Raw genomic sequence first — 72,089 nt, 5'->3', positions numbered from 1 at the left:
GTGTGTTCACCAGCGTTTGTGCCCCGAGGTGATACTGGGATGTTGCTAGCCCCAGTAAGGCCTAAGCCCCTGAGTACTGGGCCTTCTCTTGATCTACACAGGATTCTCTGCTCCAAAGCCCACTGTCTTTCCATTAGACAAAGACTAGGGCTAGATTCCATATTTAAATACTAAATTGATGCCTGCCTTGGAGTTTGTTCAGGCTCAGGGTGGGATCCTCCTGGAGGATCTTGTGGAAATATTGACCATTCAGGGTGGTTTCTTCTACCTCAGTAGCACCCAAGCCTTCGAGAAGCAGTAAGAAGTGACACATAACTCCACTGCCAGTCTTGTCACTCCCTAGGAAACTGTCCCTTCAACCTCTGCTCACCAAATGCATCCAGGATGTGTTCCCTCATGGTCCATCAAGATCTTCCAGTATAATCTAGAATGTTAGGTCTCTCAGCTACCTTCCATGTTACTCTCCCTACTCACTCTGTCTCTGGGGTTGGCCATCATTTCTAGGTAGTCTAAGAGTGGCCAGATGTGTTGCCATCTTACCCACCTCCTTTGAGCTCCAGGGACCGACCTGACCACTAACCACATCTATGCTGAAGTCTTTTCTCTTCTTCCCACAATGGCTGGGGGGATACCTGTTCTTCTACATTAGAACTCAGAAAGAATTCTCCCTTGGGTGCTTCTGTGTGCTCCAGGTGTGAGAATATGAGGGTAAATGCGCAGTGTCTCTCTCTTCACAGAGGAGCCAGGAGCAGTGGCCAACAGAACTGGGAAGTCAGCTGTTTGTAACAGACACTCCAGCTGGGGGACCAAGGCGCGAGAGAACGCAGACACACATCTGAACTGAATTTCAACAAGATCCTGTCTCCAGACTCATCTATGTCGAAAGTCGCTGGATCGACCACAAAATGGAATGTGTGTCCTTGGCAGACCTAAAGACGTCCAGAAGAGAAGTGATGGCTAGCTTGTGAGCTGTCTTGATAGTGGTAGCAATGCTCTGGGCTGAAAACCGCGGGTGGCTCTCAGGTAGGCAAGATGAATGGAGGAAGAGGATGGTGTCTGGAGGGCTCACACAGCCAAGTCTCTATGAAATTCCAAGTTAGGTGGAGTGACGATCCACCATGGGTGATTCTTAACCTCCTAGTTGGGCAAATGGACCATACATAGCAAGCTGTTTCCAGGCCAATACATTGTATCATTTATCCTAATTGACTCTTGCTCTGCAGGGGGCTGGAGATAGGCTACGATGCCTCGTGAGAACTTTGGAAAGCCAAGAAACTTGTAGTCACTCTGTCGGCCCAGAGAAAATAAACATTCATCAACATCTTGGCCCGGAATGAAAACCTAAACTTTTAGGGAAGTTATTTTCTGAAGTTAGATCATTATTGTATATGCTTTACTTTTTTTTTTTTTTTCCATTTTATACACATTGCTATTTCTGGCATCCAGCCAGGTCTGCTCTGCCAAGAGTTAAAACATGATGATAATTTTTATTTTTTTAACATTTCTAAACTAACTAGAAGCAGAAGGTACATGGGATACAGGCAGAGGGAAAGATAAAGGGAGACGCGTATTTGGGGGGGCCCAAGTAGAGACATTTCAGAAGCAGAAAATCTAGCATTCAAACATGAGTCATGATGGTATGGGAGTGAGGAAAGTAGAAGTAACTCCTGTCTCCAAGCTGAAGCATGGAGGAATGCTGGAGCTCCAGCACAGGTGTGGCGGAATATCTTTCAGGTTGCTGCTTTTGACAACTTCCTCAGGACTCATGTTCATGTGCAAAGGAGCACCACAGAAAGGGTTTGTAGCTCACATTTGCCGTCTCTCCTTCTCCAGTCCTGCTTTCCTTCTTTTTTTTTTTTTTCAGTCTTCTCCAATCTTATTGAATGCCATATTTTTCTTTTTCTACCCAGGATCACACTCCTGTATCACTTCTGTGAACTGCTGACACTAGACAGCCTGGCTGTTTATTAATTTTCTGTCACCCCCAAACCCATTTTATATGATCTATTCTTCACCATCACCCCAAACACACCACCAGCCCACGATCACAGGTAAAGTCCACCCTTTCATCTGGCACAAGACTAGAACAGGCTATATATCTGGTTGACTCCAGGTGTCAGTTACCTAGGCCACGAGGAGACAGACAGAAGATAAGCAGGAGACGTTAGGGAAGAATACATATTTGTTTTGTACATTAATTAGTGCAAAATAATGGTGTATGTAAGTCCACAAAACTAGGGCACACACAGACTTTCAGTTCAGAGCTCAAGAGTCTTATGATGAAGGCTACATTTTGAGTTATTTTATCAGCATGAAAGTAAATACGAAGCCATGGTGGTACTTTGTGAAAACAATTTTCAATCACACCTACAACTGATTCCAGCTACGTTTTCATTCATCAAATCCCTCACTTCTGTCACAACTCCATTCCTCCTCATCTCCTGAGGGACTTTGTTCCAACTTTCCCTGCATTCTCGTCTTTTGCTACCAACTCTTAACCTTCATTCTACAAACATGCGTCAATCTCTCTTATCTTTGAAATAGTAATAAATTAATAAGTAAGCAAGTAAGAGAGAGAGAGAAATCCCCTCCTCTGATCTTGGTTCTTCTCCACAGCCACTGTCTTGTTTTCATGTTCTTGGCTTCCGCAAGAAGGAAGAAATTTGCCTGGAAGGGGAATAAATACTGATTTTACTTCCTCATCTCCCATCCAGCCACTCTCTCGTCAAGGTCACATGGTAATCTCCATGTCCCCAAACCCAAAGGATTTGTTTGGATCTTGATCATTAGCCACTTCCATATCTTGGAATTCTCTGTTTCCCTGGCCTCTGGTGACTCTGCTTTCCTTGTTCTCTTTACTCTTCTTTGACCTTTATTTATTGACCTTCTCCCAAGAATCTTCTGCTACCACCAGACTGGTACTTCCACCTGAATCCTACCACCTCCCCCTTGTTGATCTCTTCATGGATTTCTAATTTAATCCCATTATCACTCAAGAACACCTTCTACAAGATTTCATTGCTTTTACAGGATAGAGACTTGCTTTATGCATATTACTGTAGTGAACGTTCCATATGTAAAATAAAAAGAATGACTACAGTGTTGTCATGGGAAACTGTCTATGATTATCAATTATATCACAATGTTGATGTATTACGCAAGTCCTCTAGGTGCTTACTGATTCTCTTCTATTAATTACAGAGAAAGGAGTGTTGATACCCTCAACTATAATTGTGGATTTGTTCATTGCTACTTAAAGTTGTTAGCTTTTGCGCCATAGTTTTTAGAGTTCTATTATTAGTGAATATATATTTAGAATTGTTTGTTCTTTTTTTTCTTAACTTTTTCTCTTTATTCTTGTCAGCATTCCTTATTCAAAAGCCTAGTCTATCTGATGCTAATACAGCAAAAGCAGCTTTCTTCGGATTAGTACCAGCAGAGTATATATTTTCCATTCTTTTACTTGTAGCCTACTTAAGGATTTATATATAAAGGGGATTTTTTGTAGAAAACTTGCACCCCATGTGGTCCAATGATTTCTGCCTTTTAATTGGCAGGATTTCAGTTTTTCATCTTCCTGTTTGTTTTCTATTTGTCTTTTCTATTCTTTTTTCCCTTCACCCTGCTATTACCCATAGCTTTGTGCTAATTGCAATTTTTATGATTTGTTTTCTCTCTATTACTAGTTAGAAATTAAAGATGCAGAACTAACACCTGTGAGGGTGGTTTCACAGAACTCAACCTAAGAGTAAAAGTTATCAAACATGCTGAATGCTTCTGAGAATTTAAATACATATTGGCACAAAAAGGATTTGGCAATATGGAGATCAATCTTGCAATCTTGGCAGGACCAGCCTTGGTGAAGTGTGTGGTAGGGTTATACACGTGATCTAAATAGAAAAGGAGAGAGACTAAAAGACGAGGAATTAGAGACAGGTACCATGAACAACTTAAGAAATGTTGCTGTAAACAGGAAAAAAAGAATGTGATGGTTGATTCAGGGAGGATCATGGCATCAACAAAAGGAGAAAAATTGATGGTTAAGAATATGCATTTGATGGGGCTGGGAAGGTGGCTCAGTGGTAGAGCGCTTGCTTTACATGCATGAGGCCCTGGGTTCAATGCCTCAGCACCACATAAGCAAAAAGAAAAAAGCCAGAAGTGGCGCTGTCGCTCAAGTGGTAGAGCACTAGCCTTGAGCTGAAGAGCTGAGGGATAGAGCCCAGGCCCAGAGTTCAAGCCCCACGACCGGACCCCAAGAAAAAAAAAAAAAAGAATATGCATTTGAGCACCTGACTGGCCTTTGAATCTTGCTTTTGCCACATCATTATTGTCAGAACATAGCCAAATAAATTTCTTAGCTTCTCTCAAACTCAATTTCTTCTTGGTAAAATAGAATGTGTAGGACTATAGTACAGATTAAAGAAAACAATCGACGAGGCACTTACAATAGTTTCAGGCATATAGTAAACAATAAATGTTAATAATCTACTTGCGTTGATCCCTATTGGAAATAAAGGCAGAAAAATCTAACCTAAACTCACAAAATTTCTTAACCTGCTGATTTCCTTTTTGTGTAATCTATTCTCAACAGCAAAGTACCATATGCTGAGAAAAAAGGAAAATGTATCCTGAAAAAAAAAAAAATAGGCTGGGGCAGATCATTCATGCAAACTTCCCTTCCAGTTGTCATGGACTTCTAAATATGGTGTTCAAGTATTCAAGAAGACAAAGATTTTTCTTTTTTCCAAAGAAGGCCAAATCCCATCCACCACATGTTAATGCTTAGCCATCAGGAGCTACCGCAGTGACCAGGACCACAATAGGTTGCTTTGTGGGTCTCTACTAATCTGCAAAACAGAGATGCAGCCTGGACATCCCCATTCCAAGCCATCCGCAGGAGGCAGGAAGTCCCTCTGCTCTGGCACACGGTCCTCCGTTCCCAGTGGATGGGTCCCCCATAAATCAGGCAACTGACTCCAACCCCCAAACTGCAGCAGAGCGGCTCTTGGCAGAGAGCTTTTATTTTGTTAACTCAGGACTTTGTCTCTAATCATTTAGGCTTGCAAAACCCACCTGGTGTAAGGTATAACGGATGATGACGAAATGAACGATGTTGCTGGTTTTTTTCCAGTGGGACAATCATCATCATACTGAGCCTACCTCTCCAGCCTGTATCCCGCGGGAGACAGATTATGAGAGTTTCCTCCAGGCAGATAGACACCAGTCCTAGAATAAAAGCCAAGCCAAGTAGAATGTCTAAAGCTGCAAGGAGGAGCTGAGGACTCCGTCTCCACTGGAGACTCTAAGATCTTAGGAGCCAGCCTCTCCTGGGTGTCAGGTGTGACACCTAGCTCCTGTCTGTGTTGTAGAGCAGCAGGCTCCACAGCCCTGGGACCTCCTCGCCTCCTTTGTCTTCATTTGCAGGAGCTGTCATCCTTCTCACTCCCCCAGGGACCTCTCTCTGTCTCTGAGTTCCCTGCTCCCCAGACTTGGGCATCTGTAAAACAGGTGGACAGCTGTAGCTAAGCGGACGCAGCAGCCACACCTCCTCCCCGAGTTCATTTGATGCTCAGTGGATGAAGAAGATGGAGCAGCCGGCAATCTTAGCCATCTCTTTTAGTTCTGTGTTTCTCACTTCAGTATGTGAATGGTGGTCAGTTCTAATTGAAAGCTCTGTGCAGAAACACGATGCCAGACCTCAGCTCCTTACAGAATTCATCCTCCCCTCCCTACCCTATTCTGGTTTACAAGTGTAGATCAAGAGTTCCCCCTCCCCCCCCCCTACCGCCCCCACTAGGCACTTATAAGATCCAAGCCTGTAGAGTGGCTAGCCCCAGAACCCAGGGGGGAGTGGGAAAAGCAGCTTTTTACAAAACGGAGTAGATAACCTGAAATATTCTTTCAGAATGTGGTATACACACACAGTGAAGTATTATTCAACCATAGGGAAGAGTGAAATCGTGTCATTTGCAAGCAACTAAATAGAACTAGAAATAATCATGGTAAGTGAAATAAGCCAAACTGAGACAAACAAATACGAGAGGTTCTCTCTCACATATGCAGAATCTAGTCCTTACATGTGAATGACAGAAGCATAAAAGGGGTTCTGTTTAGGGCTGGGCCCCAGCAGGAAGGGGAGAGCCCATGGGATGGGAAGAGAGGGACAAAGAATGCAGCTGAAGAATTCTATTCACATCTCTATGATGATAGAACAACAAAATGTTGAAATTGTGTCAAGAAAAAGGGCAGTAATAGAGGGGGTGAATTTTACTGGGGTATCCATTAGAGTGTATTTATGTACATTTATGTAAGTATCACAATGAAGCCCTTTTGTACAACTATCAGATTCTAATGAAGGATGGAAAAATCCTGAGCATGCTCAGCAATGAAGTTAAATCTATTGTAGGTATATGTATACACGTGTGTGTGTGTGTGTGTGTGTGTGTGTGTGTGTGTGTGTCCAGATCCATCTTTCTAACAATTGTTGACATGATGAATAAAAGGTTTGTACTTGGAATCAAAAAAGAAAATTAGTATAAAGACTTTGGGGGAACATTGGTAAAATTTGAATATAGACTCTATATTGCATGTTAGTAAAATATTTGATTGTGATGATGAAAATCAGTGCTATAATTCTTAATATTTAGAACATTAAGGATCATGGTGTCTGCAACTTATTCTCAAGCAATTCTGGAAACAACAGCCATGAATGTCCAAATAGAGAGCTGAAACACTTGTGACAATATCAACCATTAATAAAGATATGGAAGGGGCAGGGAGGGGTCTGTTGTAGTATTGTCACAATTCTTCAGAATTAATCAATTTTCAATCACGAAGTTAAAAACAAAATGAAATCAGGCACCAAGGGTTCATACCCGTAATCCTAGCTACTCAGGAAGATGGCATCTGAGGATCACGGTTCAAAGCCAGCCAGGGCAAGAAAGTCTGGCAGATCCTTATCTCTGATTAGCCACCAAAAAGCTGGAAGTGAACCTGTGGTTCACATGTGAGAACATTAGCCTTGTGGGAAAAAGCTCAAGGACAGCATCCAGGTTCTGAGTTAAAGTTCCAGGACAGAGCGCACACACACACACACACACACACACACACACCACACACACACACACACACACACACACACACACACACACACACACCCCAGAAAATGAAATCTGATATTTGAAAAAAAAAATCTTATGTTTGAAAAAATAAATGGTCTAGGGAATTTGAAACATCTTAGTGAAAGGCAGGGAATGTAAGCAAAGGTAAGACCCTCTGGTACTAATCAACTTTGTTGACCTTCTTGGGTTTAGACATGTCACACACAGTGAGAGCCAAATGCTTAGTCAGCTGTGCTGAGCTAGAAAGAGGCCAGTGCAGGAGACCTGGTCTCTCTTCCACTGTCAGGAAGAAAGGCAGGCCGTAACAATTGCCCTGCATCAATGAAAGACCACCCAAATACAGCAAGTACCTAATAGAGGGGGTGGATTTTATTTTATGTAAATTTTATATAATTATCACAATGAAGCCCCTGTGTACAACTAATAGGTGCTAATGAGGGATGGAAAAGTCCTGAGCATGCTCAGCATCTCAAGTGGTACAGTACATATCCAGCAATTGCAAGGCCCAGAGTTCATTCTTCAGTAATGGAAGGGAAAAAAAAGGTTGTTTAAAGTCATTAGCTAGGAGTGAATTAAACCTGAGCACTGGAGGCTGAGCGACATCTAGTCTGAGTCTTTCTCATTGGAGACAGGATTGCTTCTACTTCGATCCCTCCTTCCTCTCTCCCAATTAGGCAGCAGAAGCTTCCTTCCTTCCTTAGCCTCTAGAGTTGGTCATTGGTAGGAATTGAGGTCAGCCAGGAAAAGGGCTCTTCCAGCAGGTAGGAATGCTGTGTCCTGCCACCTGGGCCACACGACTCCCCAAGTCCAACTGCTGACCAGTGCTGACTGGGTAGATTTCAACATTCTGCCACAGAGTGATGAACCTATAATAATACATGGTCATCACCCAACACCCATTGTACATATTGGGACTCGTTATGGTGTTGCCTAGATCGTGTGTTTGAGTGAATGCGCAATTGCATGCACCCATCGTTATGGTACTGTCCAAAACAGTATCATTACCCTAACAATCCTCTGTGCTCCATCTTTTTGTCTGTCCCTCATCCATCCAACCCCTTCATACAATTTACAGTTTGCCCTTTCTGGAATGAAACATAGTTGTACACTTATAGTACAACATTTTCAGACTGATTCCCTTCTGTTAATAATATTCATTAAGATACTTCATGTCTCTTTATGATTTCATAGCTCATCTATTTCTAACTGAATAGTATTTCATTATCTGGATATACCAGTCTTCCCATTCACCACAGAAAGACATCTTGGTTACTTCTAATTTTTGACAACTCTATGATGATGAGTCTCCTATAATATTCAGCTACAGCTTTATGTCTGGGCATGTTTTTGACTTGTTTGGGCCAATCTAAGAAGTATAAATATAAACAGGATTTTATGGTAAGAGTGAATGCTATCACTCTTGGGATATAAGATATTGATGGTGGGGGGAGGCTATGCATGTGTCATAGCCTGCTTTGAGCTATTACAACTAGAGCTGCTAAGAATGTTTCTATAGGGGTGGGTGAGTAGGTGGATGCGCATGCGCACATGCGTGCACATGCGCGCATGCGCACACAGGTTTTCCCTTCTCAGTGATGAAGACTATCACTGCTGGTCATATGGCAAGCACATGCTTCATTTTGCTACACTGTTCTAGAGCAGCTGCGCCACCTTCCATTCTCTCCCCAATGTGTGAGCAATGGAATGTCTCCACCACTGACTACACTGGCACTGCCCCTAGTTTTTATTTTAGCCAGTCCAACAAGTACCCAGTGAGATCTCATTAGGGTTTAATTCACTCCTAGCTAATGACTTTAAACAACTTTTTTCTTCCATTACTGAGGAATGAACTATGGGCTTTGTAATTGCTAGGTAAGTACTCTACCACTTGAGATGCTTTTAGTTTGTTTTTCAGATAAGATTTCAGGCTTTAGCTCAGCCACCCTCGTTCTTTCTACATTGAGAAGTTGGACTTACAGGTGGGTCCCACCATGTCTAGTCTTTGAACACCTGTTCCCGTCTTTATTTGCCTCTCTTATGCTGTCTTCTGAGAAATGTCTATTCACATCTTGGCCCAGTTTTCTGACTGAATTGTTTGTGAATGTTTTATGATTGCATTTTGGGAATTTTTACTTATTAAGAATTTGGTCAAATACAATTTTTCTACAATCTATAGCTTATTTTTCCATTCCCTTTGAAAGCTCTTTCTTAAACATTTTAGTTTAAGGAGGTAAGATTTATTAATAGTTTTTCCCTTTTATTTTGAATCACACTTCTGTTGTCAATCTAAGAATTTATTATTAAGGCCTGGTTCTCTAACAGTTTATCCTGTTGTTTCTAAAAGTTTCAAATTTTACTTTATACATTACAGATTTAAGTCTATGATCCAGTTGGAGTGAATTTTTGCACACATGTGACATTTGGGCCAATGATCATTTTTGCAAGAAGGTAGCCAATTACTCTCACTTTTAAGAGGACTTATTCCTTCTTCCTTTGCATTATTTCTGCAACTTTGTAAAAAGAAATGTATTTACTTCATTAAAAGCTAAAGATGGAAGGATCATAATTTAAGGCTAGCCTAGGCATTTTTTTTAAGTTAGTAAGACTGGGCACTAGGCTCACACTTGTAATCCTAGCTACTCAGGAAGCTGAGATCTGAGGATCACTGTTCAAAGCCAGCCTGAGCAGGAATGTCTATAAGGCTCTCACCTCAAATAAATCACAGAAAAGCTAGAAGAGGCACTGTGGCTCAAGTGGTAGAGTGTTAGCTTTGAGCTAAAAGGAGCTAGTGGGTAGTGCCCACACCTAGAATTCAAGCCCCAGGATCAGCCAAAAAAAATGTTAGCAAGATCATGTCAGGTATGGTGAGGCATGCCTATAATTCCAACTATGTGGGAGATAGAGGTAAAAGAATCCATGTTCCAGGCAAAAGTAGATTTTATCTGAAAAGTAGCTAAAGCAAAAAAAAAAAAAAAAAAGGCAAAAAAAATGTGGCTCTAGTTGGGGAGCTCCTGACTGCAGCTTTTACCTCCTTCTCACCAAGCCCACCCTTCACAAGCAATGTTACCCCAAAGCTTCACTGGCTAGGGAACATGGGAAAGGGCGAGGGGTTAGCCAGAAGCCTTGGAAGGTGGCTTTGTTTTCCCACTAGGCCTGTGATAGAACTGGCCCCTGAGAACAGAGAATTCCCTTTGTACTTCAGCCACAGGGCTAAGAAGCCCTTTGCTGGATGTCAGAATGTCAAAAAAAATTGGAATGAATTTTTCCCAAAGAAGAATATTGGCTCTTCACAGTTCCTGACTTGGGCCAGCTCTCCAAACCACCTTAAATAATTCCAGCGCTTGCATCTGCTGCGCTTCAGTTCTCCTAGAAACAAAGGCTATTCAAGACTGTGCGCTTGGCCAAACGGAGATCCTCTTGCCCTTCCTGGACCCAGAGCAGCAGAAATGCCCAGCAACCAGTGAGCATAGAGCAAGAGCCTCAAGGACACACAGAGCAAAACGAACAAAGACATCAGCTCCCTCACCCATACCCCCTCCATAGTGTTCTCCAGAACATCCAAGGGCCAGCTCACTTGTCACAGAGCAATCTCTGCTCGCTGTTCCCAGGACAAGCCAGGAGGGCAGTCATAATTAGATTGCCACAAACACACCACGGTTAATAAGTGCCATAAATAACCATATAAATGTCAAGCCGTGAATGTGAAACTTGACAGGACCTTGCAAATCCAACAGAGTCTGGCACTGAACAGCATTCTCTGAATTTGCACATAATCTGCTTTTTGCAGCTCTTTTGAGAAGGAGCTATTTACCCAGTAAGCGTATTATTCTCCACTGAAGATTACAGTCATTCCAGGTCAATTAACTTCATTCCAGAGAAAAACAGGAGGGATTTAAAATACAAGATGGAAAGGTTTGGGAATGAGACAGAAAAGATACGAATGGGGCATCTTGTATATTGTAGCTACGGATACGCTGGCATTGCCTGTGAGCCGAAAAGTCAATACCCAGCTATGGGATTAAGAAATCAATCCATGCTGTTCTGGGTTTATACAGGCTGACTGCAGAGCCTTTGTGACACTGGAGACCACCAGCATCAAGCCAATCCTAACACAGCACAGCAGGTGCTGTAGGGAGGTATCCATGATTATAGAGTCCTCTCTGCCCCTGACCCTGGTGAATGCCCCTTCATGCTCTATTTTTTAATTTTATTCAGTGTCCATCTTGAGTCTTAGACTCAGAGCCTGGACACTGTCTCTAAGCTTTTTTGCTCAAGGCTGGCACTTGATTACTTGAGCCACACCTCTACTTCCAGCTTTTTGGTGGTTAACTGGAGTTAAGAATCTCATGGGCTTTCCTGCCTGGGCTGGCTTCAAATTGCCATGCTTAGATCTCAGGCTCCTCAGTAGCTAGGATTACCAGCATGATCCACTGGCACCCAGCTCTTAATTTTTTTTTATGTTAGGTAAAATTCATGTAACATAAACTTGGCATTAAAATTATTTACAATTCAATGGCATCTCATACCCTCACTGTGCTATACAACCACCATCATTATCAAGTTCAAAACATCATTATTCCCAAAAGAAAGCCCTACCCCATTAAGAAGCCATTCCCCATTTCCCTATCTTACTATGTCCTGACAACTATCATCAGCTGTCTGTCTCTGAACTGATTTATTCAGGATATTTCGTGTCATTAGATCATACAATATGTGGCTTTTTATGTCTGGCTTCTTTCACTGGGCATGATGTTTAAAGGTTCCTCTGTCGTCCCTCTTTGTTGTAACTGAATATCATTCTACTGTGCAGATGGGCCACATTCTGTTTCTCCACCCATTTATGGACATTTAGATTGCTTTACCCCTTGTTATTGTGAGCAGTGTTCTTCAGGATATTCCTATGTAAGTTTTTGTTTGAATACATTTTCAGTTCTTTTGGGCAGGTACTCAGGAGTAAACTAGCTGGGTCGTAAATTAATTTTTCCATTACGCTTTTCAGAGTCATTTAACGGTTTCCTCCTTCTGAGAGGCGCCTTCGGAGTCTCTGAGGAGCCCAGCCTTGCACCTTCACAGCAAGACCTGGACGAGACCACTTGCAACAAGACCATGTACTTGAATTCTTAGCCAGGCTCTGAGCTGTTTGGGTGGATTTGGAAAGAAATATTTGTTCTAGAGGGACTTAGTGGAAGGACGATTTCGTCACCTCTTATCTCTCATAGTTTAGAAAACCAAGCAGCATTTCATGGACAAGTGACCCTGTGCAGCCTGTGTTTGTGGCTCATTTCTCTAGAGACCCTCCTTTGTCCAGAGCCCTGTCTGAGTTTATTTTGCTCTGCTCGTTTCCTCTTGGGAGGGGGAGATTCTCATGGATATACCGTGTCCTGGTATGTTTCTCCAAGCATTCCAAGTGCTCCAAACTCGAGGTTGGCACTGCCGTGTGTTCTGTTTTATGTGATGTTGGCCCACACAACAACTTCCACCTCCAAGGATGCCCCATGAGGAGAAGTCTGCCCAGCACAAGAGACCAAGAGGTCCACTTTCAGTCATATTTGAAAGGATGGCATGTTGGCTAATGTTCCCTCTTCCCCCTCATCCCTTCCATGGAGAAAGGTTCTCTGACAACTAGACAGGAAGACCTTTGAGAAAGGCCAGAACGTGTCCCCACCCTTACTGACTGCATCAACCAATAGAGAGGACTCTGTTGTATGCATGTTTCTGGTTCCTTTGAGATGAGTCCCTAACTCCCCTTCATTCCTCCGTTTGTCAGAAGCCGATTCCACCTCAACTCATACCTGTCTGTATCTCTAGGAAACACAGGGATCTCCTGCCTCAGCCCAGAGACCCCAGGTAGTTGTGCAAAATAGGCCAGGGATCAGAAGTGAAGCTGAAGGGCGAGGGCTCCCCCCACACCACCTCAGGGCAGTGGAGAAGAGCCTTCTGTCCCTGCTTTCTCGCTTCCAATCGCAGGATATTCTCCATAGGCTCCCTGCATGTTCTCAGCCACGTGCCTAGAAAGGCAACCCTGAGTGAGCTAATGTTCTGACTTCCTCTTCCTATGTTCTGCCCCAAAGCTATGCACATATGACCAGATAAGATGATGTTAAGCAAAATGAACCCCAAGACAGGGACACAAGTGAAAATGAAATACTTGGTTCATACAAAGATTATTCACAGTCTACTCCTAAATCCTGAAATCATCTTTTTTTTTCAAGAATCCTCCTCATTTTCTCTTTTCACTTAGCAATTGCTGCATTCAAACCCTAGAACTGGACTGCAATAAACACTTGGAGATGATAAAATCAAAATGAAGAAGCATGATGAATATGGCTGGGAAAACTGTGGCCCAGAAAAGGTCAAGTTGCTCTCCAAAGTCACACAGTAGCCAACCCTGAGGTCTAGGTCATATAGCTCAGCATACTCAGCCAGGTACTCTGGGGGGCTGGGCCTGAGAAACAGGATCCTAGCCTTGAAGGAGGAGTTACCTGATGCTGACTTGCTTCAGGATGTGTTCCCCTTTGCCCCAGCGCTGCTCAGTTTACCCTCCACGAAAATGAGAGTTAATAAAGAGGGAGGGATTGCACAGGAAATTCTCATGGGAGGATTCTTCAAGATCCGTTAAGAAAATGTTCCCTTGTTTACAGCAGAGTACATCCTAGATGTGATGCCAATAGTGCTTGGTCTGTGCTGTTTATCTTAACCAAGAAGAAAAATTAGTGGCAAAAGAATATTTTGATAATGAATAGAAGGCAAGTCATGACATTTTTGAGGGGGAAAAATATAAATAAACTGTTTTTTAAAAATGAGAGCTGTCTCAAAGGATGATGGAGGATATTCAGGAGTCTCAGCTAGTTGGAAAAGATTTTTGGGGTGCTTAGAGGGTCTGCTATGGGTTCCTGTTTCTTCTATGCTCATACATAGTGCGTGTGTGTGTGTGTGTATGTGTGTGTGTGAGCGCACGAGCGTGTGTATGCATGCATGCTCCCAAAGCAATCCTAGTAAATGGGAAGATTTTTTAAATATTTGGAAACACATCTCAGAACTTTACAGAACATGCTGGTATCTATTTCAAAACAACCTGGGAGTATTTGGTGTCTACTTTGGCCTGGTAAATTTCCATTGTGGGCAATGATATACAACTTTTTCATTCCAACCCAACACACTTCAAGTGGCATGATTTCATTAAGCATTTCTTCACTCCTAAATGAATGCCAAAACTGTGGGGTATCATTTGTTGGGTGGCCCCAAGTGGACTGGGGTGGGGACAGGAAGACCTGTATGTCTATAAGAGTTTGTGCCTGACTTGTCCTGTAGGGTAATTCTGCCTAGTGGCTGTGAACAGGCCGGGCTTTGCCAGCAGTGACTTTTTCTTTTCCCCTTATCATCCAAGGCAAGGAGAACCCAGGGGACAGACTGTGTCTACAGAGCTTTTGGCTTCTGTGAAAGAAGGGAGCTGTGTATCACGTGAACTCCACCCACTGCCTGGGAAATTACCTCCTGAGCTGCCCACTTGCAAAGTCTAACACCACCGTATTGTAGAAAGAGATTCAGCATTAAGGAATCTTGACCTCTGAAGTCTGTTCCTCTGTAAGTCAAGGTAACAAACAATACGGCCTCATTGAGTCGAGAAGGGAGCTAGAAATATGGATCAGCGCCTGCCAAGGGGTCTAAGTCTATAAATGGCAGTTCAGGTGTCAGCTCACTGCTTTGCTTAAAAGGATGCGTTTTGATTAGGCATCTGTCACACTCCTGTGCAGTTGAGTGCCCGGGGCAAGACCCTGAGGAGGTATCTGAGAGGACTCATGTGTTCTTCATTCCTAGGATGAGCCTGAGGCCCAGGATAGTCAACTAGAACAGATCAAAGAAAGGCACTGGTGGCTCACACCTGTAATCCTAGCCTACTGAGGAGGTGGAGATCTGAGGACTGCTGTTTCAAGCCAATTGGGGCAGAAAAATCCATGACTCTTATCTCCAATAAACTACTCAAAAAAAAAAAAAAGATGGAAATGGTGCTGTGGCTCAAGTGCTAGAGCACTAGCCTTGAGCAAAAAGAAGCTTAGGGACACCAACTTGGCATTGAGGTCAAGCCCCAGGACACACACACACACACACACACACACACACACACACACACACACACACACACACACACGATACATCAGACTTGACTGTGGGGGTCCAATGAGCAACAGGAATATTCTCCTAAGAGAATGCTGCAGGATGACACTTGCTTACACTTCAGTGCATTATTTCTCAAGTTGATGCATACATCAATCAAAGGACAAGACCAATACAAGGTTGACAGAGCAGAGAGAAGGATTAGGACAACACTGTTTAACCACCCCAACATCTAGTACCTCCAAGCCTCTCAGAATCCCCTCCGACCACTATCCTAGGCTGCGTCAAGCTCCCAGTGAGGGAGAAGTTGTAAACTGAACACTCAGCACAATTAGTTATCTTTGCCTGGTCTTCACTGAGCTCTCCCTCACTAGTGAGCCAGCCCCTCTACTGGGGAGCCAGCCCTCTACCAGGAGCTGCCCACCCTTCCTTCATCCTCCCTAGTGCCTCCTCCCCAGGACTAGTTGCTCCCCCAACCAGAGAGCCTTCCCTGGGTCCCTTGGCACAGTACTGAGTCATCTTTCCCCAAAGCAGGAGGCTAAAGGGACCCAGGTGCCGGCTAGGAACCTTTTCTGATCTTATTCAGAAAAGTGGGAGGGGAGCCAGAGTGAAGAATGAGAAGGAGAGCAAAAGGAGAACTTGCTCAGAAGAGGAAATAAAAAAGAAATTTCAACTCAGGATTAAGAATCGAGAAACAGCAGTGCTGCCGCACTGGTCTAGGGTGGGAGTGGTGGCTTATGCATATAATCCCAGCTATGTGAGTGATAGCGATAGAAGATCATTTTTTTATTGTAAAAATACTGTACAGAGGGGTTACAGTTACATGAGCAAAGTAATGAGTACATTTCCTATTGAGCATTGTTGTCTCCTTTGCTTTTCCCCTACCATCCCTTCCCTCCCACCTCCACAACTACACTCCTCCCCCCGCCTCCCCCCCCCCCGCCCCTATTGCCGAAGCTGTGAAATTCGTTTTCAACATAGTTCTTGTACATCTCATTGCTACAATGGGTCAGCCTGTATCCTTATTTAAGCATTTTGTTTATTTCCCTTCCCCTCCCTAAATTAGAGAAGTGTATATACAAGATGCAGGGCACCTGCATCAAATACAGTGAAAATAGGGGTTATACCGTGGGGGAGGAACATACAAAGAAACAAAAAAATCACATGGTACATTATAAGGCCAGCCTAGACCAAAAAAAAAAGTCAGGCACAGTGGTAAATGCATATAATCCCAGCTACAAGGCAAGGGGAGGTAGGAGGATGGTGGTCTAAAATAAAAAGATGGGGCAAGAAACAGGGGATCCTACTTGGAAAACTAAAGCAAAACAAAGGACTAGGGGTGTGGCTCAAGTGGTGTGCCTGGCAAGCAGGAGACTAAACTTCAGTACTGCAAAGAAACTATCTGATCATTGACTTTAGGTAATAGGGAGCTGTTGAGCTTGGAACACGGGGCAGTTTGGTAAAACCGTGCTTGGGGCAGCATAAATCCCAGCTTGCCCTGGGATGATGGAGAAGAGAATATATTCTCTTAGATGTCACCATCTCCTTGGAACAGAACTTTGGGGAGAGTTGAATAAACTACTCAAAAATGTCCACACGAACACAGTTCTGGTCCAGTTTTGGTGTGGGCTGCATTTTCTGTCTGGTATCAAGCCTGCTGCTGGAGGAATGCTAAGCATTTTGATGCAGAGTCCCAAGAAAACAAGCTGGCCTTGCATTCTGGGTCAGTCGAGTTCTGCTGACTGAAAGTGAATGGACTCTGGAGAAGAACAAAATTCAAGGTCCCCGTACTCAACATGATGGTTACATCTAGAGAGAGATTTTGTAGACTGAAAGACAGCTTTCTCTGAAGCTACTGACAGTGAAGTATGAGGCTCAACTGGTCAGTGGCCTTCTTGGAAACAGGATATGATATTTAAGGGTATCTTGTCACAAGAAGTCTAAGATGCCATCCATCTGGGAAGCAGTAAAGCAAGCCTTGGCCAGGGTTCTGCATCTATGAGTCTATGACGTGGGCTGCTGCTAACTCGCACCCTGGCACCATTCTGAGACTCACAAGTATGTCTCAGCCTCTCCATTAGGCCTGAAGGACATCCTCCATCAGGAAAGGTCAACCCGGCCCACAGGGGGGTGTCGAAGACAGACATATCGATGTGTCGGATCTCTGTCTCAACAATTACCGAGAAATCCCCAGAAATTTTGAGAAAAAAAACTGCAACATGTATGACGAAGAGTTGCTACCCTAGTTTTATCATACACTCTCACAGATCAATTTTAAAGAGATAAACAGACATGCTAGGAAGGTGGTAAGAACCTGTAATCCCAGCACTTCGAGGGCTGCAGTAGAAGGATTCTGAAGTTCAAGGCCTACCAGGATGACATATTGAGTCTCTCTGTCTGTCTGTCTTTTTCACACACACACACACACACACACACAGCTTATATAAAACTTACATAAACTGATGACAATGAAAAACACTACTTTCTCACAAATAACAACAAAAAAAGTAAAGTTGAAAAACAAGTTGTGGCCAGGCGCCAGTGATCTTAGCAATCTTAAACAATACTCACGGGGCTGAGATCTGATACTCACAGTTAGAAGCTCACCTGAGTAGGAACACTTGTGACACACATCTCCAATTAAGCACAGAGCCAAGAGTGATGCTGTGGCTTAAATGGTAGAAAGCTAACTAGTCTTGAGCAAAAAAGCTCAGGGACAGTATCCAGGCCCTGAGTTCAAGCCCCAGGACCGGCATATGATCATATAAAGCAATACTTTACAAAATGAACTTCATAAATGGAACCAAGGAATTTTGTTGTTATTGCTGTTTTTGTTGTCTTTTCCTTTTGTCTTGTTAATTTATTTGTCTTCGGGAGGATAATGGGGGGGCACAGAAAAGGTGTGACAAAGGGTGAACAAATACAGCAGTGTTACCCACTAAATACTATGTGGAAAACTGTGTGTGTGGATGGGAGGGAAAAACTGGGAGAGAGTGAGGGAAGGGGGTACATAGTTCAAAAAGAAATGTACTGGGGCTGGGAAGGTGGTTCAGTGGTAGAGTGCTTGCCTTCCATGCATGAGGCCGTGGGTTCGATTCCTCAGCACCACAATAAGCAGAAAAAGCTGGAAGTGGTGCTGTGGCTCAAGTGGTAGAGTGCTAGCCTTGAGCTGAAGAGCTGAGGGACAGCGCCCAGGCCCAGAGTTCAGGCCCCATAACCAGGAAAAAAAAAAGAAAAGAAAGAAATGTACTCATTACCTGACTTATATAACTGTGACTCCTCTATATATCAATTTTATAATAACAATAAAAAATTTAAGAAATTATTTTTTTAAAAACATAGAAATCAGCAGGACATATACAGAACAGAGTCATCCCTCAGTAGTCACAGGAATTGGTTTCAGGAGACCCAGCAAAGTCCAAAATATATAGAAGCTCAGATCCCTGATAGAATAGGGTATAATATTTGCATATAACCTCTACACAGCCTTCTGTTTAAACCCTCTCTGCAAAATTTAGAATACTTAATATAAAGTATATGTGTTATGCAAATACTTATTATACTGCATATGTTTAGAGAAAAAGTCTGGGTATGTATAATATAGACACAATTATATACATATGTATACTATACAATTATTCACAATATATTTACTACATAATTATATACAATTACGTACACACAGTGTATATGTATATGTATATATACATATCGGTGTGTGTATATATACACACACATATATATATATATACACATACACACATATATACACATATAATCCATAGTTATAGTTGGTTGAATCTGATGATAGACGTTGTATGAGGCTGTGAAGGATCAACTGTATTATGATCTTATGATCGTAATATAATTGATTTGTTTTTTAAATTCAAATTCTGATCCACCTATTTCTGGAAGGTCCATGAGATGCTGTTAACAGCACGGATTTTTCCTTTTTTTAGGGGGGGGGGGATCCGGTCGTGGGGCCTGAACTCTGGGCCTGGGTGCTGTCCCTCAGCTTTTCAGCTCAAGGCTAGCACTCTACCACTTGAACCACAGCACCACTTCCAGCTTTCTTCTTTTTGCTTATGTGGTGCTAAGGAATTGAACCCAGGGCCTCATGCATGCAAGGCAAGCGCTCTACCACTGAGCCACCTTCTCAGCCCAAGGATTTTTTCTTTTATGTTTTGATCAACAACATGATTTAAAGGCCTAGTTTCTGACATCTTGGCCAGAAAACAGGCAAAATGATTATTAGCTCTGGCCCCCTGAACCAGGCAAGTGCTAGAGCTTCTGGAGGGTAATTTACATATCAGGGCGCTTTCCCACTGGTGATTTCCATCTTAGCAACAAGATCACCTCAAGGTAGTGTCTCTCAATTTTCCCACAGAAGAACCTCAGTAACAAAATAGAACACACAGAAGTGGTGCTGTGGCTCAAGTGGTAGAGCGCTTGCCTTAAGCTGAAGAGCGCAGGGACAGCACCCAAGCCCACAGTTCAAAGCCCCACAACCGACCAAAAAAAAAAAACCACACATGTAACTTCAAGCAATGAAGGAATTCAACCCAAATTTCTACCTTGAACAAAATTTCTTTAATGTCTAGACTACCTAAAAACAAATAGAAATTCTTAAATTAATAGGGTTATATGTGATTGATTGCCCAAGCCCCAGTGCCAACATAAAGAAGAAGAAAAGGAAGAGAAGGATCAGGAGAAGGAGAAGGAGGAAGAAGAAGAGGAAGAAGAATATAAAGATATTTAGCATGGAAGAAATTGTAACAGGAGTACTGTCAAAGGACCAAGTGGACATTTTTAAAAAGGAACATAAAGGGGCTGGGAAGGTGGCTCAGTGGTAGAGCGCTTGCCTTGCATGCCAGAGGCCCTGGGTTCGATTCCTCAGCACCACATAAACAAAAAGAAAAAAGCCGGAAGTGGCGCTGTGGCTCAAGTGGTAGAGTGCTAGCCTTGAGCTGAAGAGCTGAGGGACAGTGCCCAGGCCCAGAGTTCAGGCCCCACGACCGGACCCAAAAAAAAAAAAAAAAAAGGAACATAAAATATTTCCCTAGGAAAATGCAGCTGATACAGAGATGGTCTGCTTTCTACAGACAGTTCACAGTGTTAGTGAACTGAGATAATTACCCAACATGCCACAAATAAATAATAAAGACACGGAAAATATGAGGGAAAAAATTAAGAGATGTGAACATTTGAAAAGCAAGAAAAAACACATCTAAAAGGAGTTCTGATACACAATGTCTGAAAAAAAAATAAGCAGGACAACATTCAAAGACATAATTGCAAGAACTCTTCTATACTGAAATAGGATATTAACCTTCTACTGGAAGTTGAAAGACCTAAGAATGATAAGTAAATAAATATCTAGATACATCACAATGAAACTTACAGCACTGGAGAAAAATAAAGCAAGGTTTTATAAAGTAAATAGTGAAAAAAATTAACAAACCCAATGAACTGAATTACAAAATAAAGAGGGAAAACAGAACCTATCTGAAAATTTCCAAAACAGAACACGTTTTAATGGCAATGTAGAAAACAATAAAAAAATCAGAAAGAAAGAAAAAACAAATCTACTATCCAAGAGATATAAGCAACTTCCATGTAGAATATCAGACAGTGCTAAAGACAGAGCAAGGATAGTATAGCTATAGGAAGAGTTGGTGAAAATACACAGCCTGGTGGTAGACTCTGTTTCATCACAAAAAATAAAGATAAATGAAGCATCATAAGAAAGAAGCTATAAAAAGTAATCACATTCACTAAAAGGAATGAATTAATTATGATATATTTAGAATGCAATGATTATATAATAGAAGACTATAGAACCAGGTAATACATTTCAAAACTTTCTTTGTAAAGCAATAACAAGATACATAAACTTCTAGCTAATAAAATCAAGAAGAAAGGAAATGAGAAGAGGCATAAAATTAGATCAAATAAATTCTAATAACTAAAACAGCAGAAAATCAAACAAATCATACAGAAGTACTTTATTCAACGTTTAAAATTTAAACTTCTCCAATATGCAGATGTAAAAGACAATGCTGAGCTGGAGATGGTGAAGTAAGGAGATCAGGTTTGGCTGGCGCCATATTGGCCACATGGTAGATTGTAGGGTCTGGCATCCTATCTTCATGCTGGGGGAAGAAAACCCCCTGCTTATCACTCCCAGGTAATGGGTGTGTCCTGAACCCTGGAGGCAGGGACAGGCACTTGGCTGATAGGTTACTGAATCTGTCAAGCCAGTGCTGGGGTTGGGAATTTCCTAAGGATCTGCCCCCTGCTCCAACCTATTTAGGCCTGGACAAGCCTAGCTGCCATTATGCCATGCCACGTGTGTCTCTACGATGGTGTCCTGTCTCCTGGCTCATCTCTAGTCATCATGGAGTCCCAATTCAGCTCTTCATTGAAGCTGAATTGGCTTGTTGGTATTTCTTTTTGTTATTTCTTTCCTCTTTAGCATGTTTTCTAGCTGTGTTATGTGTAGTTGCATGCTGCAGGCCTTTGTAACAACTGGTTGCCTACAGCCTGTTAACTGTATAAAAAAGACTCCATATTATATATTTTTAAATGTGGCTTCTGGGATGATTCACCTTACAACAATGGTTGTACATGCCTGTAACCCCAGCACTTAGGAGGAAGAGGCAAAAGGATCATGTCCGAAGCTATCCTAAGCTGCATAGCTAGATCCTGCCCAAAGACATCAAAGAAGGACAATTTTTAGAACATGTTTCCATAAGTCACATGTGGAAAATGAGTACTTAAAATGAAGCTCATCTACTGATCATTTGGCAGCCCCAAATATCAAACTTTGGAATTATACAAGGATGACACACAAACCCATGAAGTATTCCATACTTTCAATTGTTAACATATATGCACCAAACATTTGCATATCCAAATTCGTTAAGTAAATACTATTGGACTTGCAAATGCAACTCTTACTCTCACCAACAGATACATCTAGACAAATTTTTTTTAGAAATGTACTTTCTCTAACCTGAGATGTATATGTATAAAATGCACATTGGATTTTCAAAACTTTATAAAGCAAAAAAACTGCTTCATTCACAGTCTTAATTGATTCCATAATGAATTAAAGAATAACATTTTAGATATAATCTTTTTCATCTGTCTAAATAATTTTACCTGATTTTTTTACTTTTTACATATGGCTGCTATAAAAACTAAGTTGTTTATATGGCTTGATTTTTTTACTTATATTGGAAATAATTTTAGAAGAAAACATAATTTGTTAAAACTGACTCCAGAAGAAATAGAAAGTCTAATAAACTAATACACATAAAAGAACAAAACATCTGCACAGAATCTTCTATCTTATCTTCACTACAATAAAGCTCAAATCACAGTAATTCCAAAGCTCCAAAGAACATTAGTACCACTGACATCTAAACTGTGTCAGACTGGTTTAAAGAGAAAAAATTCTAATGCTTGTAATGAAAAAACATCATATCAAAACCCGATAAGGATCATGTACCCCACGCACATAAACAAAATGCTCATCAATTAACATCATTTACACATATTGAAGTAACACACAAACAACAACCAAAACACCAAATAAAAGAATGACAAACAGAATAACTTGAGCTTCCAGGGGAAAAATAGTAGATCAGAAAGATCAACATTCTCTCTATAACAACAACAACCATAAAAATGAGAAACAGCCATGTTTTAAAGACAGGAGACAGCCATGGAAACAAGGACTAGAAAAACAACAATCTCAGAGGAGGAAGTGATCATCCTGGGTAAGCCAAGTTGCTAACTTCTTGTGGCCTAATGATCTGTGTGCGTGTCTCAAACAGAGGGACTCTCCATGGGAAAAGAAAGCAACAAAGCTTTTGCTTAATGCAATGGATTGGTAATTAGAGAGCTGAGAACAGAAGGCTAATTTTCCCCATGAGACACCATTCTAAGTTCTAAGCTGTCCAGAAAGCTGAATGACAGACATGATCAAAAAGACTAGAGTAAAATGTCATTTCAGCTGGTAGGCACTTAGCAAAGAATTCATTAGAGGAAGAAGTATGCACCACATAACCATTTTCCCCTCAAGATATTTACCAAATTTTATCCTGCTTGGAATGGTTGTTTAACTCAAAACTTCCCCAAGAGTAGGACTTTCTGGTTAGAGAACCAGACTAAGTTATTAAGGTAGAATCTAGCTCCAACCAGTTTAAGTCCCTTATGAGAGTAAAACAATTCTCTCTTCACTTATCTGCCTAAGAGAAGGAAAGGCCAGCATTCTTGGGTAAGGGGAAGGGATATCATTTGAAATTCAATTATTCTAGAAAAGATATGATAAACATGGAAAAGAAACTAATCATAACCCATGAAGGTGATCAGTAGACTGTACAACTGAAAATTTGAATAGCTGAAATTAAGAATTTGTTGGTTTTTGAGAAGGCAGGAGAAGATAGGATGAGGTGACTAAAATATAAATCAGTAGAAAAACAATAAAAAGCATGGAGAGTAAAAGGAAGGGAAAGGATAGAATAAGCAAAGGGCGGGAACATTGCCAAAAAGATCCAATGTATGTTAAGAAAAAAAAGATAGAATGATAAGGGCAAGAGCCATATTTAAAGAGATAAAGCCAAGGATTTCTCAATACTGATGAAAGACATTACCTTACTGATCCAGAATCTTAGTGAAGCCCAAGGAAGTTAAGTAAAAGAAAGTCATACCATACAAATCCAAGATAAAGGTTGAAGGTGAAAAACAGAAGAAAATTTTAAGGAAGCTAGAGGGAATTTTTTTTACATTACTTTCAAAAAAATAAATTTAAGACTAATGGTTGACTTTTTCAGCAGAAACCATGGAAAGCAAAAGACAATGGAACGTTATCTTTCAAGGGGTAAAAAACATATAGTGTGCTATATCTGGAAGAAAAAAACAAAGCGTATACACTGACACACAGTGAGGCCAGAAGAGCATACTGTCTGGGCAGAAACCCAAATGTGCAAAGCCTCTGATCATATTAAATAATGTGTATTAAAGTGAATTCAAAGAAATGCTAACAAGAGGGGTTTTTTGTCTTCTTTGTTCATTTATGTCTTCAGAAGGCAAGAAAAGCACTGAAATGGAGGGACAAAGGGTGAACAAAAGCAGCAGTAGTACTCACTAGACGCTATACTGAAAATGAACTATACAACTTGTGGGCAAGGACAAAAGGGAAAATTGAGGAAGAGTGAAGGAAGGGGCAGCATTGTTGAAAAAGAAATGTACCTTTTACCTGACTTATGTAACTGTAATCCCTTTGTACATCACCTTTATAAAAACAATAAAAAAATACTCATGGGGGGTGGGGGGGGGAAGCCTATCATTCCAGCATTCAGGAGGCAGAGGCAGGAGACCATTCACTTGTGGTTAGCTTGGGCTACAAAGTGAGACTCTGTCTTAAAAAAAAAAGTGAAAATGTTTTAGCTTTGAGAAGAGACTAGTATTTAACCATTGTCCTTTTTTTTTTTTTAACTGAAGTTACTAGTCAATACAATTAGGAATGAAACTAACAACTGTGGTTACCTCTCTGGGTTCAGGGTAAGAACTAGACTAATGGGAAATGTAATGTTTTATACTTGTGGATTTACCTGAACCCTACGATGTATTAGTTACTCAGAAAGTTAAAAAAATGAAATCCTACGAAAATCCTGCATGACAGAAGCACAGACAACAGACAACATCCCTCCTCTCTCTGCCCCTCCTCCTCACAGGAGCCCCTGGGCTCCTGTGGCCCTGAGGAATGTCCCTGTGGGGTAGCCTTGGTGTCACAGAACCTGAGGTGGGCCCAGCTCAGTCTTTGAAGGTGATAACACTTGCTCAGACCTGTCCAGACAGATCAAAGTCCATGCTAGAGCTTGAGAGGCAGGGCTGGGACTGCAAGCCCTGATTTCTAAAGGGAGAAGCAGCTGCATGGGAGTGGGAGATGTCCTTCTCAGCGGACTCCAACTGGATCAAGCCTTGGTACATTCTAGAAGGAATGAGAAGGAGCTGCGGGCTTGCTGACTTGAAAGGTCAGGCTTTAATGGGACTTGAACTGACTTCTAACTTCCTTATCACTGCTCAGACTTGTAGCCTGGTGAGAGTTGAGAAGTTTTAGGCAGGATTGGCAAACCAAGGAAGATCAGAGACCAGAAAAGGAGACTGGCCTCTGGGTCTGGAAACAACGGGTCTTTGCCCCGGGATCCTGATTGGCGTGTTACAGAAGTGAACCACTAGCTAGGTGCTCACACCTGTAATCCTAGCTACTCAGGAGGCTGAGATCTGAGAATGCAGCCTTGAATCCAGCCTGAGATCTTGAAACCAGCCCAGGCAGAAAAGTCCATGAGACTCTTACTTCCAATTTACCACTAAAAACAAGAAAAGCTGAAAGCAGAAGTGTGGCTCAAGTGGTAGAGTATCAAACTTGAGTGGAAAAAGCTAAGAGTTCAAACCCAGAAATAAATAAATGAATAAATAAATAAATGTTGCTTTCCTCTAGCCAGCTATGGTACACATGCCTGGAATCCTAACACAAGCGAGGCTCAATCAGGAGGATCAGAAGTTCAAGGCTCACTAGGGCTACATACGAGACCCTATCTCCAAACAAATCAATAAACAAAACACTTGTCCCCAATCTCCAGTATCACATCCCCTCTCTCCTGCTTTCTCTCCACGTCACTTACACCACTACGAGAACTCCCTAGCTTTCTAATTTATTGTATCATCTGTCTGCTCCACTGAGAAGGTTAGGTTTCCCAAAAGCAAGGATGTTTGTGTTTTGTTCAGACCTTGATCACTCTGATTAGAAAAGCACCAGGCATGTAGTAGGCAGTTAATCATTATTTAGTGAATACATGAGCAAAATGAGTAATTTAGCTGTGGTTTTTGGTTAAAGTTAACTCACTTCAAATGGCATAGATGATAAATTGCCTATATGTATGGATAAAAATCACTTCTACATAGTTCTCTATAGTTGCATAGATATGATTCATTTTGTTTTAGTCTCATAAACAGGACAGAAATTGGAATGATCCTAATTTCTCAGAGGTTAAAACTAACTCAAAGTAGGATTTTCCCAGAAGCCATTGGTACAATGGGAACATCTAGGACTCTGCTCTCCTGTGCTGGGTTGTGTTTGCTTATGTAGGGATAGAAAGATTGGCTGTCCTTCCTTATAACCAAAAGTACAACCTGAAACCCTATAACAAGAGGTAGAATGACAAGAAAAAAAAGCACAACAGATTTATTTAATCAAAGATTTCAAAAATGAAGATCCAAAAACTGCAAGAAACCTATCCATTTTATGCTGTTTTGTCAATATAATATATAAACCTAATCAAGAGCTAAGAAAAAATTCATTGGGGATTAATTAAAGATTGCCTTCCTGGAAGCCCAACACTAGCAGTCCATGCCTGTAATCCTAACTACTCCGGAAGCTCAAAACCAGCCTGCGTTTATCTCCAATTAACTAGTAAAAACCAGTAGAGCTGTGACTCAAGTGGTAGAACATCAGCCGCAAGCAAGCAAGCAAGCAAGCAACCAAGCAAGACAGGAAGGAAGGAAGGAAGGAAGAGAGAAGGAAGGAAGGAAGGAAGGAGGGAAGGAAGGAAGAAAGGAAGGAAGGAGAGAGAGAAAGAGAAAAAGAAAGAAAGAAAACAAACCCAAAAACTAAGGAATAATGTCCAAGGCCCTGAGTTCAAACCCTGTACTGGCTCAAGTACATACACACACACACACACAAACACATACATGACTGCAATTCTGTAGAAACAGCAAGGCCCAACCTTCCCATTCTTCTTGCTCGGGGTCTAGCATTCTTTCCTTTTGGATGGAATTCAAATTCCATCCACTGTTTGATCTACTATCAGATAAGGTAGGCCAGAGAATTTCTTTATGGACAGATTGCACACACATACAAAAAGATAAAAGGAAGAGTACAGGTTTTCATTTTGAGGTTTTTGTGGCTGCCTTTGGAGACAAAAAGGGGACTTAGTTTCTACAACTTCTCCTAAGGAAAAAGGGGAGAAGAAAGATGGACTGGGAAGAGTCAGAAAGAGACTACTTCTGAGATCCTCCCAGCCTCCTTCAGTTAACTCATCAGGCATCCTACTTTGGGAATTTGTTGTTCTGAATCTCTTTTTAAAAAAATGCATCCCTTTCCCACAAGGCTTTTGGACTGTTTATGGGAATTTTCTTCCTCTTCCTGAAAAGTCCTGCTTTGCTTCAAGAAGAAACACTGGCATCTCCCCCTTTTCTTCTGTCCCACCTCCCCGAGTCCTGTCCCCTCCACCTGCTCCCCAACCAGAAGTGGGCTCAGTCCACCCCAGCAGTGGAAGTGCTGTTGGACGAGACTGCGTTCTAAATAGCAGACTGTGTTCTCCGGGTTGTGTCCCACTGCAAAGACCAGACACAGATCTGGATCGTCTGAAATAAGGGGCATTTATTGCCATTAAGTCGTGGGAAGTGAGGGCAGTGGGGATTTGGTACCAAGCCCTCCCTCCTGGACCCGGATGAAGGCTGGGGCACCTGCCCTTCCTCCCCTTTGGCTCCTTCTCCCTCCTCGGCGTCCCCCAGCTCCACACTGGCCTCCCGCTACCCCTCCCCACCCCCAGACTTGACTGTGTGGCGGAGGTGGGGAGCTGGGCAGGCTGCTGGACTGGGTCTCCCTGCCATGTGCACATGCTAATGCAACCCTCTTCTCTCTAGCGCCCAACTCCGCTTCCAACAGGGTAGAGGCAGAGCTTGGAGGCGGCCTGCGCCTCCAATTAGAGCTCTAATCCCTGCGAGGTTTAGGGCGAGGGTGGGCACAGTGTGGGCGGGGTGGGGGGGGTTAGAGCATACACCCCACGAAAGGAGGAAAGCCCCCTTCCCTCCCCCAGCGCGCCCGCCCCAAGGGACAGGGGAGGCCTGGACCCCTTCTCTCCGATTCCCGGGAATCACCTCTCTCCTGGCACAGGGGAGAGCGAGAGAAACAGCTGGTGTGGCACGCTGCTGCTTCGCGGGAAAGCCTGCACCCCCAGGCTGGTTTTGATCACACCCCTCTTCTGCTAACTGGGCCTGAGCTGCGGGATTCTGAGCCCCGGGGTTCCTCCAGAGTGCGTGGAATTTTCCACAGCCCAGCAGAGCCTGCAGAATTGTGGCTCTCTGGCCTAGGGGTGGGGAGTGGTGGGGGGTGTCTGTCCCCATGTGGGTGGTACAGAGCTGTACCCACGGGGGGTGCAGAGCTGAGATTAGCCGGAAGCCCTCCTCTTGGGCTTTGCAAGGTTCTGATGAATCAGGTTAGCAGGTCCAGGAAGGGGAGAAGCGGATCCATCTCTGCTTTCTAACCCAGCCCACCTTGGAATATACACAGAAAATGCAGGAGGCAGAGAGAAGCCTGGGAAAGATCTTAGAATTTGCCTCTTGGTAGTAAAATCTCCTTGTAAAGATCACTGAAGCTCCGGAACGCAAAGGCCTCCCCTTCCCATGTCTTGAGCTCTTCCAACCCCTCCTGGGTCCCTTCCTAGTCCCCTTAGTTAACTCTTTCAGCATTCACGGCCATCAATAGAATTCCTGTTGCAGTGAATCAAATCAGAACTTCAGGACTAAATGGGGAGAGGGTCCCTCACCCCAGGATCAGTCATGAAAAATAGCCCGTGGAAGATAACTAGCTAGGGTGGGTCCTTTTTTGTCTATGGGAGACTCAGTGGGAAATCTCCACACTGACCTGAAAATATGTGACAAGACAAGATGGCATTCAACAGTATGCTCTAATACCTCAGGCTTCTAATAGCTTGGGAATTTCTGGTCAAGCCAGCCCTGTTGGTTTATGATTTAAAACAGCACCCTGCTTTTGTTTCTCCTGAGGTTGCTGGCATCAAGAAGCTTCTTTCTGCTGGGCACTGGTGGCTCATTGCTTATAATCCAAACAACTTTAGGAGGCTTTCTACCATCCTAAGCAGAAAAGTATATGAGATGCCATCGTCAAAATAAACAGCAAAAAGGAGGGCTGGAGATGTGGCTCCAGGTATAGAACACCAGACTAGCAGATGTAGCTTCTTTCTGACCACTGTCAACCTCTAGTCCTCCTAACATGATGTCCCCTGGCATTAGAGTCCTTAGGATGATGTCACTGTGAACTCCCTCTCCTACTGCTGACTTTTCATTTGCTTCTCAATTTGACCTTGGACCCTGATGATTTCTTTGAGTCTTTTGGGCTTAATATAAGGCCCAGAATTTCAGCTCCAGATATATACTCAAAAGAACTGAAAAATTCTCATGAGCCCAGGGCTAGAAACCACCCCAGTGTCCTTGAGCAATGAATACATAAAGAAAATAGAGTTTATCTGTGATATTAGTCAGGTATAAAAAGGAAGGAAATTTTCGTCTGAGGATATAGCTCAGTGATAGAGAATTGCTCACCTACATGCATAGGCCTTGGATTCCATCTCCAGCATAGCCATAAAAAAAGGAAATATATTCTAGAATGTAATACAACATGGATGAGCCTCGAAGACTGTCAGAAAAAAAGAAGTCAAACACAAAAGGCCATACTTTGCATGATTCCATTTCTAGTCAGAATGGACAGATCCAAAAACAGCTGTATTGATGGTCGCTAAGAACTGAGGGGAGGAAGGAGCAGGAAGCACTCGGGAAAGAAAGAACAGGAAGCACTGGGGGAAGAAGTAATCCTGTTTGATGTACACAGGGCTTACTTTTGTGGTAAGAAATGTTGGGAACAAGATAGAAGAGATGGTAATCCAACATCATCAAGGTACTGTTATGAGAACTTTACCTCAAAAAGAATTTAATGAGACTAGTAATAAAAATACCTACCTAAGTCTGGTACTGGTGGCTTACACCTGATTCCCACTTTTTCAGGAGGCTGAGGTCTGAGGATTGCAGTTCAAAGCCAGCCCAGGTAAAAAAGTTCATGAGACTATCTCCAATTAAGCACTGTTTTGCCAGAAGTGGGGCCATGGCTCAAGTGGTAGAACACTAGTGTTGTGCAAAGAAGCTCAGGGATAGTGTTTAGGTCCTGAGTTCAAGTTCCAGCACTGCCACTGAAAATAAAATCTGTCTAAAGATTAAAGGTTACTATCCAAATAGAGGTTTTATAGTAAGTTGAAAACCACTATATTTTAATTCCTTCTTTCATTTCTAGAGTGGCTAATGATCTCTTTCTAAAATTTTCTGCTAAAATTCAGAAAGCCTGAGGCCCACCCAGCAGCAAATGTCAATCAGGATGAGACACACACACACACACACACACACACACACACACACACACACACACACACACACACACTTCCTTGGCCAGGGAGCAGCCATTGAGACAGAAAGGTTTTCTGCTACTGATCTGAATACCCTCACCAGTGATCCACAGCCGTTTTAAGGCATAGTGAAAACCCTAGAACCTCTGAATAACAGGATTGGGTGTTGAAAAGTTTCAGTTCAGGTCAGGTGCCAATGGTTCATGCTGTAATCCTAGCTACTCAAGAGGCTGAGATCTGAGGACTGCAGTTCAAAGCCAGCCCAGGCAAAAAAGTCCATGCAATTTCTATCTCCAGTTAGCCACCAGAAAACCAGACATGGTGTTGTGGCTCAAAATCGTAGAGGGCTAGCCTTGAGCAAAAGAGCTCAGGGACAGCTCCCAGGCCCTAAGTGCAAGCCCCATGATTGACTGAAAAAGAAGAAAAGGAAGAGGAGGAAGAAGAGAAAGAGGAGGAGGAGGAGGAGAAGGAAGGGAAGGAGGAGGAGGATGGAAAGTTGGGGTTCACTGGGATATACTGTCAGACTTCAAGCTCTTCAGTCATCCAAACACACATGCTAATCATGTAGTGATCTGTTGATCTGCCTCTAGAAAGGAGCTCCAGGATGCTGAGAATACCAAAATGCACTTGTGCTCAAGTTTCTTAGACATAAGAAGGCTTAGAGTTTGCATATAACCTATTGATAGTCTCTCGATTACTCTAAATCTTCTCTAGATTACTTCCAATCCCTAATATAATGTATATATGCCTGTGTAAATAGGCCTTATACAGTATTTGTTTAGGGGGAAATGTCATCTCTAATAACAAGAATAGAGCTACAACCTTCACTCCCCACACCAGTGTTTTCAATCTGACCATTGGTTATGTCTAAGGATGTGGAGCTCACAAATACCAGCCTACTATAAATAGATACTGGGGTTCTATGAAAGACTAAACATACACACATGCTAGGCAAGATGTCTACTACTGAGCCATATGCCTTATTTATATTTTTCTGTGCTAGTCCTGAGGCTTGAACTTAGGGCCTGGGCACTGTCCCTGAGCATTTTTGTTCAAGTCTAGTGCTCTACCACTTGAACCACTTCTGATTTTTTTGGTAGTTAATTGGACATAAGAATCTCATGAACAGGGCTGGGAAGGTGGCTCAGTGGAAGAGTGGTTGCCTTGCATGCATGAGGCCCTGAGTTTGATTCCTCAGCACCACATAAGCAGAAAAAGCCAGAAGTGGCACTGTGGCTCAAGTGGTAGAGCGCTTGCCTTGAGCTGAAGTGCTGAGGGAGAGCACCCAGACCCAGAGTTCAGGCCCCACAACCAGAAAAAAAGAGAATCTCGTGGGCTTTCCTGCCTGGCTCTCTTTGAGTAGCCTCCCAAGTAGCTAGGATGACAGGCGTGAGCCACTGGGGCCCAGCTCCAGGTTCCCACTTAAGTGAGTGGTACATTGCTGCCTCTTCCTCTCACCTTTGCCACTCCAACAGGGACCTAAGTAAAATGCTTCACCTTGGATGGCAGGAAGCTCACAGTTCAATGTGCTAAGCCATGACATGAATTCAGTGATTTGAGTCAGAACTAATTTCCAGAGCATCCTAATTTTTTAAACTGTGATATACATACATATCGTAGAAAAAAATTAAGTATAACTAGCAAAAAACTAGAAAACAGTTAAACACCCCCACTATGACCATTCAGGAATTACTATTAAAATTTTACATTCTAATTTACACACACACACACACACACACACACACACACACACACACACCCCACATACACATACAGAGGATGGCAAGGAGGCACAGTAAGTCTAATGAACTGGAATCCCCCTCCCTTTTCCTTTCCCATGAGCTATTCAAAAATAAAACCTGTAAGGCTGATGCTAGATGCCTAGACAGAGAAAAGGAGAGAGAAATCATTATTGAATTCATGGCCTCTAGTCCCGGTCTGGCCCTGAGCAGCTTAGCTCCACTGGGGGCTGTCCACCCTCCTGTCTCTGTAGGAAGTGGCAGAGGACCACGATGTATGCTGGACAGTTCTTTTCTGCCTGGTGACCACCAGTGGGGTCAAGATGGGCATGCTGAATACATGGCATGTGTTTCTTGGGCAACTGCTTCAGGAGTAGAGTCTGGTCTTGTACCTAGGAACGGCAACTACAAATCTGTGGGTCCATACTCCTTACCAATGGGACACATGCACAAGGACAATGGGGGGTGAAGGAAAGGCCATTGTTACATCACTGAGGACCAGCGATCCAGAGACTTTGATAACTAAGTTGAATGTGATTTCATTTTTTGACAAAGACTGGTGATGTCTGGAAAAATTGGTATGTAGTATAAAAGTAGATCTCATTGTAATTTGGTTAGTGAACTATTTGCTTTGCTTTAATTGGATCATGTGAGCTTTTTTTTTCATATAAAGAGATAATTTCAAGAATAGTTTTCAAACTCTGTGTTCCAGTGCTCCCAAATTCTTGAGGCTTGTGCAGGTGTTTGGGAAGCCTCCCCAGAGGGAAGAGTGAGCATTGCAAGGGAAAAGAAAAGATTGTCACTCCTCATTCTCTAGTTCCCTTAGTTCTGCTTGTAATCACATTATCTACTGATCTAAAAAAAATAAATGAGGGAGAGGGGAGTTGCCAGGAGACATCGGTGGCTCATGCCTAGCTGCTCATAAGGTTACACTTTGAGGACCAAGGTTCAAAGCCAGCCCAAGCAGAAAAGTCCTTTTAATTGCCAATTAACCACCAAAGAGCTGGAACTGGAACTGTGGCTCAAATGGAAAAGCACTAGTCTTGAGCAAACAGATCAGGGATAGGGCCCAGGCCCCGAGTTCAAGCCCCAGGACTAGCATTAAAAAAAAGGGTGGGGGAGTATCCTTTATGAGAAATCATTTGAAACCACAGTTGTACGTGAGGATTTCATGTTTTATAGTGTTTCACATGATCCCTGTCGCATAGCTCCTGCTCTCAACAGAAGTTTCCTCATAAAATAATTTTTACTGGTCTGTAACTGCACAATACCATTTACTCAAGTAAGCTTTTACATTCCCTTATTTCTTTGGAACACTAATTTGGAGTGATCGGCATCTGTTTTTGTGTACAACCTCTAAGATCCCAAATGAAAGTTCTTTTTAATTTTGCATGTTTGTTATTTGTTTAACAGTACTGTGGACTGAGCTCAGGGCCACACAAAGCACTCTGCCATTTGATCCTGTGTTCCCCTCCCACACATAAACCCCTCCACGCCACCAGGCCCAGTCCTTTGTGCTGAGGAGTTGTACTCCTCAGGTAGGATCCAGGGCTAACGTTTAGCTCCCAGGTAAGCTGGATTAGAGTCATGCATGACCCAATCCAGATATCTGTGGCCTTACTTTTGCAGTTTCTAAGTATGGATTGATTGATGAAAGTCTACTCTAGCTGACCATAAAAGAACCACGCCAATTTTCTATGCTCAGAGTTTTCAGCGTGCATCTTTCTCCTATTCTTTTAACCTATCTCTGTCCTTCCATTTGAAGTACTTCTTGTAAGCCTTTTTTTTTTTTTTTTGTCAAAATTGGACTGAGCCAAAAATTAAGCTGTTTTTGTTTGGTACAAGAAGAATGTGACAATTAGAACTTTAGAAAGCCCCAAGGAATTGTAAGATGAAAGGATTTTTTTTAGATGAAAGGATTTGTAAAAGCACTGACATAACTCACCTACAGTTTATTTATATGTTTGCTTGCTTGTTGTTTTTGAGATGAGGTCTTGCTAAGTTGCCCAGGCTGGCCTCAAATCTAATAATTCTCTCACTTCAGTCTTCACAATAGCTACGATTAGTAGCTGTACTTATGAATAGGTACTTTTTTTTAATGAAACAGCTTGTGGGTGATACAAGACTAGGTGACAGACTAGAAGTTGAAATTGTGAAGACAGCAGCTGCTGTGGTTACTGAATACCTTGTGTGGCCAACCAGATGACCAGTGAGAGTTTTACAAGCCAGGAGTTTGAGAGATGGGTGGGGGGAGGAGGGAGAGGAGAGATAGAAAGCAGCTGCTACGTTCAATTTGCCTGTGCAGTACTTGTCTCCTAACAACATAGCCGACAATGAAGCTCCCTTTCAGGGAGGCAATCTCTCCACCTTTGTTATGCCCACAAATATCACAGAACTACAGGGAAAGACAGAGCGCCAGAAATACCTGTGAATGTAGCCAAGAAATTGTTTTTTCTTTCTCTAGTTCAATAGCTTTTTCAATCCTGGCTAAACGTTAGAAGAATCTATATGGAGAAGTTTCTAGAATATCCAATACCCCCGTCTACTTTCCATGCCAGATGATTCTAGTTCATTGATCTGAATTGATCTGAAGGTGAAGTGAAGCATCTGTATTTTCTTAAGGTGATTTCAATTTTGAATCAAAGCAAAATTTTGTGCTAGGAGTGGAGCTTGAATTCAGAGCCTTGCACTTTTGTGTGGCCTATTTACTTAAGGCTGGTACTCGATCACTTGAGCCACAGCTCTACTTTTGAATCAATATTATTTTTTACCAGCTGCTTAAGTATCCTGAATGTATGATCAGTCCCCTTTGTCATTTGGAAAGATCCCAGAGGAAAACCAAGTTCTAAGCTCCCTTGCTTGATAGTTGGAGCTATGTTGTTCTGTCATATGACCAATGACAGCAGGGCTGGCTGGCTGCTCAAGACAACTCTGATGGGATGGAATGTGATCAGACACTGTCAAGACCATCAAAGACACCTGGTCCCTTGGGAATGGCATCTGACACTACTGATACTGAGGCCCCAGGAGGGTGCAAATGATGGTAACAAAACACAGAACACAAATCCTGCTGCCCCGCAGCAAATAATTAGGTCTAAACTGTGGCATCACATGATCTCTATCTTGAAGGTCAATGTGAATGATTACATCTACTTGGCTTGCTTTCTTCTGCCAAAGCAAACGTTTCTCTAATGTCCATTTTCCTCCTCAATCCTGAGTCCACTCTCCAGCATCTATGAGCCACTTTTTAAAGTCTGTTGTGATGGTATAATAGAGATAAGAAACCATTTCCACAAGAAATGGTGTTTCTTATTCAGCCCTGCTTGCAAAAGCTTACTCAACCAGCAGAGACTAAAAGCAGTGCTTTCTGTAATGGCAAACTACCCATTATCCATTGAAGGGGTGAAGGTGGGGGTCACAGGTTTCTGGCTTCAGGCAGAACAAGTGAGCTTAAGGCTCACTTTTAAAACAGAAAAGCAATCTTTTCATGTTTCAAATGTTTTTTACTTTCATGCGATTGTCTCTAACACATTTATAAGATTATTTCTTTGTTGCTTTGTATGTCCCTCCCCCACGGTATAACCCCTGCTTTCACTGTATTTGATGTCGGTATAATTTGTGGAGGGGAAGGGAAAAAACAAATGGTTTAAATAGGGATACAGGTGGACCCATTGCAACAATGAGATGTACAAGTCATTATGTCGAAAACGAACTTTACAACTTTTTTGGGGGGGAGGATCGGATAAGGGGTCGGGGAGGCAAGGGAAGGGATGGGAAGGGGAAACAGGAGGAGGCTACAATGCTTAATAAGAAATGTACTCATTATCTTGTCCATGTAATTGTACGGTATTTTCACACACAAAAATAAAAAAACAGAAAAGCATCTTTTCTTCTTTGCCACCTACAGTGATTAACTCATGGTATAAAGCCACAAAACCCAACCTTAGAAAAACGAGGTTGGGAAAGACAGAAGTTTGCACTCAAAGGAGGAATGCTACTTAATCATTATGCATGAATACACATGGGGAAAAATCACTCTGTGCTCCATAAATATGTGTGATTATTATGTGTCAATTAAATACAAAAAGCAAGTTAAAGGATGAGAATTTGTTCAGTCTCCCGACCAAACTAAATCTACCTGTCAGGATCCTCTTCAATTCTGTCACCGAGTGGGAATTGGCTAGATTTGATCCATTACAGCCAAGTGTCTGCTGTGAACTTCAGCTGACACCTGCCTCTCATCTTTTCAGTAACTGTCTACATTCCTCCTCTGCTGCTTGCATGTTGGCTCCTACAGGACCAGATGTAGATGGTGAGAAGGAATGCCCTACTCAAAAGCAAAAACTCCATTCCGGCCTCTATTTTTTGGTAGATATTTCAACACAAAAATGCTTCAGGTGGGTTGGGGAGGAATTTGGAGAATGCAAAAAATTAGGAAATTCTGCATTGAACTTGTAGCTGTTGAACCCCAAAATATCATTCCCTCTGATGCTTATAAACAGCAGCAGAACACCACAGCTGTTAGAGATGGATAAACATTGTGTCTCCAATCTTCCACTCCCTTTCATGAACAAAACTATTTAAACACAATGTTTAACAGCACAGCTATCACATCAGCCTCAAAGAGTAGACATTGGGAAGAGAATGATGGGCATAGAAGCACATCGTACCTCTCCTGAGCCCTGAAGGGGCCTGGCTTTGCATAACAGACTTGGAAGTAGAAAGCCTGAGTTCTCACCTAGCATCGGAAAGGAGAGTCTTAACACATCACAGAGCCTTGGTTTTACATCAACCAACAAAGACAGTGAACTGGCTCTTGTAATCATGGTGGTTGGCATATCTCAGTATCTGTAGTCAGGTGGAAAGCTGGCAACTCAGCAGAATCAATGGTACATTTCCAGTGAGTTTGGCAGTATGAGAACCAAGGGAGCCAATGATGTAACTTTAGTCTGAAAGTTTATAGGTTGGATATCCAGAAGGACTAATGTATCAGTTCAAATCCAAAACACAAAAAGAGTCAATGCTGCAGTCTGAATTCAATTAAACAGAAAACATTCTTTCCTACCCTGGGAAAGCTCAGCCTTTTTGGTTCTATTCAGACCCTAAAATGAATTTGACAAGACCCACTCACATTAAGGTAATCGTTATTTATTCTACCAATTTAAATGCCAATCTCATTTGAAAATCCTGTCACAGAAACCCCTAGGAAAATGTCTGAGAAAAAAAATTGGGCACTCCATGACTCAGCCAAGTGCACATATAAAATTAACCATTGCAGTGGGGTAAGAAGCAGCACTGAGTATGGGAAAGACCTCCATTTCTGAGGCCTGACATCTCCAAGGTTCCGTCCAGGATTTTAGTCACTAGTTGTGACTGGTGGGCTACTGCTCAATCTTTCTAGGGTAAATCAACTACCTCTTCCATAGAATGAGGGTTAGCAAGAGATACCAAATACGACAGATAGAAGATACCAAAGTGTTCTAAATATGAGAAGTATTTTTGAAGGCCCAATTTGTCTTTTTCTTTTAATGTATATTATTATCTTGGACAAAAAGGACGTTGGTCATAGAAAAATAAAGGAGAAAAAGAGGCATCGATATCAATAAAGAAAAACAATGGACCAGAGAGTGTATAGACCTTAATACAGTCTTACTCTTTAATGACTAAATCAGGATCTGTGGGACTTGGAGAGAGATCAGAACCACTAGACTGTGGTTTGGTTTCTCCTAAGAAAGGCACATTTGTTTTCCAGGAGTCTGAGATCCACATGTAGCTTGAGGCCTGATGGTAAGGTTGTGATCTTTCCAGAGCATAGACATGTTTCCTATTAAATACAGGAATACTGTATGCATGGGACCTGACACTATAATCCATATACACAAAAAAGAAAGTGTTTCTCATCTAGAAAATCAAATTGGAAATCCTCTCCAGAGCTGATTTAGGTTTTAAAAGCACAGAAAAGCACTGAAAAGATGGCCTGTTGGTCCAGATAAAACAGGAGCCAATCTAACACCACACTGCATGCAGTATTGGTCCCTCTTTCAAAGTCCCATTACAGCATGTGGGTGGTGTAAACAGCATTCTTTTGGCAGCTAAAATGGTCCCAAAGAACAGCGTATTGGTTAGAGAAAACCTAGATGGTACAGCAAGAGATTTAGGGGCTGGCCAGATGACACTTCTGGGGGGTGTGGGGGGGCAGCCCAATGGCTCTCAGAGAGTGTAAGATATTTAGGGTTTGGCAAATCCTTCACAGCTGACTGCCAAGTCCTACTGCCCCTCTCCCCCTGGTGTATTTCAAAGGAAATTAAATCCACATGCTTCTGATTTGCTGACACTTAAAGCTCATCCAAAGGTAGTTTTGCAAGACTGGTCTGGACACAAGGAGCCTAGAGAAATTTTAATTATTACTATTTTTCATTTTGAAACACAGACCTGTACGCTTACATAATACATGCCATGTCCACAAAATCAGAGCCCAGTTTCATCTTACCAAAATTCCTTGTCCTGGGCGCCCACCAGAGATGGATAATTGAAGAAACCTAGAGAAGAAAAATAATGACTTTAAAATAATAACAGAAATCTACCTTGAAAATTGTACTGTTGGCTGCTCCCTTTTGATTGGGCTGTACCTAAGAGATGCCAAATCTAGCACTTGAAAATCTAAGCACCATAGGGATAGAGCCTATGGATTTCATTATTACCTACCACAGCCACAGGCTCTGGACAAGGTGTGAAAGTCTACATTCTAGATGGCACCTATGGTAGTAGGTGCTGGTTGTTGGATCTGAAGTCCAAGCATCAGCATATATGGCTCAGATTGATCTTTAAGTGCAACAGACCATCATGAGGATGCTCTATAGAATGTTCTGGAATGTCCTGCCACATCTCTGAAGGAAACTGAGAGAATCAACTCAGTTTCTGCTTCAAGAAAATCCAAAACACTTCATACACTTAGTAGTAGTTAGCACTTTGGATATGATGCATGATTTCTTCAAAACCAGCCTTACATACCATTAGTTCTGAACCAAGCATTCATTTTTTTTGTTTCTCCCATCCCTTCATCCCCATTAGGTTATAGAATACAGATTTTTCTTGAATTTCTCTTCCCCTGTCCCATTTTCCACTGCTCTGAGCTCTCTTCAACAACTCCAGGAGGCATGTTCAACACTCATTTCCCACCCCCAGAAGTTATCACTTGGTGAAGTTACCACTTGCTCTAGGTTTTTAGACTTTTAATAACTGAGGCCATAAAGGTTTAGAGAGAAGAAAACAAGAAACAAACAAAAAAAAAGCCATTTGTCATCCAGCCTCTGCTCCTGCAGCTCAGTGGCTCTGAGTGTACCCAAACTCCAGCTCCCCCACCCTAGAATCTACACACATGTTCCCTCTGCTTCTGCCTTTTAACACCTGGGTGTTATCTGGCCTTAGCTGAGCTCTCCTTTTGGGGAAGCTGGATCTTCTCAGCCAAGGTTAGGATGAGCTAGCTCCCTTCCTTCCTGGGCCTACTGAGTCATATTCATGTTTCACTAGTTGAGCACAAAATCCTCTACAAAGCCTGCTTTGCTACCAGACTACTGGCTTCGGGAGGTGCCTGGCACCAGGGCTGTCTGCACCACCTCTTCCACAGCATTCAGCACCAAGGAGATGAGAAAAGAACATTGATTGCCTAATCAGCGTCTGGTCTGAGCCCTAAAGCCAGCTTTTACTACCAAGATGGTTTGGTTCTGTCAACTGTATGTATAAACTAAGAGTAATGAGAGTGTCACCTGATACTTTGAAGCCCACCAGGATTAGTTTGCAAGGACTGCTGAATCAAAGAACCACTGTCAGGGTGGCTTAAACAACTGGTATTTATTATCTCCTAGCTCTGGAAGTCTGGTTTCATCAACGGACTGAGAGAAAATCTGCTGTAGGCCTGTCCCCTGACTTCTAGAGCTTTGCTGGTGATCCCTGATGTTCCTTGACTTTTAAAGGCATCAGCCAGTCCCTACCTCCACCTCTCCCTGATTTCTCCCTGTGACTCCCTGAGTCCACATTTCCTCGTTTTACAAGGGACACCAGTCAGATTAGATTTGAACCCATCTACAAAGACCTTATTTCCCAAGAAAGTCATATCTATAGATATTGGAGATAAGGGCTTCAGTATTTGGGGGAGGGAAAGAGGGTACAATTCTACCTAGAACATTACTTCCGGAAAAGAAAAGAAAATGAATGGTAGCCTAAAATTGGGATGGATATTCAGCATCATTTCTTTTGTACTGGGGCTTGAACTCAGGGCCTGGTGTTCTACCACTTGAGCCACTCATGCATTTTTAGCTTTTTTGGTGGGGGGAGAGGTCGGCTGTGGGACTTAAACGCAGGGTGTGGGCACTGTCTCGGAACTCTTTTGCTCAAGGCTAGCTCACACCCTGTCACTTTAAGCCACAGTTCCACCTCCAGTTTCCTTGTGATTATTGGAGATAAGAGGCTCATGGCCTTTCCTGCCCACGATCCTCAGATCTCAGCTTCCTGAGTAGCTAGGATTACAGGTTTGGGTCACCAGACCTGGTTCAACAACCATCTAGTGTCCAAATTTGGAAGGATTGTTTTATCTTTTAAGAATGAAAATGGGGAAACTCCAGGCCTAAACGAGGCTGTCCCAGGCAACCAATGGGGTCCCCTCTGTGACTGTGCTGGGTCCTGACCTCTCCCAGACAAGGATGTGTTTTTACCTTTGCTGCAAATCCCTCCTGTTTGTGTTCCCAAGCGTGTCCAGTCTGTTTTACACACAGGCACAGAGAGGCTGGGGATTAGCTGTATTCTAGCCGTTGTTAATTCGCTGTTTCCAGTTACCAAACACAAGCCGAACCTCAGCAATTAATTGGCCAGATCAAGTCAGATCCTCTTGACACCTGTTCCTCTGTTAATTAGGTTCAGATCTCCCGGGTACCATGGAAGCACCAAAGAGCATTAATTACCTAAGGCTTGGATTAGGAGGGCTGCATCAGACACCCACACAGGGTCAAAACATACAAGCTGCTGCTCCCCACCCCACACCCTAGAACCCACACACGTGTTCCCTCTGCTCTGCCTTTTAAAATCTGGGTATCCTTTGCATCCTCAGCAGGCCTCAGCTGAGATGGCCTTTTCCTGGCCAGACTGTATTTTCTCAGCCTAGGTTGAAATGCCTCCTCCTCCATAAATTGCTGAGACATCAGGAGACGGCCTAAGACACCCCCACGCCTTCCATCACATGTAGAAATTAATCTTGACAACTATAATTTCGCCAGCCTGGGTGGGAATGAGAATCTTCTTTTATTTTTTGTCTTACAGACTGCATTTTTTTCTTCTCCCAAAGGAAGAAAAGGCTCCCACTAGGGCTTCTTTTTTTCTTTTTTTTTTTTTTTTGAGGTAATTGTTGGACCAGAGTCAGCCAGTTAAAACTGCCCATCTAATTAGCAGCTTCTGTTATGATTTATCAGGATAATGAGATGCGAACAAAGACATCTCTTTCTTTTCTCCCTTCCTGATATTTTGGCTTCTTTTCTTCCTTGTGGATGATGATCCAATGTTAATGAGAAACGAGTCACTTGTTGTTGGGGTACAAATAGAGAGATAAATGACATCAGTAATTAAGTCACAGGCCCTCTTGGGTATAATGAAGCCATTTGTCAGGCAATATTATTCAATTAATTTATTCCATTAGGGTTCCTGCACTTCCCCAACCCAGCCATTCTATCCGAGAGCTCTAAAAATTTGTATGATATAAAAATAGAAAATGAACCAATGCGTTGTGAAAACAAAAAGGAAACCGAGGAAACCATGCCCAGGAAATGAAGCTGGAAGGCTTTGCCTTTTGAATGTGTGAAATGCCCACAGCCAGTCACACACACCTCTTCTGCTATGGTCTGAAATCAATTAAAGGCTCACGTGTTAAAGGCTGGGTTGCCAGACTAGGACACTGTTGGGAGGTGGTGGGACCTTTAAGGGGTGGCCTTGTGGAAGGAAGTTAGGTCATTGTGCTCTAGAAGGGGATATTAGAACCAATGCCTCTCCTCTCTTGCTTTGTTTCCCAGACTTCAGCAACAGGCCTCCTTTACCATACACTCTTGCCCGATGCACTGTGCCATTACATTCCCAAAGCAACACGGCCAAATGGGACCATGGACTGACATCTTTGAAACGATTAGTCAAAAATCAGTCTTTTAGGGGGTGGGGAGAGGAGAGGGGGGCACAGGGATGGGAAGGGGAAACAAAGGAGGAGGCAACAATGCTTGACAAGAAATGCACTCATTGCCCTGCCCATGTAATTGTAACTCCTCTGTATGGTATTTTCACAATAAAAAAAATCAATCTTTTTTCCTACTAAGTTGATTACCTCAGGTATTTTGTTACAGCAATGGAAAGCTGATCCATACACGCTTCCATTCATGGCTTGAATAAATGCTCTGAGTATTTAAAAAGGATTGTTCCAACTCATCTTATTATGCTATCTCAGTGGTCAGTGGTAAGGTCACTAGTTGGATGCCCCCTCTGTGGCCAGGGAAAAGACAAAGGCTCTGGTGGTGCAGAAGAACTATGTAAGGATCATCATGGGAGAGAAGGTATCCAGAAGAACAGCAGCCCTGCCCTGCTCAGTGTGGGTCTTTTGCCAGTGTCAGAGGACAAGCCTGACCCCATCCATGCCCTTGTGCCTGTAAACACTCAAAACTCATTCATGCTGCCTCCACCAGTGCCCATATTACAAATAGACACACTCATATTCCTTTTACTTCCTTTACTCTTTCTCTTCCTCCTTTCAACTCTTGTCAGCTTGTCTTTGCCCACTTCCACTGGGAAATAAGGAAAGTCATAGTTGAGAATTTCATTTAAGAGTCATCTACCTGTATCCCATTGCAACAATGATATGTACAAGATGTTATGTCAAAAACGAACGTTACAACTTTGGTGCGGGGATGGGGAGGGAAGGGAGATGGGAAGGGATGGGAAGGGGAAATAAAGGAGGAGGCAACAATGCTTGATAAGAAATGTACTCATTACTTTGCTCGTGTAATTGTAACCCCTCTGTACAGTATTTTCACAAAAAAAAATAAAACCATTGAGCAATTAAAAAAAAGTCATCTACCTAAAAAAATCAGAATCACAGCATTATAAAGAAAAAGACCACCAACTCCACATATTCCTCTTCAGTCCCCTCAAAATCAATCTTTCGTTTGACCACCATCATTGGCACAAATAACATAGACACTGTTTCATTTATAGTTTTATTCTGCTTTGAATGGTTACTAATACTCCAGGAGCATTGTGACCTGCTCCTTTCTATTATGACACAGCAGTATTTCAGCTAAATACAGAAGTTAATATGTCCTTGTATGCTGGCGTGGGAACCAGTCTACTATTCCTAGTACATTCCAAACAACTGACTTCCAAAGTCCACAACATGGTCTGTTTATAAGTTAGTGGCTTCCTACACTGTTCCAACTTCTCACTTTCTTACCTTCCAGATAGTCAAGTGATCTTTGTTTCCTGGATCCATTAGCAGTGAAGACTCTAAGCCTGTAAGCCAAGGTGAGAAAGAAATCGCTGAGGCAGGGTTCTTAAACGTGTAGTAACTCCAGAATGCCTAGGAAGGCCTATTATCAAAGCAGAGTTCTGAAGATCTGAGGTGGAACCCCAAATTAACATTTCAAAGTTGCCTTCAAATGGAAAAGTTGACTTTAGGAAAAGATGGTCTCACCCAGGAGAGAAACATTGGTCTTGATCACACAGTATGGGATTGAGGAGATGATAAGATTTCTGGAACCCTTCAAGTGTCGAGCTACAGTCCCTGGCTGATCTAAAGCTCACCATCCCTGGGAGGATTGTGTCAGAAGCAAAGCTGCACTTCCTGGATGGTCTCCATCTTTACCTGCAGGCAGAGACCAGGTTCTAGGCAGAGAGTCATTGTTTCTTTGGAGTAGCTCAGCATCGCTTGCAGTTTATCATTAGAAATACTGCAGATGACTCACAGGATTTGAAGATCTTGAATGGAAAATGGTTTTCACTGGTTTTGTTTTCTCATTCTCATAGATGTCTCACACATCCAAAGTGTGAATCTTCTGCTGATTTTGTAGAAGACTTGGGTACTCACCAACTAGTAAGAGCTTGACAGGCACTTGACAATTCTAAATGTTGCGTTCCCCTGTGGTTATCTGGTCCAATATTTTCCGAATTTCTCTTTGAATTTCATCACAGAGAACTCAATCCAATCCAAAGCCAGCCTTCTTTCTTTCTTTCTTTCCCTTCCTTCCTTCTTTTCTTTCTCTTTCCCTCCCTCCCCCTTCTTCCTTCCTTTCTTCTTTCCTTCCTTCCTTTCTTCTTTACTTCCTTTCCTCCTCTTTTCCTACCTTCCTTCATTCCTCTGTTCCTTCCTTCCTTCTTTCCTTCCTTCCTTTGCAATACTAGTGTTTAAATTCAAGGCCTTGAAATTGCTAGACAAGAGCTCAAACACTCTGACAATGTGTTTTGCATGGTTTTTGTTTTTTTTTATTGTAAAGATACTATACAGAGGATTACAGTTACATGAGTGAGGTAATGAGTACACTTCCTCTTGAACATTGTTACCCCCTCCGCATGGGTTATTTTTTGAGAGGGAGTTTCACTCTACGTCCAGGAGAGCCTCCTCCTATTTGTGCCTCTCCACATAGCTGAAATGATAGGCATATGCCACCATCCCCAACCATTGGTGGAAATGGAGTCCTATGGACTCCATGCCTGGATTGGCTTCAAACAACAATCTCAACCTCCCAAATAGTGGTTTGACCCACTGTGCTCGGCCTCACCCTCATGTCGAGTGTATCACGTACGGTCTTCATTGGGTTCACCCTTGGAAGTCATCAAGGATATTTTTTTCCAGCAGACATGAGCCAGAAGCTAGAGAAAATAAAGAAAAAGTAGGCAGGGTAGGTGGGAAAGGGATCTACCTCATCTTCTGTCGCAACTTTCTAAAGCCCCTCTAAATTTTCAGCCTAGAGAAAGGTAAAGAAAAGCATTCTCCTTAAACTCTCATTTCTTTTTTGGCCAAGGCTGTCCTTACAGACGTTTGCTCATTCCTTCTCAATTCCAGGTTGCACATCCTTGAATGCAAGGATATTGCCCTGGAACAGGGATAAAGGGAGATGCACAGGTCGTGAGCCAACATAAAATGCCATCCATGTCACTTCCACAAAGCTGGCTCCCCAGTGATAGCTGGCCACTAGAATGAGTCGGCAGGTAAAGGTACAGTGTTATGTATTATGGGAAGAAGAAACTTGGAGTAAACACTATTATAATTATTGATTTATATAACAAATTTCATGCTAGCTTTAATCTTTAAGAGCCAACATAATTTAATAACTTAATCAGAGCCAGGCATTGTGGGGTCATACCTGAAATCCTAGCTCCTCAGGAGGCTGAAATCTGAAGATCTCAGTTTGAAGTCAACCCAGGCAAGAAAGTCCATGAGACTCTGATCCCAATAAACTACACCCCAAAAATTCAGAAGTTGATCTGTGGCCCAAGGGGTAGAGTGCTAGCCTTGAGCAAAAGAAGCTTAGGGATAGTGTGCAGACCCCAAGTTCAAGCCCTAAGACCAGTGTGTGCATGCACACACATACACATACACATACACACACACACACACACACACAGCCTAATCAGTTATGAGGAATAACATCAAGTTTTAAGAGTGTGTTTAAACTCCATAAATGCTACAGTGTGCCCACATGTTCCCTTTCTAGAAAATTCTATCTTTTTTTGTATCCACAGATCTAGGAAAGAGTGACCATATAAAAAATTTCAAATAACCATTTCAAGGCCACCAGGGGCAAAGCAGAATTTTCTTCTAGCTCTTTGGTATTCTGATTAAAATATCAGTTAAAAATGACTAGGATCTGGGATATCAGAAATTGCTCTCATTGCCTTATGCCTGAAATTCTGATATTCTGTGCTTCACATATCAACTAACTGCTATTTGTACTTACTTTGGTAGAACTATTTGTTCTCTCTAAATGAAAAACAAAATTAGACATAATAGTCACTATGTTTTCTTTCTGTAACACTGAGCTCCTCATGTCCAGGAATATCTCTCCTGAAGGACACACTGTGGAGACTGAAAGAAAAGCATCAGGTAAGCATCTGTGTCGCTAATCATCTAATCTCTAAATGACACCCAGGGTAGTAGGAACTAAGGAGCATTCAGCTAAGAATAAAGGCCACTTAAAACTCTACAATTGTGGGCTGGGGTGGTAGCTCAGTGGCAGAGTGCTTGCCTTGCATGCATAAGACCCTGGGTTCCATTCCTCAGCACCACATAAGCAGAAAAAGGCAGAAGTGGTGCTGTGGCTCAAGTGATAGAGCACTAGGCTTGAGCTGAAGAGCTGAGGGACAGTGCCTGGGCCCAGAGTTCAGGCCCCACAACTGACAAGACAAAACAAAACAAAACAAAAACTCCACAACTAATAGTTAAAATCTTTGGGGCTCAGCTCACAGATACATAGCTTGAAGCTAAGTTCCAGCATACTTAGTGGAGCCCCTTTCACTGTTGCTCATGCTTACAAGGTACCCACTCAGATCTCCTGGAGAAAAGTATTCTGGTGCTTTATCATGGAAAATTCCAAAAGCATGCAGAAGCACAGAAGCCAGAAGAATGAGCCCTCAAATAATATATCAGTCATTCAAACAACTCTCATAGTCAATCCTAAATACATTTTTAAAATTTTTTAAATTCTTTTTAAAATAATTTAGATAGCTTTTTTAATCTCCTAAAGACAAGAAACCCGGGAAAATTTTCATGACCCCCTGGGGGTTTGTGACCCACTGGTTCTTTGGTTCACTGACCTTGTTCAATCCTTCCTTTATACAAGGGAATGCTATCTTCTTCCATTCTCTCTGGCCATTTCTCAGGCTTGCAGCAAATTAAGAGGACTCTATGATTTCAGCAATGGTGACATATAATCCCAGTGTTAAACAATGGAATTTTCCAACACAAGAAGCAGCAGAAAGCACAGAGGAGACATTGCCAGGAGCCGAAACTCCCAACACAGTACCTCCAACTATGCAACAAAGAAACCCAGGACTTGTATAAAAAGTAAAGAATCTGACAATCGAGTGATTGTTCTCTCTCTACAAGTAATCCTACTAGTTCTAAGTCCTTGGTGGCCTGTACCGGCAGCAAGCGGACATCACTAGGTCTTTCTATGGTGATTTATAAGCTCAGAAGCAAAGAGGGAAGGCCATGTTGTTTTCTAAGGAATCAAGGTCCAACAGCACAACTGTTGTCACCAGACCACTACTGTATGAATAAGAGAGAGGTGAGCGGGCCAGACACTCACCTTGGCTCATTTGTTCAAATCGAACCCAGAGCCAGCAAGAGGGATCAGCTTTCTGGCTTTTTGTCCAAACTACTTGCCTACTACTCTAGAAAAACAACAGATGCCTGCCAAGAATTTTCAGTCCCCTAAATCTCAAAATAATGACTAGCCTACCCAATGTTTCCATCCAAGGAACTGTTGGTTCTTGTACCAAAAATCCCTTTGGGGTAAGAGTATGGAGTCCAAGAAAGGCATGTGGTTATTTCTGCCACTTACTGGCCCTGTCAGTCTTTGGAAATAAAGGGAAATCTATTTTTGACAGCAGCTATTCAGCTCTTAAATAACATTGGTTTGTTAAGCATATCTAATGCAAATATGGATTCCAAACTCTATAAAACTTTAAGATGCTTGTGTCTCCTTTGCCAGTGCTCCAAGCACACATGCAGCCCGCATTCACATTCTTTTTCCTTGGCATCTATGTGCTAAAGTTTTGGAATCGAACAAGGAATTATAGCCTCATTATAGCCTCATGACTGTTTTTTTTGAAAAATAATAAATAAGAGTGCTCCATAGAAAGTCTAATTGCTTGATTCAGATAGTAATGTTTGTAACACTGACCATGGCATTCAATCCCATTAGTCAGTAAAGAAGGACTCATGTGTTCCTGACAGATGAGAGAACAATGAAGTGCTAAGGGTTAAGGTTTAAAAAAGAAAGGACTCAAACAGTAGCTTTAACGTATTACGATGGAACAGAAAGAATGATGGAAGGTATGACTCTCTACAGAAAGCACTGGGCACCTAGATAGACACGTTGAATTGTAAACCCCCTTATACAATCTTTTGAAGTTCATAAAAAGATTAAATTAAAAAATAAAATATTACAATGGAGCTATGCGACATTACTGAGACCGAATACTAGGACAGAGTATGAAGTTCCTGAGGCCTTATGAAAACTAGCATAGCGGTGCTCCTAGACATTCAAGGTGACTCTGTCCTGACAAATTCACATAAATTTAACATGCACTTCATACACCTAACCTACATCATAGGTTATCCACCTTAATCATCCCCAGCACACGCACATTAGCCTACAGTTGGACAAAAGTCACGTAAAATGAAGTCGATTTTACACTAAAGTGTTGGACAGCTCATGCAATTTATTTGCCACTGTACCAAAAGGAAACAACAGAATGGTTGTATAGACAGTCATCATCAATGTGCACAGCGAACAACAATACTGGGCCCAAGGACCCCTGGACTAAAATTACTTGTTGGATGAAGCACACAGTGCCAGTGCCATTGGTTTCTCTCTGGGAGCTGTGGCTTGATTCCACTGCCCAGAATTTTGCAAGTATCACACTGAGTATCACACATTAGCTTGAAAAAAAAAAGATCAAAATCTGAAATTCAAAGTATTTAGAATAAGTATCACTTTTTTTTTCTGGTCCCGAGGCTCAAACTCAGGGCCTGGGTGTTGTCTCTATGCTGGTTTGTTTTTGTTTTTGTTTTGCTCAAGGCTAGTGCTCTTACCACTTGAGCCACAGTGCCACTTCTGGCTTTTTCTGTGATTAATTGGAGATGAGTCTCACAGACTTTCCTGCCTGGGCTGACTTTGAACCACCACCCTCAAATCTCAACTTCCTAAGTAGCTAGGATTACGGTCATGAGCCATTGGCATCTGGCATGAGTATCACTTCATGGTCTGCATGAAAATCCCACAGTCTACCTGATCCCAACTTTGCAAACAGACTGGAAAACAACCTCCCGTGATGGTCCTAGCAACACTTTGTTCTTTTAAAGAGGGGGGAAATTCTATTTTCAATAACTAAGAAGGCATTTGTAAGCCAGGGTACAGCTTGTCTTTCAGTTATAAAAACAGAAAGGCACACCATTTTACCAAAATGACTCCCAACATGAAAGGATACACTTAAGTTTTGCCTTTAATTCATTTCAAAGACAAAGAAAATTACCCTTCATCCGAGCCTTTTATTGCTATTTCTCATCCGAAGTAGAATAATGACAGAAACAATGCATTTTCTCCTGCCCTTCTCATCTCTGTCTGATCTACCCCCTACCTTTTCTCAGCTGGAGTCTCAGTGGCCGCTCCTGTACACCACCTACATATACCTGAATATCTTCTTCTAGCTGTTTATAGACAGGTCTGTTCATTCCTCAGAGCTACCTTCTATCCACGTAGTCTGCAAAGACCTTCAAGGAGGAACTTCATCAATGCTGTTGAATGACTGAATACATTTAGGAATTATAAGGATTTTAGTCTCTCTTGGTGAAAACAAAAAGAGAATGAAAGAAAATAGCAAACGTCACCATTGTAATTCACATCATTAGACACAGAAAAAACAATCATAACTCAAAGGAAACTAAGTTAGAATTCTCATAGGATGACGTGGCGGTCCCTGCTTTAGGACTGAAATCCTTACTTCCCAGGAAATTCTTTTGCAAACCTTGGGACAGCTGATCACCCTGCAAAGAGCCCAAGAGCCCAATCTCCAAATCAGCAAGAGGTGAGAGGGTGTGCCATAAATTGGGCATATTTCCTGTACCCACTCCACCAGGACACTCCACTTCCTCCTCCTAGTGATTTCCTTCATTGCTCCCTTTGAATAACAAGATCATTGTATTCTGTTTATTCATTGTTCTAACTGCTCCGAGTGAGTTCCATGTGAGCAGCAGGGTCAGCTAGCTTGTTTACCAACCACAGCTCTAGAACATTCCCCCAGCAAACAAGAGATTCTAGGAATATGCCCTGAGTGCAGAACTCTCTCCAGTCAACTGAGGGAACAGAATTGCCACATTCCACTGATTCTGAGGTGTATGGTTTTCCACCATCAAACATCTCATAAAACCCAGATGCACCTTAAGCCCTGGTACCTTTCAGAAAGCCATCAGCCAGCCAGCAGGCTAGACGTTGCAGCCTTTGCCTTTCTCAGTGCAGTCTACTGGTCATTATTTTACATTGTCTTCATGTCAGCTGAGACACACATGTGTGAATTTAATGTGTGAGTTGAAGGGTCGTGTTAAAATGTCCTCCAAAAGATTTCACTGTGGTTCAGCATTGGAATGACTGGCTATTTTTGTGACTAGAAAGGCACAGAAGCCACGTAGCAGGATGTAAATATGATACTAATAAAGAATGTTTTGTCTCAAAAAGAACCGTTATGTCTTGTTTTTTCTTGCAAAGGAATGCAACCACGCATATCCAAAGTCTTGTAAAAGCAGGTAACCACCAGAGGAACAAGCTGCATTACTGTTACTGAGCTGTCTCCCTGCCAAACCCTTTACAAGAGAGGAAGATTTTCTGTTTCTTTCTTTCCTTCCTTCCTTTTTCTTTTTTTCTTTCTTTCTTCCTTCCTTCCTTTCTTTCTTTCCTTTCTTTCCTTCCTCCTTTTTCTTTCCTTTCTTTCTATCTTTCTTTCTTTCCTTCCTTCCTTCTTTCTTTTTTTTTTGTGCCAGTCCTGGGGCTTAAACTCAGAGTCTGGGCACTATCTCTGGGCTATTTTCACTCAAGGCCAGCACTCAACTACTTGAGCCACAGCTCCACTTCCTTCATTTATGGTGATTAAGTCTCATGGTCTTTCTTGCTTGGGCTGGCTTTGAACTGAGATCCTCAGATCTCAGTCTACTGAGTAGCTAGGATTATAGTCATCAGCACCCAGCTAGAAAGCTGTTTTGTTTTTGCCACTTCTGGCTTTTTCTGCTTATGTGGTGCTAAGGAATGGAACTCTGGGGCCTCATGCATACAAGGCAAGCACTCTACCACTGAGCCACCTTCCCAGCCTGGATATGGTTTTAAAGGCAGCTGCTGTGATTAATTCTTATGTCACTCAGGACTGCCATTAAAAGTAGCTATTACAGTTTATGGGTAGTGTTTTGCTTTTCTCTTTTATTGGTCTGTAAAATAATAGCCTGAGCATCAGGGTTATCTTAGACTTGACCAAGCCCTCCCAGTGACATCAAAAAGATTGCTGGTAGATGGCAGGGTTAGGAAAATGTGGCCATTCATTCAGTCTGTACCACTTTTCCAGAACCTCCTGGAGAAGTTTTCTGATTGAGTTCTCTGCTGAGAAATACTCAGAAATGGTAATAAGTATCACATCATGAGGCAACACTTAGTCAGTGGCTCACACAGAAAAGTATAATGAAGTGGTATTTAGTCTTTATCACCAATAGGGATCACATTTTGAGTTAAACAAAGTGCATCCATCATTCTCAGAGTTTCTCCATGCCCTGTTAAATGCTTAAATCCCTTTCTAGTTTGTTCATTTATTATTTTGTTCACCTATTAGTTGGTGCCTATTATATGCGACTGTACTAGATGCGAGGCATAGAAAGATGTGTCAGAAATGGCCATAATACAGAGTAGATCAGGGGTCCATGGACCCTCCCCTCAAGGGGTTAATAACTTGAAATCAAGGGTCATAAATTTATACAGAAAAAGACGGCAACAAAATGTCTTCACTAACTCTGACTCTTGGAAACTATTGAGTAGTTCTTTTCACTAGTTTTATCAGTAACCTCATATAAATCGAATGCATTACTTTTGAGATTAGCTTCTCGGGTTCACCATGTCTTTGATATTTATCCAGATTGCCATGTATGTCAATGGACACTTGTCTTTGTTATAATTGAATTGTTTTCCATTGTAGGAATCTACTACAGTTGACTTACTTTTGTTCATTGAGGGACATTTGGGTTGTTTCCTGTTATTGGTGATTATGAGCAGAGCCACTATAAACATTCATGCACAGACTTCTTTGTGAGAACGTAAGTTTTCAGTTCATTTGGGATTTCTAGGTCATGTGTTAAGAGTGTGTTTAACTTTATACGAAACTGCCAAGTAGTTCTGCTGAGGAGCTATGCAAGTTCGAGTTGCTGCAAAAAAGTTTGAGTTGCTGCTGGCAATGTACCAGAGTTCTTATTACTCTGTATTACAGCAAGTACATGTTATTGTCAGCATTTGTTATTTTTACCAATTTAGTAGATCGGTGGCTATATCTCATCAGGACTTTAATTTTATTTCCCTAATGGTTAATGATGCTGAACAATTCTTGGTATGCTACGTACTTTGGGATATTTGCTAATATTTTGAGGATTTGAGAAGTGTTCTTCTTGATAGATATTCTGTATTTTGCTTTTTTATTTTTTAATTAAGAACTTGTTTATTTATTTTGTCAGCCATAGGGCTTGAACTCAGGGCCTGGTCACTGTCCCTGAGCTCTTTCGCTCAAGGTTAGTGCTCTACCACTTTGAACAACAGCTTCACTTCCAGTTTTCTGGTGGTTAATTGGAGATGAGAGTCTCAATGGCCTTTCCTGCTCAGGCTGGCTTTGAATCACAATCTACAGATCTCAGCCTCCTAAGTAGCTTGGACAATAGTTGTGAACCAGCAACACCTGGAACTACTTCGTTTTTTTCTTGTACCATCTTTATATGGTTTAGGTTACAAGTGCTGGCCTTATAAAATATCTTGGGATGGGCCTCCTCTTCTATTCTCTGGAAAACATTACATGGAATTAATTGTATTTCTTTTTAAAATATTTGGTACACATGGTATATGTACTGTGGGAGAGAATTTCTTTGATAGAGGTTTTAAACTGAAACTTAAGTAAATTGGTAGTCAAGTTAAAACATGTTAATTTGGGTGAGTTTTGGTAATTCGTCATGTTTAAAGAACTTTTTCATTTTATTTAAATTGTCAAATTTACAAGCAGTCTTCATTCTGAAATTGGTAATTTGTATACTCTCTTTCCCTTTGCCTGTCTTGTAAGAGGTTTGTCAATTTCATTGAACTTCTCAAAGAACCAAGTTATGGTTTTATTGATTTTTCTCTGATGTTTTTAAAGTTGTTTTCAACCTTGTTGATTATGCTCTTATTTTTATTATTCTCTTTCATTGCTTATTTTGGTTTGATTTTATTTTCTCTTTCTAATTTCTTGAGGTAACAGTTTATATTGTTAGGTAGATAATTTTTTTCTTTTCCAAGATGAGCATCTTAATAATACAATTTGACTATTTCTTAATTCAGTTCTATAGTTTAGTCATAATGTATTTTTGTGCTGTATTGTTTGGTATATGCCCATGTAAGTTGCTGTGTGCTCTTAATGAAAAGCATTATATATTTTTACACATTTTTTTGATCTGGTAATTGAGGTACTTTAGTTTTCTTCTGATTATTATATACATCTTTTCATTAGGGTCACATAATTTATAGATAATAAGAAATATGTTCATTTCTCTATATAGAAACACATATGGAGATATATACAGATATACATATGTATGAGTTTGGGATATGTATGTATGTATATGTGTATGTGTTTGTATGTGTATCTTTACTATTAGCTTACCTACGTCACTATACTTGATATACATATGGACACACTATAGTGTCTATGAGACAGTATATAATTAAGTTACTTAAAGATCTGTTCCAGGCAACAACGAATGCTGGCAGGGATGTGGGTGAAAAGGAATCCTATTGCACTGTTGATGGGAATGTAAAGTAATACAACTATTCAGGACAGTGGTCTGGAGGTTCCTCAAAAAACTAAACATAGATCTTTCCTATGACCCAACCATACACTCTTGGGCATCTATCTAGAACATCACAATCCAGCAGACAGTAAAGAAACTTGAACATCCATGTTTGTTGCTGCACTATTCACAGTAACCAAGTTATGGAAACACCTAGATGCCCTACAATAGATGAGTGGGTCAAAAAAGTAAAATGTGGTACCTATGCACAGTGGAATTTAATACAGCCATTAGAGAGAATAATGTTACTTTCAGGGAAATGGATGGACCTGGAAGAAATCATGTTAAATGAAGTAAGCCAAGCTCAGAGAGACAATTGGTACATGTTTTCTCTCATATACAGAAGCTAGATCTAAAATATACCAGGACATGATCAATTATGCAGGACTTTACACATTCACACACAGTGAGACTAAAGGAGGATGCTCTGAGGGGATGAACACAAAGACAATGCCTATGTGCATCTGATCATATAAACTAATATTTATCCACATGAATTCCAGGAAATGGAAACATGTGGTTTTGGTTGTGATTTTTTTTCTGCTGTTGTTGATGAAGATGGTGTCAATTTTTGCTTTTAAGTGTTTTTGTTTATTTGTTTATCTTGTTTTTTTTGTCTAGTTTGTTTATATGTCTTTGGGGGCAGAGAAATGAGGCAATAAAGGGTGAACAAATTAGCAATGGTACTTGGTAGACACCATGTTAGAGATGAACTATGCAACTTGTAGATGGGGATGGGAGGGAAAAATGGGAGAGAGCCAGGGAAGGGGTGATAGTGCCCAAAAAGAAATGTACTCATTACTTGACTTATGCAATGGAAACTTCTCTGTTAATCACCTTAATCATAACAGTAAAATTATAAAAACTCTGTTCTAGGATTAGACATGGGGTTTCATACCTGTAGTCCTAGCTACTTAAGAGGTGGAGGTAGGACAACTGTGGTTCAAGGCCAACCCTAGCAAAAGCACAAAAGCCCTGAGACAAAACTAAAGCACAAGGGCTAGAGTATACTCAACTGGCAGAACACCTGACCAGCAAGTGAGGGGCCGAGGTTCAAACCCTAGAATTGAAAAAAATGAAAAGTTCTAACAATCTTAATGTATTTAATCCAGTTACAGTTAATGTCATTACTAACGTTTCTATTGTTTTATTGTTTTCTGTTCTTTCTATCTGTGTCTTCCCTCTTCTTGACTTCATTTAGGTTATTTGAACAGGGTTTTTTTCTTGTCTATTTTAACTCTTGCAGTTTTGCTAAATCTCTCTGTGTAATTTTACAGTAAATATACATATTTAATTTTTCACAGTCTATACGAATCATTCTTGTACCACTTCAAGTGATATGTTATCAATATATAGGTTCCTTTATCTTTCCTCCTTTTTGTGGTACTTGTGTTACTAATTATACCAACATACATTTAAAATGCCACTAAACAATGTATAAGTTTTGCTTCTAATCATCAAACATTTCAAAGAAATTAAGAAAACAGTTGTACTTGCCTAATGTGTACAAAGCCCTAAGTTCTATTCCCACCATTATGGGAGAGAGAAAGAAAGAGGCAGAGGCAGAAAGGGAGGAGAATAATATATTATGTTTACTCAAGCATTTCCTGTTTCTATTGGGGTTTGTGTCTGATTTTCTGGCTTTCTTTCACTACCATTTTCCAAGTGTCTGAAGAACTGTAGCAACAGTGCTGTGACAATCAAGGCTCTTGGTAGTCACTCATCTGAGAATGTGGTTGAAGGTCATTTTTACTGGATATAGAATTGTGGGTTGATTATTTTCTTGCAGCACTATGAAAATGCCATTGGCATCACATAACCCTATAAAAGTAACATGGTTACATGCTTATCTCTTACTGCTTTACATACTTTTTTCTCTCTTTTTTTTCATGGCAATCATTTGTTAGTACCCCAAGGGGGGTAATTGTCACAACTTAAATCTTTTAGTGAAACACTGATATGGAGGTCAGGTAACAAAAGGTTACCCTAATATATCTGCAGAAAAAGCTTTCTGGACATCAATGTAAGTCACTGATATGAGCATAAGGACATTACTATTCTTAGCAGTAAGTTAATATTTTTAAAAAAGATTTCTTTCCAAATAATTTTACTTTTTGAAATATAATTACATTTAAATTGGCAGAACTGCTTCCATGAGAGACAAGAGACCTGTCATGCAAGAAAAAAATAAGTGAAGGTTTCCACAAAGCTTGAGGGAGAAGTACCATGGTAACACAAGATGGCTAGCGCAGTCTGAAACAACAGTGCCAACGTCTATCAGCAAATGAGTACAGCAGTTAGCCTAAGACAACGAATATTTTCTAAAGCTATTTCTTAAAGTGCCTGTTAAAACCAATCACACACAACAGCTGGAAACAGAACAGTGTGACACTTGTATAGAATAAATCTTGTGCATTACCAGGCAGGTTCTACAAATCTCATTCAACTATGGTATGTGGTTATTGAATTATGATTCTGCAAAAGTAATCCCATAGGACATCCAGGTAAATTTTATACCTAGTGAATTTTTTAGGTCAAAAAATAAATAGCCACACGCCCCCCCCCCCCCCAACCTACACATTCAATTAATATAGAGCCAGTCTTGGAGTTTCCAAAAGAAGCAGAACAGGATAGATGATTCGACAAGATTCGAAGAGACTTTCATCCTTCTCTTCAGCCAGGTTTGCAGGCTCCGGCACTTCCCCAGCTGCTCTCAGTTGCTCCAAGTCCTCTTCAGATTTTTTTTCCTTGAGAGTCCTTTTCTTCTCCTGTATTTTCTTTAACCTATAGAGCTCTTCTTGCTCTCTTTCATCCAGCTCTGATGATAGAAGCAAGGGCATGTTCACTCCAGGAAAGGATGACATGCTCAATGGTTATCTTGATGGCTTCATCCAGAGTCACAAAGGAAGCCTTCAGCAAAGCCACTTCCACCAGTAGTTCCACTGCTTTGGCATAATTCCTCTTTAATTTAGCCAACTGTTCCCCTCCTTTGGCTAAACTGTCAGTTCCGAACTGTCAGTTCCTTCATGGTAATGTTTAAATGCTGGGTAAGGTAAAACCTGTTAAGTTATCCTTCTTTCCTCAAATCTTCACCTGGGCTTTATTTACATTTTGGATTAACTGTGGTACTGAAGTCCCCTGCTATGAACTTGGCCTCAGCAAGTGAAAAACGCAGCTTCTCTCACCACTTCACCCATCAACAGTTTAGTTTCTTTTATTTATTCATTTATTTTTAGGATCTGTCAAAAACCAAAGAGTTAAGGCATCAGATTTTTTCCCTTCTGGCAGTTTCAACCTTTCTGTGCTCCTTTTAAGCAAGCATTGTGATGGTCTGTGTCATTCACAAACAGAAGATCTCCATCCAGTCTTTGCCCCACATTGTGACAATGACGATTTGGCTCAGATTCCCAGCCAGACAGCGTTGGCTGTACCAGCTCCAGTACCAGACACCACTGTGCCTGCCTTACACTGGAGTCCCCTACCTTTTCTTTAGTTTTCAACAGTGTGATAATGATATTATGAATTGTCTGGATTTTGTTTAGGATTTCTTATAGTCTCAAAATCTGTAAGTTTATGTCTTCCTTTAAATTTAGGAACTTTTAACCAGTATTCCTCCTAATTTTTTAATACCACATCCTTCTTTCTTTCCAGTACTCCTCTAACAAAAATATTGAGATTTAACCTGGTTTCAGTCACAAGTTTCAACCAGCCCTCTATATGCTGTGGTTCCAATATGAGGTCAATTTCCAAGTCTTCCCTTTTTCTCTCTGTGCATGAGAATAGTGGCCAGTGGTAAGTCTAGGACCTGAGCAATGGTTTGTTTGTAGCTCACTTGTCAAAGATGGTAGTATGTTATTTAAGGTCTATTTTTGCACATCTCAGGAATGAACCCACAGAAACAACTTTATAGGGCTGCTTTTTCAAGCTCCCCCCACCCCTCTCTCTCTGTCTCTGATATTTTCTAGTTCCAAGAAACTCAACTGTTTAGTCCTTTCATTAGAAATCAGGAGCTTTAATTAATCTAATCTGCTGTGTACTTCCATATTTGTATCCTAGGATAAGTAGCAGCAGAAGAAAGACAGACAGAGATGGAGGGTTCCTGACCCATTTGGGATTTGCAGATCACAGGGGCAGATTCCTGCCTCTCAGGGTTCAAGGTTCCCAGAGCCCTCATGCTTTCATGGTCATAAGGCACTCAGGGCTGGACACAGAGAATGAAGGAAAGAGAAAAAAAAAAGCAAAATTGGATTTTTCGATTCCTTGTAAGTCCTAGACGATATCCTTTCTATTTTTTAAGCCAGAGGTTTAAGAAATAGAGGGTTTTTCCTGGGCCTTGTACCAGTGCCCATGACTAGATTTCACACTCCACAGAATCCAGATGATGTTATGCTAGAAAAGGCAAAACACTAACTCACCACTGGGTCAGCAGGACCTGAAATTCTGTCATCTTTACCAGTCTGCTGCTCCATCTATTCTGTATTGGATTCATTGCAGCATCCACTGCGAGAGAGTGCTCTGAACCCCAACCCAATGTGCTTTACCGTATGCACTTGACAATGAGATTCTAACATAAGATCCATAGGCCTCATCAGTTGTAAAAGAGATCCACAATGCAGAAAAGACAGAAGAGAATGACAGACTTATCTACAGACTGTTGCAAAGCAGGATTATACACCCTTAAGAGGAACCACTAGGGTCTTTGGAAGACCTTGGAGAGCATCCAGACTAGCTCAGGTTCAGGTAAACTTCACAGTGCATAGAGAAAGAAGAGTGTCCTTGGCAGTGGAAAGCATGCTCATGAGCCAGAAAAGAACCAGAGCATGCAAAGCATGGGTCATAGCAAATGGCTCAGAACAGCTACACTGTGAACTTCAATGTGCACTTGAGGCCAAGCAAATGAAAAAATCACCTGGGTTCAGTAGGAAGCTGCCATCTTGACAATATCCATCCTGGGACCCAGTCCCACATCCTCCTCTCAGTTGTATACATAGACTCCGCCTTATGGGCATTCAACATTTGAATAAGGAATCTGTTCATTTGTGTGCCTGGAAACAACTCTGTTGTGGATACATATACCATTAGCTAGCTATTTAAATGAGATGAACATTTCAATGAGGAGACTGAACAAAAAATAACAAACATGAATGCAAAAGAATAAAATAGCCAATAATGGAAAAAATTTAATTCCTTTTCATCATTAACTAAAAGAGCAACTACAAATGACGAGCATAACTGGAAAAATTCATTTCTCTGTGCTTTTGGAAAAGTTCAAATTTGTCAAAGCATGGAAATAAATAGGATGAAATGAAAATGTGTTGAGAAACAAAAAATAACTAAATTTCCAAGGAGAGTAAATCCAGCACACAGTAATAGAATTCTGATCTCCATGGACAAACACAGGTAGGTCTGCTGTAAAAATTCCAGAGGCACTGCATGGAGATTACAGACTGGATCTAACTCCAAGCAAAGAATTCGTTTCTACACATGCAGCAGAAAGGTTCTGGGAATGGAAGGGATCGTTTATTCATACCACTATAGAGTCATTTACAAAAACAAAACAATGACAAAAAATATGACTGGCTAAGAAACATAAAAGACAACAAACTGATCATTCACTAAATTTAGCTTAAGAAGAAAACCTTCAGAATAGCGAAGTGCTACTGGCTCATGACTGTGATCCTACCTACTGAAATCTGAGCATCCCAGTTCAAAGTCAGCCTTGGCAGATAAATCCAGCAAAAAGCTGGAAGAAGGGCTGTGGCTCAAATAGTAGCACACCAGCTTTGAAAGAAAAAGCTAAGGGAGAGCATAAGACCTTGAGTACAAGCTCCAGTAGGACATATTTTAAAAAGTTCAGAGCTGCGGGCCAGTGGCTCACATCTGTAATCCTAGCTATTCAGGAGGCTGAGATCTGAGGATTGCAGTTCAAAGCCAGCCCAGGGAGGAAAGTCCATGAGACTCTTATCTCCAATTAACTGGCAGAAAACTGGAAGTGGTACTATGGCTCAAGTAAGTGGTAGAGCACTCACCTTGAGCTGAAGAGCTAGGGACAGCACCCAGGCCTAGAGTTCAAGCCCCATGACCAACAACAACAAAAAGTTCAGAACACACTTTCCTTGAAAAGTGGGGCAAAGGGAATAACAAGGGAGAACTTCATTCCAATATTCAACCAAACTTTTACTGAGCTAAATTCTTCTAGTTATAGATTGCAGACTGTTCGTTATGCTTCTCTAAAATTCATGTACTGAAGCCCTACTCCCACCTCAGAATAGGACTGTATTTAGAGATAAAGCTTTAACAGAAGTAGTAAAGGTTAAGTTAGGCTTATTTGTTGAGTCCAAATCCAATCAAGTATCATTGTGAGAAGAGAAAACTTGAACGCAGAAAGAAAGCAGCAATGTGCAATAGAGGAAAGGTCACATGAAGGCCCAGTGGGAAAGTAGCCATCAGCAGGCCAAGGAAAGAGACCTCAGAAGAAAGTAAACCTATCTCACATCACCTTGATCGTAGTCTCTAGGACTAGAAAGAAATACATTTCTATTTTTCCATTTATCCAGACTGTGGTAACTTCTGGCAACCCAAAGAGACTAAAACACATACAAAGTAGGCAGAGCTAACAGGCTTCTGAGGAAGCCAGCCCACAGACACACAATACAACAAGAAGAAAGGCTTGAGGACCTGTGAAGAGATCACAAAGGAAAAGGAGGAGCAATTTTTGGAAAGGACCAAGAAGATCAGAGGATAAACCCTACTTCAAACCTGTCATCACAGCTGCTTCCTGTCTGGGATTGGTCAGATTGAAAATGCCGTCGCGGGTTAGTCTGAAGAGACCTTGTCAACTGCAGTTTTCCCCATCAGCAGGTTTTGTACCCTCCTACCTCCTGGGAGTAAACCATCACTAAGCAATTAGTACAAAAACAGCCAACATGCCTCTCATTTATATCCATCCGCCAGCCTTGCACTTTCTCTGAAGTACCAGTAAATAAGCTATCAGAAGACTCAAAATGTAAACCTGTCAGAAAACAGAGAAAATTCAATGAGGAGAAAAAATCATGAATGAGAATATAAAAGCCAGAGATGTCAAATTTAAGAATATTGGAAACTGAAAGAATATTGTCTATTAAATATTGAATATTAAGAGTTCCTTAGAAGGTAAAAAAAAATGATATGAAGAAGCAAACTTGAAAAAACAAATAAAGGAAAACACTTCTTAATTGAAGAAAAGACCACTTGGGGATCAGAATATAAGAATTAAATGAGATTAATAATAGTAATAGCAAGCAATAAAAAAAGAATCATTTCTGGACATAATCTAGTAGATTTCTCAAAGTTCAGGTGTCAGAGAAGGAAAATAAAATACAAGTATTATGCTATATAACCACACTCAATACCAAACAAAGAGCCTAGGATTTAATAGACAAAAAAAGGTACTCAGCAGAGGCTGAAGTCTCAAGAACAGTCCCTAGTCTCCCATAAAGTCAAGTATAGATAATACATCACTTGGGGCTGGGTTCTGGTTCCACACAGGAAGAACAGCCTGGGCTGCAAAGTGGGAGGAGCCATTTGCATAAAACAGGAGCTCCCAGCAGTGACTCGGATGGCTCTTGCACCCACACTGGAAGAACATGTTGTCCACAGGGCCCAGGAAGCTTGATTCAGTCCCAGACTGGTATGTGAATGGGAAAGGAATTACCCATGAGTGGACTGAATGGCTTTAGTACAATGCTTCCTCCTGTCTATGATTTCACCGTCACACTCATTATTATTAAGTCAGAGGATATAACTATATGCTTGGATCAATTCCTAAGAAGTGTCCCAACTAGAACTAGACAACTCTAGGTGTGTGCGTTTGATTCCTTACCCAGATAAATACCTGCTGGAGATAATGAAAGCACGCTGCAGTAGACTCACCTCAAAAGTTCTCCATCCTGTTCTGCTAGCCTGAGGTCCAGACATCCCACAGCAAATGTCAGAAACATCACAGCACAGAAGTGCTACCAGGGTTCCAGCTACCTGGCAGGTCTTGTACATTTCAGAAGCTTCCAGAAGGTAACTGCTATATGATGAAGATCAGTTCTAGAGATAGAGTTGTCCAAAAGCATTGCACTTCCCTGAATCTTAATTTCCTAAAACAGCAAGGATGATAGGAAAGTTATCACATGATGTACAGAATAATTGTTATAATAAACAAATGAGTGCTGTTTTACATGGTCATGGGGCTTGCATAGGACTATTGGTTTAAAATTTAAAAACTGTCCTAGAGTTTTATTTTTCACTTTTAGTTTAAATATCTTGCTAAAATTCCCCACAAGATTTGTAAAATGGAGGTTAGAGGCACCGTTCAAGTAGAATCTCAGCTGAGCTAGTGTAAGGGCCTGAATTCAAACCCTGTTATTGAAAAGATTTATAATTTGTAGACAAGAGCTCCATGCCTTGGAATAAAAAAGTATAATCACTTGATGATGCCTGCCTAAGTGAAGGGCTCCCCACCCCCACCCTGTGTGACCACATGAAAGTGGAATTCTAGAAAGCAACAATGTGTTTACCTCCAGACAATGGGTCTACCCCCAGCTTTCCTGGGTCTGTTTGCCTGCAGAGACAGATGGGGGACAATTTGAGACATAGCCTTGGTGGATATCAGAAGTGTCTCCATTTTGTCCTCCCCAAGACCCCAAGTCAGAGGTCCTGACTTGCTTCAACTCCACACGATTCCTAACCCCTAGGGAAAGTCAATTCAGAAGTCCCCATGAACTCAGATTGATCCCACACCTTCTGTCATCTGCCTCACAGGCAACCAGAGCTTTAGAATCCCTTCCCCACTTCCTTTTTAAAAAAATTACAGCTCTTTAGAGGTGTAATTCTCAAGGCATACTATCTACTTATTTACATGAATCCTGGGGCTTTTAGGATAGTGACAGAAGAAGGTGACCATCACCAATTTAAAAGCTTCATCGCCCAGTGAAAGGAACCCATTCCCCATTGGCTGTCACTCTCCATCTCTCCCTCGTGAATCCGCTCTCCATCTGTGGATTTGCTTTTTTGGAGAACTTCACATGAATGGGATCATACAAATGGATTCCTTCACAAGTATGCTCTCATCAAAGTTTAGCCATGATGTAGCATGAGTCAATACTGCATTCTTCTTTGTTACAAATAATATTTGTATTATTTGTTGCCAATAAATATTCACTGCATGGATAGATCACATTTCTATTTAATTGTAGTAGAATCACAATTCTAGAATTGATGGACATTTGTGTTGTCTCCATTCTGGGATGTTATGAATAATGCTGCCTGAATAGTTATGTACAAGCTTTTGCACGGACCTGTCTTTTATTCTTCTTGGCACCGCCCCCCAGGAGAACAGCAAAGTTATGTGCTAACTCTGTGTTGAGCTTTTTTGAGGAACAGCCAAAGTGTTCTCCAAAGCAGGTAGATCAACTTCAGTCCCCCATTGATTCTGATTCCTCCATAATAATAGAAGAGTTTTTAGAGCAACTGATAAACAGAGATGGGCTAGTCAGAATCCCATCTGTGGAGATTTTTACACATGGGTAAAGATCTACTTTCTGTTGTTTTAGAGCAATATGGTTTGATCAAAGCCCTTCCCTTGGCAGGACTATAGGCATGGTGGTCCCTCCATACACACATACCCATGATTCATTTTCTCTCCTAGGAACGCAGGTAAAGCATAAGCTTTATGTATGCATAACTCTTGTCTTAATCTTTGGTCAATGATGGACTGCATCTATGAGAGTGGTCCCATCTGATTATACCACCAAGTGAAGTCCTATGGTGTCCTAGCTTAGTTTATGTTAGCACAATGTTGAAAATGTCTACCAATGCATTCGGCAGAATGTATTTCCTTCATTTGGTGAGGCATGACTGTATCTAGCCCAACACTGCAAAAACCATGATAAGAAAATATAGAAAACACTAAGAATTCCAACCTAAGACTTGAGAAGCCATGACCACACTTTACCTGAAACACAACCAAACCTTTTGCAAGCCTGCTTGAACAATTAAGGAACCATCTTGATTCTAAGGGGAGAGCTTATCCATGTCTTCTTTCCAGGCCTAAGAAAAGAAAGAAAAGAGCAAGGTGATGGGGAGACAAGGAAGCTGTGACCACACTGTCCCAAAATACCTGGAGTCAGGCGATGTTTGCAACTGGCTTGGAATTCAGGAAAGTAAAATGACAATGTGCTCCAGTGTCCTTCCAGAGCCTAAACGGTCCTGCTTTGTAGCTGCCATAACTGGTGGAAGCCACTGATTTAGAGTATGGCACTGGCTATCCTTGGAATCCTTTTTGAGGCAAGCACCCACTATGTTTCTCAGGCTAGCTCCAAACTTCCAGAGTCAAGTGTTCCTTCCACTTCAGCCCCTTGAGAAGCTGAGACTACAGGCAAGTACCAACACACTCATACTTATGTCCACTCATGATTCACACAGAATTTTGTTTTATTGTAAAGTGTAATGCTATTCATCATAGGCAAAAAGATTATCATGCTACAGCATGACTAGTAAGCTGACCTACCTTTTTATCTACAATCATCGATTTCTACAAGGAGGCAAAGGTGGAGGAGGGCTGAACATCCCTTTATGAATTTCTTTCCCTATGCAATGTAAGGCAGTAAAATAACAAAATCAAATGTGTCATCAGGGGGAAAAACTCATTCCATTATAAGTAAGCTTACGTCTGTTCTTTCAAAACTAAACCATAACAAAAGCAAACAAGCTGGAAACCACAGCAGAGATTAAGCTGGAATTTGCAGGTGGTCCATGGAGTCAGTGGCACCCACACACACTACACTGGAGCACCAAGTTTTGATTTGTTCAGGGATGCAGAGGAGAAGCTCGCTGACATTGAATAGGGGCCCTCAAACACTCTCCAATAGGCACCAGTGGTCAGAGCCTCTATACGGTGCTATAGCCTTGCTTGGAGAGGGTGGGAAAGAGGAGTCTGCTGATGGCCATCAAGAATAATGGACTGGCAGCTGCTGATCTTCAGAGCTTGGATTATACCATTCTAGGCTCTCTCTGCATTGAGTGTTTGTGTGGAGAGGTCTGCAGTGATCCTGATTTTCTTTCCATTGTAATATAGCTCCTTCTTTGATTTTTGGGACATTATTTAAAGTCAGGTCCTTGCTATTCAAGTCTAACGTTTTTACTATGATGTGTCTAGAAGTGTTTCTTCTTGGATCCAGTCTACTGGAGGTTCTATATGCTTCTCTTGGGGGGCGGTGAGATTTTTCTCTCTCAAGAGTAGGGAAGTTCTCAGCTATTTTACTAAATAGGTTTTCAATGCCTTTATTATTAAATTCCTCCCCCTTGTCAATGTCAATTATGCATAGATTTGATTCCTTAGCTGGGTCTGACAGTTATACTCAATTTCTGCAATTCTATTTCCCATTTCATTTATTCTATTACCTATGGATTCCACTGTGGTTTGCATTGTAGAAATGGAACCTTTTATGATTCTGAGATCAGTTCTCATAATGTCTACTTCATTTTTTAATGAAGTGTAAAGCTTGTCTATTTTTCTCTCCATATCTTTCTGGGAGTCTTAAATTTTTTTGTCATGTCTATCATTTCTTCTTTGTACTCTTGAAATTGTGTTTGCACCTCCCCTTTGATTTTATTGGTGAATTCTGTCATCATTTCTTTAATGGTTCTTTTGTCTTCTATTTCTTCTTCATTCTCACTGGAGTCTTTCTTTGGATTGTTGTTAGTTTTCATATTTGGCTCATTATCTTGATTGTTCCCTCTTGTGAACTTTCATTGTGATTTAGGCATTTGGATTGAGAGGTTGTCAGGGCCTTAGCCCAAGATTGGCCTTTATAGGTGGTAGCATTCACTAGGCCCAGACTAGTGGCACTAGCTCCATCAAATAAGCAGCGGGGGATGGAAAGGTTAGAGTGGGTCTCTGGGATGGACATGAGCTAGGCTGCTCCAGCTACCTGCAACCGCCCCAACCCAAACTAATCTACCCAGCAAAGCTATCATTTACAGAGATGGTGAAACTAAAACCTTTCATAAGTCTAGAACAAGCAGAAAATATCAAAAGCTATGTACATATGTTTTTTCTTTCTTGCTATTGTTTTTAACATATTTAAACTGTACCATGTGATTTTTCTGTTTCTTTTATATGTTCTTTCCCCACAGTATAACCCCTGTTTTCACTGTATTTGATGTCAGTGCCCTGAATCTTGTATATACATTTTCTAATCTGGGGAGGGGAAGGGAAAAAACAAAATGCTGAACTAAGGGTATAGGTTGACCCATTGTAACAATGAGATGTACAAGACACTATATTGAAAACGAACTTTACAACTTGGTGGGGGGATGGTAGGGGAAAAACAAAGGAGGAGGTAGGTAACAATGCTTGATAGGAAATGTACTCATTACCTTACTCATGTAACTGTAACCCCTCTGTCTACTATTCTTACAATAAAAAACATTTTAAAAAATCTTTAAAAAAAAAGAACTAAAGGAATTCATGATCACTAAACTAGCATTACAAATAGTAAAAGGAAGACTACAGTCTGAAGAAAACAATCAAAATCAAGGAAACACATCAGACAAAAATCACTAGAAAACCAATTTAGTAAACACAGGAAGAGGAAAGAAACAAAATACAGGAAACCAAGAAAATGGAAACATGGTACATTTCTCTGTAATAACCTTAAACATTAATGGACTCAATTCCCCAATCAAAAGAACAGCAGATTGGATCAAAAAACAAGGTCCATCCAACATCTGCATTCTGTTTTGGGTTATTTTTTAATTGATTTAAGATTCCATTTACTGAATAAATTAAAGAGCTTAATCTCTGATCTTAGATAAAAGAACTCAGACACAGACATTTGCACAAAATAAATATAGCTTTAAATATAAAGGACTATATGAACTATATGCAATTCAGAAATAGAGATACCTTGCCTTTAAATAATTTTCAGAAATAGCTATACCTTTTATTAATGGGTTGATTGTATGATGAATGTTATAATCAAGGCTAATAAGCAATGAGTATTAATATAAATAAAACTGCATACATACATCAAAGGGAAAGATCCATCCTTGTGTTACATATGATACTATCTCCTTCCTTTTAGTGAATGATGCTTCATTGGTGGTAAGTACTACATTTTGTTTATATATTCATCCACTAACAGCATCTTTACATTTTTAAAGGCTGTCAAGTTAACCTATAATAGAAAATAGCCCTTCAAATCTTTCTCTGTTTTACTTTTTTTCCTAAATCTGTTTTTTGGTAAAAATAAACTTCCAATAACCATTAATTCTCATGATTCTGTCTGCTCTGTTAGAAGCTTCAGAACAAATAGCCAATTCCTATTTAATCTAGAAAGATATTTGAATTACACATTTCCTTGTAGTGTTAAAAAGAAGAAGAAGAAGAAGAATGAAATGGAGTCCTTCACATCCAACGTTTCCAGTTCTGCTCTGGTTGTGTCACTCAAGCAATTTTTTCTAGGCCTTTCATGGTGGCTACTTCCACTCATGATTCTTAACCCCCAAAATTGTTGGGCAAGACTTCTAATGTTAGCTCCAGTGATCCCCAATTCTCTCCCAGTCCTCAGTACTCCCTACAGCTCTGGGTACCTCTTTTATCTGTCAGATGAGTCCTCCAATTTCTGCAGAGCTGGAACTTGGCTCTTCTTTTGCCATCCCCAGGATGTGTCACCAACACAGTTCAGCCTCCTCACAGGTGGCTTCTCCACTCCCTGTCTTTCCCTGCCTCCCTTCCTCTGTTCCAGGGAGTTTCATGCCTGCTTTTACAGCTGCCCCAGAAGCCTGTCTTCTTCTGGATTCCTCCACCTCTGAACTCTTCATCTCCAACCTGCCATTCGCATCCATCAGGGTTCTCAGTTCAGAATCCTAATCATGATAGCTTTCAAAAATGCTCTCCTCCACTGCAGTGGCTCTGCACCCTCTCCTGAAGACTAGCTCCCAGCTAGTTGTTAAGGTTGGAAAAACTCCAATGCCCTCTTGCTCAGCAAGTGTGTACAAGTCCTAGCTTTTGTGAGACCTGATGCAGCTTGTTCCTTAAAGCAGAGACTGTACTCTCCCTCAGTATGTACACATGTGAAGCTATCTCCTCTACAAGTTATGGCCCATTCATTTCCCCTCTCCTTTTTGAAAAGTTCAACAAATACACCATAAAGATTTACTTCCTAGAACCATGAGGCAATAAAAGAGGGTCAAAGAGCATTTTTGTGATTTTGCTAACAGCTCAGGACAAAACATTAGACTGACCAACAAAATTGATTAATACTTTACATGGCAATGTACTTACTTTTCTAAGTTTAAAAATCAATTATTCAATACTGAAGTCAAACACAGATACATTCTCCTCAAGAATGAAATCATTCTTGAGTACCCTGTTCAACAAAATCCCAGCATGACATTGCAAAGATATATCTGATTTCCAAGTTTTAATGTTTTCTTGAAAACCTCTCAAGAAAGAAAACTGTAAACCAGTTATCACAGAATCTTCAACCTTATTCTTTCCCAAATTTAAAAGAAAAGGAAAAGGAGAACCATCTATGTTTCACTCACAACCTTATGGACACTTGATAACGAGAAAGAGAGAGAGAGAGAGAGATTATCACCTGGCATGATTTTTTCCAATGCATAATTTGGCAGGAGTGGTGGTTTTCTGGCAGCTCTCCAACAACACAGATGGCCACCAGCTCTTTTGAAGCTAGTCCTGGCCAAGAACACAGACACTCTGAGTTCCAGGACAGGTTGTTCAGGAATGGATTCCACGAATGTACACCTTCATCAAGACATTGCAGAATCAGAATTTCAAGGAACCTTCTGGCCAATCTGCTCAGGAGCTCTCCCCAGGATCTTCTGTGATGGACAGCATTTCCTCTGGTCAGTCCTTCCAGGACTGAGAGAACCCCCTGCCTGCCCAGGCCAGAGGGTTCTTCCTTAAGCTCTTGAGCAATTTTGGATTGTTTCTTCTCACTCTGTCCTCTGTGAAAATAGTCAACAATTGATTAGTGCCTATATCTAAAATTCTCACTTCATGTATGTGTGTGTGTATGTGTGTGTGTGTGTGTGTGTGTGTGTGTGTGCGCGCGCGCCAGTACTAGGGCTTGAACTTGGAGCCTTACACTCTTGCTTAGCTTTTTCGAACAAGTCTAGTGCCACAGGTCCATTTCTGGCTTTTTGGTTTGGTTAACTGGAGATGTGTCTCATTGATTTTTATGCTGGTTTTGAATGACGAACCGCAGATCTCAGTTTCCTGAGTAGCTAGGATTACAGGTTTGAGCCACCTGCACCCAGGTAATTCTACTTACCTAAAAAGAAAGAAAGAAAGCTTAGACCTAATTTCTGTTAGGTTAACTAGTCCAAATTGTTGCCCTGCTAATTTTATTACCAGTTGTGCTTTTCTGAGTACCCCGAGTCTCTTCTCAGACTAAATCGAGCCTAATAAGGTGCCAGGGACATCGCCATCTTCCAAACCATATGAATATGCTCACTTGTTTGCAATCTACGAAGGTTTATTATGATGACTCCTTAAGTTGTTTCTCATATTCTCATTTGCCCGGTCTTTCTTGTTACTGGATTTTTTTTCCTAATGTGTTTTTAGCACATGCTCATTGTTTTTTTTTTTTTTTTTTTTTTTTTGGGTCCGGTCATGGGGCCTGAACTCTGGGCCTGGGCGCTGTCCCTCAGCTCTTCAGCTCAAGGCTAGTGCTCTACCACTTGAGCCACAGCGCCACTTCTGGCTTTTTTCTTTTTGCTTATGTGGTGCTGAGGAATCGAACCCAGGGCCTCAGGCATGCAAGGCAAGCGCTCTACCACTGAGCCACCTTCCCAGCCCATGCTCATTGTTTTTAAAAATGCAAAGTTGATGTTAACTGAAGAAAATGAAAAAATGCCCATTGTCACACTCCTCAGAAAAAACTACCACTCATATGTTGGTGCTTAGCATTTTAATCTTTTCAGTTGTGTGTGTAGGTGTGTATACACGTGCGTGTGTGTTAGCAGTGAGACTAAAACGCAGAGCTTTGTGCTTTCCTTTAACTTTTTGGGCCAAAGCTGAAGTTCTACCTCTTAAGCTACACCTACACTTTCAGTTTTTTGCTAGTTAAATGAAGGCAAGAGTCTCATTTCCCACCTGATCTGGTTTCAATCAGTGATCCTCAGAGCTCAGCCTCCGGAGGAGTTGATAGGATAACAAACATGAGCCACTGATGCCTAGCCCATTGATTTTTGTAAGATAGATTATATCACAATTGTCTGAAATCTCCTTTTCACCACCAACACAGAACATTGAGCTGACAACAGACCTCTGATCAGGGCACGCTTCATAGCATCTGACTGTCAGCATCGCTCCAAACCCAATTTGACACAAAAGCAGATCCTAGTCTTATATCCAGTCTTTGCTGCAGTAGTTCTGTTTGACTTAAGAGGTAAAACACAAGGATATACTTCTACTTAACTGGAATTAAAACCAGCTCAGTCCACAAGAGAACTATATGATGACTAGCCTCAGCTGTGGGCTGGAGGTCTTTCCTTATGGTCCTTCCCTCCAAAGTAGCAACAAGAGGCTCTTCTGTGTTCTATAGGCGAGAGAAGATCCAGTTGGATGTAGGAGGTGACAGTGGAAGTGATGAAAAGTGGCTGGAGGTGAGACAATATTCATATATATATATATATGAAGGTGAGACAAAAAGATTTCCCCAGAGGATCAGATGGAAGACAGGAAGGAAAGTAGGGATTTCAGGATAATTTTGAGACATGCAGCTGGAAGACAAAAGCCTCTTGGAAGAGCAGGAGGCAGGAGCTCAAGTTGTGGACAGTGAAATCAATAGGTCTTTTGGACCTCCAAGATGAGGATGCAAGTAGATTATGGGAGATTCCACTGAGGAAGCCCAAAAGAAATCCAAGCTGAAGACAAAACTGTAGACAAAACATGAGCAAATGTGTGAAGTGTTATTGCAGGGAGTCAACGAAAGGCTGAGAAAAAGCAGTGGTGTAGAGACTTTCCAACCACCAGCACAACATAAATGAGCTCAAGGGAGTATGAGGGACACCCTTCAGAGCAAAAATTCAGGCTTCTTAGATTTTCTTCAGCTGTGGTTTCCATTAAAAAAGCAAGGAGACAGGAAATAATTAAGAAACATTAATTCTACTGAGGCACTTTTTTCCCCCAGGAAGAATGAACAGCAATCACGTGTTGATGAGAATGAGCAGAAGATGGGAGGTTTGACAGTACAGGAGAGCCACGGGACATTTGCTGGAGCAATGTCCACAGCAGGTACAAGGGGACTGAACCACGGGCATAGGGATATGTACCCTCTTGAGCCACATATGTCAAAGGTATAGATGGCTTCAAGTACTTGTAGAATCTTCCATTGTTTCAGTAAAATGGGAAGCAAGGCCATCAACTGAGAACCAAATGGGGGCAAAAAAGGTAGTGGAAAATTGAGGGAAAAGGAAATTTTTACCTGAGAACGCCGAGAACCTATAAAGTAGGCAAGAATAGCTGTGCCACGAAGCACCAAAAGCCCATGTCATAAGCTCAGCTAACAGGTATGTGCTTTTCTTCAGCCACACTGGTCTGTACAGGTACAAGCTTGAGTATAACCAAGAGAGGGCCAGGAGAGTGGAGGTGCTGCAGTAACTGACTTTGGAATTTAAGCTAAGGAGGAAGCAACAGCATGAGGAAGAGATACAATGGAAGATGGTAGGAATGGCAGGTTTCAGTGAGGTTGGGAGCATGAATTGGTCATTGCTAGAGCATAAACAGGAATGAACTGAAATTGAAATTTTTGGATAATGAAATTGTTCATAATGAAAGTATCTAGTATGTAAGCAGCAGGCAAGTGATAACGTAGAAAAGAAAAGAAAATGGAATGAGAGAGATCAGGTAGGTAAGTCCAGGACACTGGAAAGGGTCACTGAAGTGGATATTGAAATCACTCAGGGTCAGGAACTTGGAAAGAGA

At 41.5% G+C, this 72,089-nt stretch overlaps 1 pseudogene; it reads right to left on the bottom strand.

Moving 5' to 3' along the window:
* Positions 1 to 56,688: 56,688 nt before the first annotated feature.
* LOC122114205 lies at positions 56,689 to 57,482 on the bottom strand (annotated as a pseudogene).
* Between the last annotated feature and the right edge of the window lie 14,607 nt (positions 57,483 to 72,089).

The sequence above is a fragment of the Dipodomys spectabilis genome, unplaced genomic scaffold (genome assembly GCF_019054845.1).
Source record: "Dipodomys spectabilis isolate Male_0828 unplaced genomic scaffold, ASM1905484v1 ptg000107l, whole genome shotgun sequence".
NCBI classification, from domain to species: Eukaryota; Metazoa; Chordata; class Mammalia; order Rodentia; family Heteromyidae; genus Dipodomys; species Dipodomys spectabilis.
This window is presented reverse-complemented; position numbering and strand designations above follow the sequence as displayed.